Genomic DNA, 72,089 nt, shown 5'->3' on the forward strand with positions numbered 1-72,089 from the left:
ATGTGCCAAAACTTCCCCTAACTATACAGAGACCCCCACAAAACCATATATTTTTGGAAAGTACACATTCTGACAAATCCAACAAGGGTAAAGAGTCCTTTCTACACCAAAGTACCAAGCCGCAAAGCTTTCCTAAAGTTATCGGTTTTTATGACATTTCAGAAAATCGCCTAAAAATGTTGCAATTTGCCGCATTTATCTCACACAATTTCTTGCGTACAAAGGCAAGTCACCCCAAATAGGAACACCAGAGGCCTACTGAACAGTTTGATGCCCAATATGCATAGATATACCAAAGTCTGCGGTATGTACTGAACCCAAAATGAAAATAGCGCATAAGGATTTCTCGCCTGCCAGCTCAGCTTTTGCACACAGAGCCCCCTGTCAGTGTATTATGTGCAGTAACCCCCCTAACTATACAGTGACCCCCAGAAAACCATATATTTTTGGAAAGTACACATTCTGATGAATTCAAAATAGGTAAAGTTATTTTTGTACACCAAAGTTACACCTGGCAAAGCTACGCTAAAAACAGATCAGGAATACTAATATAGGGATAAAATGTGATAAAACCACAAAAATTGTGCAAATCAGTGAAACAACAAAATAAGTTACATGACAGTTTAATTAGTGGCCAGAATATCTGATCCAATAGTTACGCTGTCAAAATAAACAGTTTTTAGGTAAAAGAAAATAAAAACAAAGTGGTAAAATGAAAAAAAAAAAAAAAAAAAAGCAAAACAAAAAAAAACCAAAGTGTTTGTGTATACATGTGTGTACATGTGTAAAAGTTGTGTGATAGTGTGTAAGTGTGTATATGAGTGTAAATAAGTGTATAAAAGTGTGAAAAATGAAAAAAAAAAATGCTAAAATGTGTGCTGTAAGTGTTTGTAAATGTATGTAAGTGTGTATAAATGTATGTAAATGTGTGTATAAGTGTGTAAAAGTGTGTAAATGCAAGAAAAAAAAAACTCCTTACCTGTTCCTGAAGACCCGATCGCTCCTTGCTCAGTTGGGCCGGCGCTGGGGGAGAGGGAGGAAGCAGGAAGCAGCAGACGCGATGCGATCGCGTCTGCTGCTTCCTGGAGGGTCCTGCGAGCGATCGGCTCGCAGGACCCTGATGACAGCCCCCCTGGCACATTGCCCAGGGGGGCTGTCATTGTTAGAAGCCCTCTGCAGCGGCGGCACATGCCGCCGCTGCAGAGAGCAGCGCTTAAACGCCAACGACGTATGAGACACGTCGTTGGCGTTTAAGCCCTTTTACTGCCAGCACGTATGCCATACGTGCTTGGCAGTAAAAGAGTTAAGCGCCTCTTCTCCAGTGTAACCAACCCCAACCTGCCCAGTCTTTCTTCATAAGTGGTTGCAACCTGAGAGTTGAAGGGTCATGGCATGACTTTATTTAGGGTTTGACCAACTGAACAGGGCAGCAAATGTCACTGTTTATACCAGAGAAAACCCCAGGCCTTTGTATAACCTGAACATAGAAAGGTATCAATAGTCTATGCCAACACATTCCTTCCCTTATACTGGGCACAATTCAACAATTAAGAAGATTCATGTACCAAATGCCCCTATTTTTGGTGGGATATTCTCAATTTTGGTAGCAGAAAGAAGTTCAGGATTACTACAAAGTAGATGAGTAGAGCTAGACTGATCTTGATGTTGAAGTGGACTCACTATCTCTAGTTTATCTCTATTGTGTATTTCTACTGGGGGATCGGTAACCAGAGTTGCCCATTAGAGTTAATGATCATTAGTGATATTATGTTCAGCTGGAACTGTCCCCTCAGTCTTTATTCTATGTGCAGAAGGCAGACGTATTAGCCTTATGAATTGTACATTTCTATGTTAGTATCTGAATGACAGACAAAGCAATAATTACTTTCCATACAGTTTATTTAGGAAGACTGAGGTCATACATTTCTCATGATGAGGATATGTGAAGTATTTCTTAGGCATTACATATTCCCTGTATTATTCAAAGTCATTTTGTCCTTAAAAACCATCATTATTTACCCATATGGTTTCATACATAAACAAGTCCATTACAAACATTATTTTATTGCCGTTTACAATATAATTGGTATACAGGGGCTCAATAAGGGCATTTTTATTACAATTATATTATCGACTTCGATTTTATTGCCTTTATTCAACAGTGAAATGCAAAAAAATAAATTCAAGCAATTTCTATAGTTGCACCAATATGTAGCAAAAACAAGAAAAATAAAAATAGCAGTACAGGTATCGGACCCATTATCCGGAAACCCGCTATCCAGAAAGGTCTGAATTACGGGAAGGCCATCTCCCATAGACTCCATTTTGAACAAATAATTCACATTTTAAAAATATATTTCCATTTTCCCTGTAATAATAAAACAGAACCTTGTACTCGATCCCAAATAAGATATAATTACCCCTTATTGGGGGTTTATGTCATGTTTAAATGATTCCCTTTTGTCTGTACAGGTATCGGACCCCTTATCCAGAAAGTTAATAATAATTAATCCTTATTGGAGCCAAAACAATCTTATTGGGTTTAATTACTGTTTAAATCATTTTTTTAGCAGACTTAAGGTAGGAGATCCAAATTACAGAAAGACCCCAGGTCCCGAGCATTCTGGATAACGGGTCCCATACCTGTAATAATAAAACAGTACCTGTAATTGATCCCAACTAAGATATAATTACCCCTTATTGGGGGCAGAACAGCCCTATTGGGTTTATTTAATGTTTAAATGATTTTTTGTGGATTTAAGTTATTGAGATCCCAATTACAGAAAGACCCCTTTTCTGGAAAGCCCCATGTCCTGAGCATTTTGGATAACAGATCCCATACCTGTACTGCAATATCATAGGCAAATGAATGAACTGACTCAGGTACCAGTCATTTCCTATAGGGGGAGTATTGAGCAGTAAAGAATAAAACACATTGTTAATGGAATGCCTTCAAATAATAATAATAATTTGCACTTTTCTGAAGATAAAGATTTTTAAAATCCATAATTACAGTTTACAAATCTCCCAATAAGTTGCTGTTGCACAAGTTTCAGTAGTTTGTACACAATTCATCCATATTTTTGTTTTTCGATTTGATGAAAACCCTCTCTGTGTAAGACATGAGTGATAGGAACATGGCTAAATACTGTTAATCAATATACTGTATCCTTTATTAATCGCCACTTTGGATAAACATGTCTCTTTTTGAGTCAAAATACACAGATATATATTATAAAATATCCTTTTCCTACAGAAAATGCATGTGAACTATTTTATATCCAAAGAAAATCAGTCTGTAAAGGGTTACTGCCATCCCACAATTCTATATGACCAGTGCCTGTGTATATAGATATATAAGAGGAGCCCAAAATGTTCTTTTCTAAGTGTGATTTAGATTTCATACATATATTTGAAACATTCTAAGCTTAGAAAAGGGGTCAATTCAAACATGTCTTTTGAATTGAGGTACAGGTATGAGATCCGTTATCCGGAAACCTGTTATCCAGAAAGCTCTGAATGACACAAAGGCCATCTCCCATAGACTCCATGATAAGCAAATAATTCATATTTTTAAAACTGATTTCCCTTTTGCCTGGGGCAGAACAGTCCTGTTGGGTTTATTTAATGGTTAAATTAAGTCTTAAGGAATAGAGATCCAAATTACACAATGACAGAAAACCTGAGGGCCTGAGCATTCTGTATAACAGGTCTCATACTGGTACTTGATCTGGTCATGTGGTTCCTAATACCCTTCCCCAGGCCCCATGGTTATACCTAGACCCCCTGCCATAAAGCAACACAGTGAACTGCTGTTTTTCCCCCCCCAAAAAACTAAAGAAAATAAACCCTAGCATCCATATAGCCAGGGACACCATCAGAAATCACGGGGCCCCTCACAACAAAATTTTCTGGGCCCCCCTCCTCCCACGCCCTGCCCCCCAATGGCCCCTCCAATCTGTAAAAAGGACACACAGACATTGGTAGCCAGGGCCCCCTAAAACATTAGTAGCCAGCATCTCCCCAGCATCCTCCAGTAAACCCCCCTCCCTTGTCCTCCAGTTCCTCCCCCTCAGCATCCTCCAGCTCCCCCCAGCATCCTTCCCACTATCCTCCAGTTCCCACCCCCCCCCCCCCAAGCTGGCAACCAATGACAGGGCCCATAGTTCTTTAAAGGCGGCCCAAACTAAAAAAAACTGTATCACGGCCGGGCCCGGGACAACATTCCCCCCTGTGCCCCCCTCAGGGCCGGATTTGTTTGCCGGGTGCCCCGGGGCTGCCCCCTCTCTGTCGCGCCCCCCTGCGCATGCGTGGACGGCGAACCTCCCCCCCGCGCATGTGCGAACTCGCGATCGCGCATGTGCGGGCCTTTTCAATCACATACGGAGCAGTGGGGGAGAGGTCCCCATTGCTCCGTATGCGTGAAAAACTTTAATATTTTGGTGCGGCGGGGCAGCATGCCGCCCACCAATTTTTGCCACCCTAGGCCCGGGCCTTTGTGGCCTTTCCACAAATCCGGGCCTGGCCCCCCTGATGGCAGCCCTGCATATAGCTGCTGGAATACCAAAATCAATCGCTGCTAAGCAAAAGCTAAATAACAGAACAACCATAGAAAATGAAAAATGATGACCAATTGCAAATTGCTTTGTTAATTTAAAGGTGAACTACACCTTTCCGTATACTTTTCACATTCTAAAAAAAAAAATACAAAAACACATACAAGTGCCAAATTCTATCTTAGAAAAAATATATATTATTTTTCATTTTATACTTTGCAGTCTTTGGGGTAAATGTACCATAAAATAATAACCTAAAAACCTTTATTAATCTCCATGTATTTGTGTTTTGTTCATTGGGGACCAGTTGTGGTTCCATCCCGGGGCAGATTTCTGAAAATTATAATGCTAAAGGAACCCCTCGAAATTCCAACTGAAACACATCAATGAACTGTCAGGTTAATAAATATGTTTAATAATAATAAATACTGTATGTGCCCATTTATCAGAGCAGTCGTTCAATACGTCAGGTTCTTACAGCCCTGAATCCTTAACCCCCCATTAAATATACGTGATGAACACAATGCAATGTAATGGGGGTAATGGGGGGCTTAGTGCTAATGAGCTCTTCTCTGCAATTGAACCATTCGGAATAGACCTTGTTACATTTCCAGAGAGCTTGAAATTACAGATAATTGCAAATTTACCCATAAATATTTTATAAATGTGTGATGCCCTGTGCCACAGCTTACAGTACATACTGCTGTGTTTTACTATCCCTAGGCCTAGACAAAGGGGGTTATGTAATAAAAAGAACTAAGTTTGCCATGGGGCAGTAACCCATAGCAACCAATCAGCAGGTAGCATTTACTGGTCACCTGCTTAAAAGCAATATCTTATTGGTTGCTATTGGTTACTGCTCCTGGGCAAACATAGTGCCTTTTATTACATTTGGGGGTAAAGGTGGCCATACACAGGCTGATAAAAGCTGCCGACATACCGCGCCAGCAGCTTATTGGCCCATGTATGGGGCCCTTCAATGTGCTTCTCCAACTGATATCTGACCGAAAATCAAACAGATTTTTATTGGACAGGTTTAAAAATCCTGTCAGTGCAAGGAATGCATTGGCTTGTTTATGCGGTCCTCACCCCGGGGGTCTGTTTGTACTAAGACCCAATCGGATCAGCATGATATCACCTACCTCAGGGTGGGTTTATAGGTAAAAAGTTCGGCTATGCCAAACAAGCAGATCTTTACAAGAATGACCCGGTTAAGTTATCTAATAAAAGTCAAAATATTTGTGCCTAGTAACCATTAGCAACCAATCAGATGCTGTTTTTAATACTATTTTGTAAGCTTCATCCATCAGCTTACTAGGCATCACCTGCTACTTGGAGAGGCAATCAACATCAGCATGTGCCCCCAAAGAACACAGTAAGGATATGTCATGCATGGGTTTGCCAAGTGAGCAGACATTTAAGCCCAGTTACAGTCAATATCCCCCTGTTTCCAGTATTTAGCCAGGAACGTACAGACGGGATGGAGTATCATGTCAGGTTACACACTCTACAAGTTATCTCATGGCTTATCATGTTGACCCCAAGCCCAGCCTACAGATAACCAACTGGATCTCTTGGGGAGTGGGGGGGGGGGATAGTTTGCATACCCTGCAGCCCATTGGTAGAGCAGACTCACATGTAGAGCCCTAACTAACGCCAAGTGCAAAGTGCAAACACTCAACATGATTATTTAATTATGAAACATTAAGGGGGCAGTGTAAGAAGGTTGGTTCAAAATTCACAGCAGGTCTTGTGGCCCACGGCAGCCAATAAGCAATGCTGATTGGTTATTGGACTGGTTTCCATGGGTTACTAGACCTGGTCAATTCTGTGACTTTGATTACATTACCCCCATAGGACATGAATATCTTGTTCTCTGGAGCTCTACTGTATATCTCTCCCATGAATCGCATTCCGGTGCCAGGTTTCCTTCAGGCCACGGCAGGGAATGTAGAAACAGGAATGGAGAGACCATCTTGGTTTCCCCCTGGGGCAGTGTAAGAGAGTTAAATCTGCTCTTCTAATGCATTTCATACTTTACTAAAGACTAGTGATGGGTGAAATGTTTCGCCAGGCATGGATTTGCGGCGAATTTCTGCGTTTCGCCATTGGCGGATTGTTTTGCAAAACGGATGAAAAAATTTGCCACGGAAAAATTCGCCGCACGTCTAAAAATTGTCGCCGGCGTCAAAAGAATAGCCGCGCGACGAAATAATAGCTGCAGGCAACAAAAGAATAGCCGTGCGACAAAAGAATAGCCACGTGACAAAATAATAGCCACGGGCGACAAAATAATAGCCGCAGGCAACAAAAGAATAGCCGTGCGACAAAAGAATAGCCACGTGACAAAATAATAGCCACGGGCAACAAAAGAATAGCCAAGTGACAAAATAATAGCCGCAGGCGACAATTTTTTTGGCCGCACGCCATTTTTGCCGTTTCGCGGATCTTTTGAAAGATTCGCAAATTTTTCAGCGAAGCGAAACTTAACAGATTCGCTCATCACTACTAAAGACCTCTGACACCACATTCCAAAACCCACTTGCATGTTCTGTTTGCTATACTGTAATATATTACCCTCCGCTCCCTCAGGGTCATGCCACCCTGGCCACACCCAGTAATGCCCACATGCCCCCGCCCACTTTCTGGTAAGCCCTGCCCCTTCAGGGACATGTGTTTCCAGACTTCCTCCTTGATCAAGTCCATTATGGATTCTACTACTGTACTATTTGCACATTCTGGTTAAAATGCCATGTAGAGCTTGCTTTCCAGATGCTCCTTTCCTTTAATAGAGATCATCATCAGAGGAAAATAATGAAAATGTAGAGAGGTTTCGCCTCCAGCAGAAAGAGATAAACTGCTGTATATTGATATATAATTATAAGGTCTCCAGTGGAAGATAAGGGTGAAGACACACTGAGCTACTAGTAGCAGCTACTAAACGCCAGAAAATCCCCTGCCATAGACATTACTGAGAATTGCCTCTGCTAAAACACACAATTATCAGTAAATGATCAGCATTGTCTATTTTAGTAGCTGCTTCTAGTAGCTCTGTGTGTCTTCACCCTTAAGATCATCATTGCCTTATCTCACCCAGCTCCAGGAGACCTAACAAACCCTACAATACAGTTGGATCTGCTCATTTATATGGACTGGAAAACTAAGTGCACGTTTATTGGGTCCAAGGAACAAATTATAAATAAGGGGTTGCTATGATAACACTTTCATTTTATCTCATACAAACATAGGAAAATAAACATTTCTCTAATATACACATTTTCTCTTGGTGCTGAGTGATCGGTCGGGATTCCATATATACAATAATTGTGCTTCGTTCCACCCCTTCCGCGGATTCTCACCGAGCTGAGGTTGTCGACTTCCTGAAGGTGCTTATTGTATAGACCCTGTGAATGAGACAAAAGGGGTAAAAAGCACATCTTCTTAATGTGATTCAGATGTCACCCTATGGGGTCTTCAGGCTGGACCCCCTGCCAACATGGGGACAACCCTATTGTTTGGGAGACACTAAGACAGTTTGCAAATATGTTTAATTTACTATTACAATATAGCCTAAATTAACATAGTACTCAACTATGGTATTTGTATTGATGTCTGGTTGCCAAGATCACAGACCTTAGCAATCCTGAAATGTATTTGAAGGTAGAGTCAATCATAAGAAAAGCCAGTGCAATGTGTGGGGATCCATAGGATTCCCCTTACTTTCTATTCCCTTAGTTACTAGACAGAATCCTATGTATCTAGTTTAGCATATGTGCACTATTGGCCCATAGGTTTGGTGACCACTTCCTGTACGCTGTAATATTGTGTTTGCAAAGGGGTGGAATTTCCTCTTTGGTCTTCCACCGAGTGGATATTCCACTGAGCTTGGAGTCAACAAGGCCAAGTAAAGCTGTTTGGCCCCTAAAGCTGAAAGATGACCCTTCTTGTGAAAGTCAGGAAGGCAATTACAGGACTATTTCTTTCATAGAACGTGCATAGAACGTGCATAGAACGTGCATAGAACGTGCATAGAACGTGCATAGAACGCACTGAACTAGTTAGAAAGAGCGGCCTGTGCTTAGGGTTGTCACCTTTTTCTGTCGATTCTACTGGCCTTTGGGTTGGGGGTGGGTTGTGATTTTGGGGCGGCATTATGATGTAAAGGACAAGTAAAAAGGTAGGCTGGGTGGGGAAATGGGCGGTCTTTGCAGGGGAAAGGTGGCTGGGACATGAAAATGGCCGGGTTATAGGCGGAGCAGAGGGTGGTCCATAGTTATAAAGGGTTATTGGCAGTGGAGAGGGTCAGGGAAGGGAGGGATTTATAGGCTATTATACATTTACCCACAAGTACATTGCCAGTAATACCAGTGCTGCCCCTAGCTGGGGATTTACCGGCCGGTCAAATACAGGCCAGGTGGCAACCCAACCTGTACTCCAACTGGGAGGGATAGAAGGGAGTAGATCCCCTAAGCTTTACTTGCCTAAGTGAAGGGACCGCAGTACTAATGAGGAATTAAAAGGGCGGTTCACCTTTAAAATAACTTTTAATATGTTATAGAATGTCCTATCCCTAGCAATTGGTTTTATTATTTACTTGTTATAGTTTTTCAATTATTTTTTACTTTTCATTAATTATATTTGTATGTAGGCCCTACCGCTAGTCATATCTCTGTCTCTCTTTCAAACCACTGCCTGGTAGCTAGGGTAAATAAGTCCCTAGCAACCAGATAGCTACTGAAATACCAAACTGAAAAGCAGCTACACAAAAAACACTAAAATAATTTATTAGTTATTTTTTAGTTATTTAGTTATTTATTAGTTATTAAGTCGGACCAGGCCTTTCTAGCCAAGATAGGCTTACAAATGCAAAATAAAATAATTCAAAGTTGCACCTCCCTATAATGATGAAATGGAATATAAACCACAAACACAAACCTAGAAGTCGTATTCTGCAACGACTTGTCCTTTTTGCAGCAAGCAGGTTTGCAGTCAATGACTTGATAAATGATGGGATTATACATAGACGCCGATTTTGCCATCATGGTGGGCACCACGGAAAGTTCAATCGGAATAGAGTCCGGCTGCCCAAATGCCGACCATACGGACACCACCGCGTATGGAAACCACGCAATGAGGAAACCTGCACAGATCAACATTGCCACCTAATGGAAGAAAGGACAAACGTCTAGTTCCTCAGCAAATCACTCTCTTATTGTCCATTCAATGTACAACCTACAGGTTTATAGAGGTTCATTGCTATCTATTGGCATCATTAGAAAGCTTAGACACCTGCCATAGAATATATGATGGCACCTATCATCACCATGATGGAAATCCATGGCCCATGTAGAGTATTACTACACTTAGTGCTAGATCCATGAGGGGCGGATCTTCCTATAACCAAACTGAAGCTCTATCGTTTGATTTCTACAACCTGTCTTATAAATTGGCAACTATTTAGGGCACCAGCGTTCTGCAAATGCATGTTTATGTCTGGATTTTATTGCCGTCATTTAATGTAGTTAAACTGTTAACTAGAAAGGATAGGAGCGTCTGCAGCAATAAAGGAGCCTGTAATGCGCTGATTTATTCTGCCATAAAGTCCGTTGAGCCAGTGGATTATTTTCTATGCCATAAAACTGATGTATTCAGCTACTTTGCTCAAAACATGGCACCAATTAAGCGAGGGGAACGTGGGATAGGGAGGACACGGATTTACCTTTGTCAGTTTTATTTCCAGCGTGTGGTTATTTTGGTTCCTGGTGTCGAAGTGAGCGACTTCTTTGGCCGAAGACTTGACTTTGGCGATGATCTTCGCGTAGGAGAAGACAATCACCATGGTGGGAAACAAGAGGCAGAAGAACAGCATGGACAGGACAAATATCTGCCCTTTAACAGAGGCCTGTGCCAACCACCAGTCCAAAGTACACGTGGTGCCAAAGGGTTCCGGAGCGTAATTTCCCACCCCGACCAATGGCAAGGTAGCCCACAGGGTAGCATAGGCCCAGATAACTGCCAAGGCAATGAAAGCGTGGCGTCGCTTCAGCCAAGTGCCTGCAAAAAAATAATATAAAAATCACTGACCATAGCACAGTAGCTAATAGACTACATGTCCCTCAAATAAGAAGTGCATGGGTAGGGCCCTGGGAGGCCCAGGAGGGCTGTGGCTTAGGAGGCTTTGCAGCAGAGTAGGAAAGCAAGGTGACACTGGGTGGCAGTTAGTACTATGAGCAAAGAGATCATCCAGGAATGATCCAGTTGATTTACTAGATACACATGACTATGAAGATTTTCATTCATCCAGGTCATGGTATATCTAGTATAAATAAATCTAAAGCAACTGGACTTGTTATGTAATCATTGAAGTCGTTTCGCTACTCATCCGAGCAGCTTCTTCAGTTCAACTGACTGGTATGGGAAGTCCTCAGCGTATGGACTCTTACACTACACATCTGATATTTATCCATATAATGTGGGCTTTCTGTATCAGGGGTGGGAACCCAGACTGGGAGCTATGACAAATAGGAGGATCCACCTGCCAATCAGAGTTGAACACCAATCTCGGCACAGGAAGTCCCACCCCTATCACTGTACCAATCAGAAAGCACACTCAGCATGGAGGGAGTGTCAGACCACATATAAACAGTAAATATAAGACTATTTACTCACAGCGTTTCCCTTACCGTATCGCAGATGGCAGATCTTCAGGTACCTGTCCAGGCTCACTACTGTCAGGGTAATGAGGCTTCCGCAGCCAAAGAAAAATCCAGCCCATCCGTACCAGCGGCAAGCGTTCCAGCCAAACACCCAGCGGTGACTGAAGCAGGACACGATGGCAAAGGGCTTTCCTGTTACTTTAATTAAAAAGGAAAAGTTATTATGGTAACGTCACCCTGTAATGGTACTCAGAGTTCCCTGTATAACTCAGCCTGCAGCCTTGTGCCTTTATATGGGCACAGAACCCCTCAGTGACTGCTAATATCCTTATCATTTACAGTAGGGGGTACATTATCCCTTATAATACATGAGTGATACTCAGAGTTCCCTGTATAACTCAGCCTGCAGCCTTGTGCCTTTATATGGGCACAGAACCCCTCAGTGACTGCTAATATCCTTATCATTTACAGTAGGGGGTACATTATCCCTTATAATACATGAGTGATACTCAGAGTTCCCTGTATAACTCAGCCTGCAGCCTTGTGCCTTTATATGGGCACAGAACCCCTCAGTGACTGCTAATATCCTTATCATTTACAGTAGGGGGTACATTATCCATTATAATACATGAGTGATACTCAGAATTCCCTGTATAACTCAGCCTGCAGCCTTGTGCCTTTATATGGGCACAGAACCCCTCAGTGACTGCTAATATCCTTATCATTTACAGTAGGGGGTACATTATCCCTTATAATACACGAGTGATACACAGAGATCCCTGTAATTAATATCACAAGTGAAATCATTCAGTTCTCATTATCTGCTCTGAGGATCATTTCTAGACATCTCCATGAATGATAATGCATTGGCCAAATGATATTACAGTTAAGTAACTAAAGCCACGTGCTGGGTTCCCCTGCAGAATGGAACTCTTCATAAACTGGTTAAAGGGACAGACAAAGATGCCATTTTTCATTTCTGTGGGAATTAGGCCTCTAAACTTCATACACAATAAACCAATTAAAATGAAAAAAAAAAGCCCAGAGTTTCAGGGGGGGAGTCTGTGGCACTATAACACTTGTTTTTTAGCAACTTAGCTCTCTTCCCCTCCTGTATCGGTTATTGGTTGCTTTATATGTTACTCTGTATGTCTCCTTGTAGATTGTAAGCTCTTTTGGGCAGGGCTCTCTTCCCCTCTTGTATCGGTTATTGATTGCTTTATATGTTACTCTGTATGTCTCCTTGTAGATTGTAAGCTCTTTTGGGCAGGGCTCTCTTCCCCTCTTGTATCGGTTATTGATTGCTTTATATGTTACTCTGTATGTCTCCTTGTAGATTGTAAGCTCTTTTGGGCAGGGTCCTCTTCACCTCTTGTATCGGTTATTGATTGCTTTATATGTTACTCTGTATGTCTCCTTGTAGATTGTAAGCTCTTTTGGGCAGGGTCCTCTTCACCTCTTGTATCGGTTATTGATTGCTTTATATGTTACTCTGTATGTCTCCTTGTAGATTGTAAGCTCTTTTGGGCAGGGCTCTCTTCCCCTCTTGTATCGGTTATTGATTGCTTTATATGTTACTCTGTATGTCTCCTTGTAGATTGTAAGCTCTTTTGGGCAGGGCTCTCTTCCCCTCTTGTATCGGTTATTGGTTGCTTTATATGTTACTCTGTATGTCTCCTTGTAGATTGTAAGCTCTTTTGGGCAGGGCTCTCTTCACCTCTTGTATCGGTTATTGATTGCTTTATATGTTACTCTGTATGTCTCCTTGTAGATTGTAAGCTCTTTTGGGCAGGGCTCTCTTCCCCTCCTGTATCGGTTATTGGTTGCTTTATATGTTACTCTGTATGTCTCCTTGTAGATTGTAAGCTCTTTTGGGCAGGGCCCTCTTCACCTCTTGTATCGGTTATTGATTGCTTTATATGTTATTCTGTATGTCCAATGTATGAAACCCACTTATTGTACAGCGCTGCGGGATATGTTGGCGCTTTATAAATAAATGTTAATAATAATAATAACTTATGGGGCCCAAAACTGCCCTGTGTGCCTATTAAAAATGCTGTTTGACTTATAACCTGCACAGTATAAAGCTGGTCACTAGGTGGCAGCACTTGCCTAGTGTTTGTAACATTACACCAGGATCCCCTATAATAAAGCTGTAGCTCAGACTCCAGAAAGAATAAAGGTTGAAAAGTTACACCAAATCATCTCTCAAGATTTATTGCTTAACTCGTTTATACTGTGGGCCTTATTTATGAAATAATACAAATAGAGGGGAATAATTATCAATTACGCAAACTTTATTTTCATGCAGAGCTGGGGAACTAGGGTGAGCTCTGTTTTAACCCTTTGATTACAGTGCCCCTACACATTCTTTACAAGTCAACAGAGAGCTGTGTGTTCAGCAGCTTTCCAGTTTGGAATTTCAGTAGCTATCTGGTTGCTAGGGTCCAATTTAACCTAACAACCAGACAGTGATTTCAAAGAGAAACTGGAACATGAATAGAGGAGACTATACATAGAAAGATAAGTAATAAAAAGCAACAATAACAATGAAACTGTAGCTCACAGAGCAATAGTTTATTGGCTGCCGGGGTCAGTGACCCCTATTTGAAAGCTGGAAAGAGACAGAAGAAGAAGGCAAATAATTCAAAAAGTATAAAAAAACAAACACGAAGACCAATGTGCCCATTAAGCCTTGTATAGACAAACACAGCTCAAGCAGCCCTATGGCACTGACATGGCCTCTGTGTCCCGGGGGCATAATATAAGGTAGGGGGCAGCTAAGCCAATTATTATTATTGGTGCCACCCACCTATCCTTAGAACAAAGGCCTATTCCCCACCTGTACAATTGCATTTCATTGGTCACAATGCCCCATATCCCACAATGCTATTGGGATAACCTGTGTGTTCTTTACACTGCTGTGCATTCATGGTGCATTATTTAGACCCCTGGGACCACTGTGTTCCAATAGACCACTGTACACAAAAACCCACAAAGACCCCAAAAGTGCATTGCATCCCCACTATTCTCTATGGCCACAATGCCCCCAACAGTACATTTATTTCATCTGCATGAAACACAACATGGCATCTCCATCTACATAAATACAAATGGTATAAATAACCCACAAAAGTGCAAATGTATCCCAAGAAGAAGGATAAAGTGATTGCTCCTGTCCCCTACAGGGTAATAGCTCTCATTTATACACAAGATGTTATTGCCCCCCACCCCAACTTTTTAATTTATAGTCTCTCAGTATCACTGGGAACCAGATAATCACCCCCACTCACTGCCAGTAGCCATTAGTTGGGGCCAGCGTGCCAGCTTTACATACCTATTATGGCTAATAATAAATAACTGACAAGCCCTGGGCTGGGTGAGTAGGACAGAAAACAACACATAAAGGCTATTTACTAAATTACAGTTGCCAGTGGCAACCAATCAGACCTTTGCTTTTCAACTTTTAGTCAAGTGTTTGAAACTAATTGCAGTTGGCATCTGCCCTGGTGCAATTTAATCCCTATGTTGGAAAGGTTTGTGTATCAGGCAATAGGATTATTTCATTGCTTCCTCTTAATTAAAAGTAAAGTGAAAGGCAAACTCACCCTTTAGCAATGAAGAATGTTTATTTACTAAAGAAATGTTTCGTCTGAAGATGCCGGTGTGTGCTATATCCTGATGGGGTATGTAATAAAATGCACTAAGTTTGCCCAGGTGCAGTAACCCATAGCAACCAATCAGTAGGCAGCATTTACTGGGTCATCTGTTTATTATTATTATTATTAATAACATTTATTTATAAAGCGCCAACATATCCCGCAGCGCTGTACAATAAGTGGGTTTCATACATTGGACATACAGAGTAACATATAAAGCAATCAATAACCGATACAAGAGGTGAAGAGGGCCCTGCCCAAAAGAGCTTACACTCTACAAGGAGACATACAGAGTAACATATAAAGCAACCAATAACCGACACAAGAGGGGAAGAGAGCCCTGCCCAAAAGAGCTTACAATCTACAAGGAGACATACAGAGTAACATATAAAGCAATCAGTAACCGATACAAGAGGGGAAGAGAGCCCTGCCCAAAAGAGCTTACACTCTACAAGGAGACATACAGAGTAACATATAAAGCAATCAGTAACCGATACAAGAGGGGAAGAGGGCCCTGCCCAAAAGAGCTTACACTCTACAAGGAGACATACAGAGTAACATATAAAGCAATCAGTAACCGATACAAGAGGTGAAGAGAGCCCTGCCCAAAAGAGCTTACAATCTACAAGGAGACATACAGAGTAACATATAAAGCAATCAGTAACCGATACAAGAGGTGAAGAGAGCCCTGCCCAAAAGAGCTTACAATCTACAAGGAGACATACAGAGTAACATATAAAGCAATCAGTAACCGATACAAGAGGGGAAGACAGCCCTGCCCAAAAGAGCTTACACTCTACAAGGAGACATACAGAGTAACATATAAAGCAATCAATAACCGATACAAGAGGGGAAGAGAGCCCTGCCCAAAAGAGCTTACACTCTACAAGGAGACATACAGAGTAACATATAAAGCAATCAATAACCGATACAAGAGGGGAAGAGAGCCCTGCCCAAAAGAGCTTACAATCTACAAGGAGACATACAGAGTAACATATAAAGCAATCAATAACCGATACAAGAGGTGAAGAGAGCCCTGCCCAAAAGAGCTTACAATCTACAAGGAGACATACAGAGTAACATATAAAGCAATCAATAACCGATACAAGAGGTGAAGAGAGCCCTGCCCAAAAGAGCTTACAATCTACAAGGAGACATACAGAGTAACATATAAAGCAATCAATAACCGATACAAGAGGGGAAGAGAGCCCTGCCCAAAAGAGCTTACAATCTACAAGGAGACATACAGAGTAACATATAAAGCAACCAATAACCGATACAAGAGGGGAAGAGAGCCCTGCCCAAAAGAGCTTACAATCTACAAGGAGACATACAGAGTAACATATAAAGCAATCAATAACTGATACATAGGGGAAGAGAGCCCTGCCCAAAAGAGCTTACACTCTACAAGGAGACATACAGAGTAACATATAAAGCAATCAATAACCGATACAAGAGGTGAAGAGAGCCCTGCCCAAAAGAGCTTACAATCTACAAGGAGACATACAGAGTAACATATAAAGCAATCAATAACCGATACAAGAGGTGAAGAGAGCCCTGCCCAAAAGAGCTTACAATCTACAAGGAGACATACAGAGTAACATATAAAGCAATCAATAACCGATACAAGAGGGGAAGAGAGCCCTGCCCAAAAGAGCTTACAATCTACAAGGAGACATACAGAGTAACATATAAAGCAACCAATAACCGATACAAGAGGGGAAGAGAGCCCTGCCCAAAAGAGCTTACAATCTACAAGGAGACATACAGAGTAACATATAAAGCAATCAATAACTGATACATAGGGGAAGAGAGCCCTGCCCAAAAGAGCTTACACTCTACAAGGAGACATACAGAGTAACATATAAAGCAATCAATAACTGATACAAGAGGTGAAGGAAGCCCTGCCCAAAAGAGCTTACAATCTACAAGGAGACATACAGAGTAACATATAAAGCAACCAATAACCGACACAAGAGGGGAAGAGAGCCCTGCCCAAAAGAGCTTACACTCTACAAGGAGACATACAGAGTAACATATAAAGCAATCAATAACCGATACAAGAGGTGAAGAGAGCCCTGCCCAAAAGAGCTTACAATCTACAAGGAGACATACAGAGTAACATATAAAGCAATCAATAACCGATACAAGAGGTGAAGAGAGCCCTGCCCAAAAGAGCTTACAATCTACAAGGAGACATACAGAGTAACATATAAAGCAATCAATAACCAATACAAGAGGGGAAGGGAGCCCTGCCCAAAAGAGCTTACAATCTACAAGGAGACATACAGAGTAACATATAAAGCAATCAATAACCGATACAAGAGGGGAAGAGAGCCCTGCCCAAAAGAGCTTACAGTCTACAAGGAGACATACAGAGTAACATATAAAGCAACCAATAACCGGTACAAGAGGGGAAGAGAGCCCTGCCCAAAAGAGCTTACAATCTAAAAGCAAACATCTTATTGGTTACTGTAGGTTACTGTAGCACCTGGGCAAACTTGGTGCCTTTTATTACATATGGAGGTTAGTGTGTGCATGTATGTATTGTCCTATAGTTGTTGGATCAAGGGGAAATAAACACTTTTGCCTAACAATACATTACTATGAGCTCTAACATCAGTCATAATGGTTAAAGCAGAGCTGTCCAACTACAACTAGAGGCCTGTCAGCCAGCTGTGGCCCTACAGCCCCACAACAAGGGCCCACGGCGTGGAAAATCTTACACAGCACTAGGTAAAAGCATTCTGGAAGCTGTAGTCCAACAACATCACGGCTGTAGTCTTAAAGCAACAACGCACAGCAAAACTTTTTATCAGCTCAGTGACAAAATGAATAAGAAAAAGAATCCACCATTGGGCATTGGGAGATGGAGCCAGTAGATTGGACAGCACTGAGGTTAGATCAGGATACCCCCAAATTACCCCCACTTACCTGAGATCCCCAGATCACACACAGCCAAATTGATTGTCATTATCTCAGCCGGGCGCAGTTTCTTTTTCCTGCTGCAAGCCATATATATAACGTAGCCATTCCCTAGCGTCGACAGGATACCTGCGGGAAGAGACAACCAGGCAGTCAGTTACTCAGCATCCATGAAAGATTATATAGAAAGAAAACACTTCTCTTGGTGAAACAAAACTGGCGTCACTGCTGGGAAAGAGAAATAATCGCGATAGGATTTACTGCCAAGATTTGCAAAGCCAGATGATGCAGAAGACAGGAGTATAAGTTCATAATGGGCTGGCTGTTTGGTTAGAACTGGAACTTACTTTCTATCCCAGAATAAATGCGACTAATCAGGTATTGAAACCCAGAACATTTACCATAGGGTGAGAATGTATTGTAAGCTCCACCCCTCTGTGTATGCAAATTTAGTTACAGCTCGTAAGCATACAATAGAATTTCCTCTGGTATATGTGAAGCTGGCTGAGTATTCATTCACTCACAAAGAAAAGTGTATCTTAAAAATGTGTTTTCTAACCCCCCCTGGGCCAGGAGAATAGCATGTTTAGCCCTCAGAAACATGGCCGTATAAAATATCTAATTCCCCAACTGAGCCAACCAGGAGAATAGCATGTTTAGACCTCAGAAACATGGCCGTATAAAATATCTAACCCCCCCCCCCAAAAGGCCAACCAGTAGAACATCATGTTTATCCCTCAGCAAGATGGCCATATAAAATATCTAACTCCCCAACTGGGCCAACCAGTAGAACATCATGTTTAGCCCTCAGCAAGATGGCCATATAATATATCTAACCCCCCCAACTGGGCCAACCAGTAGAACATCATGTTTAGCCCTCAGCAAGATGGCCATATAATATATCTAACCCCCCCAACTGGGCCAACCAGTAGAACATCATGTTTAGCCCTCAGCAAGATGGCCATATAATATATCTAACCCCCCCCCCAACTGGGCCAACCAGTAGAACATCATGTTTATCCCTCAGCAAGATGTCCATATAAAATATCTAACTACCCAACTGGGCCAACCAGTAGAACATCATGTTTAGCCCTCAGCAAGATGGCCATATAATATATCTAACCCCCCCCCCAACTGGGCCAACCAGTAGAACATCATGTTTATCCCTCAGCAAGATGGCCATATAAAATATCTAACTACCCAACTGGGCCAACCAGTAGAACATCATGTTTATCCCTCAGCAAGATGGCCATATAATATATCTAACCCCCCCCCCAACTGGGCCAACCAGTAGAACATCATGTTTATCCCTCAGCAAGATGGCCATATAAAATATCTAACTCCCCAACTGGGCCAACCAGTAGAACATCATGTTTAGCCCTCAGCAAGATGGCCATATAATATATCTAACCCCCCCAACTGGGCCAACCAGTAGAACATCATGTTTAGCCCTCAGCAAGATGGCCATATAATATATCTAACCCCCCCCCCCAACTGGGCCAACCAGTAGAACATCATGTTTAGCCCTCAGCAAGATGGCCATATAATATATCTAACCCCCCCCCCCCAACTGGGCCAACCAGTAGAACATCATGTTTATCCCTCAGCAAGATGCCCATATAAAATACCTAACTACCCAACTGGGCCAACCAGTAGAACATCATGTTTATCCCTCAGCAAGATGGCCGTATAAAATATTCAACCTATCGACTGGGCCAACCAGGAGACTCACATTACGCTCGATATTTCTGAATAAATGCTGTGCAATCTTTATGCCAATAAAAAGCTTTTTAAACTGGAAAATATTACATGTTGAGGTTTTATATATGACACCCTGACATGATTCCTTGGATGATTTACAATGAGCAATTGACATTTCCAAAGTTCCTACATGAATTCCAGCAATAGTTTAGTGTATTTTACTGCGTATTCTCCTAAATATTTATATTTGTTGCCCAATAAATCTCTGTTGTGCCAACTATTGACCTATAAGTCTCACTCTGATATCTACAGGGCACCTGGATCACAAGAAGACTGCATGGATATAGAAATAATGGGGATCTCAGTGCTAGACCCAAATGCCATCAGTAATCATGGCCCCCAATACAACTTCATAGTCAGCCTCTCTCCCTCCAGGATTAGAGTCAATAGAGCCAAATGTATTTTGGAATAACAGTGGCCACGTCTGTGGATGAGATGCCACCTGATAGAGAAGCCTTGGCTGGCACTACAGAATCATCCCTGTGAGTCAGACGAGGATAAGATAGAAATGTAGGATTATGGCTGGTCGAGTTAACAACGAGGGAATTGAATTCTGTATCCGAGGAGGAAACAGTAGGGAAGCTGGCAGGTCACAAGATAGTCACGGCCTTTGCCTCCAAGGCTTTAATGATTGGGGAATAACTGACACTTTGAGATCTCACAATCGGCACATTCAATCAATGTGTTTTTCTGCTCAAATACGTACAAGACATGTATCTGTTTGTTCCTGCTCATTTCAACATAAAATCACACCCTTTTGGCACTGTCCTCTCTACAAATAAGGCTTTGAATGAAAGGATTCAGGCCAATGATTACAGGGATAACGAGTAATGTAGCCTGTAATGTCTAGAAACAGCAGAATGGTGAGATCGGAGGGAGGTAGAGATCAATAGGAAGTATATTATGGGATATATTCCGCTTGGTTTCGTGGTAAAACTACCAGATTTGTAGCAGGTCAGAGAGTGCGGTTGCCTCAGGCCACAGTCTTGTCCAGGGAATGCCAAGTACTTTATTTACTATTTATATAAGGCATATTCAATCTTTGGCCATCTGTAGGGATCTGTAACTCCCAATCCACCAAGAGCTAAAGGCTATCAGGGAAAACTGGCAGTTGGAGTTAAGCAATAGCTGGTGGGTCACAGATTGAATGTCCCTGATTTACAAATTGTTTTTCTCAAAATGGGGCCCACCTTCCCTATCTCTGCTCAGAGCACTGTAACCCCTTCATCAGGCCTGCATCATTGATGAGCATCACCACACAATGTTTGATGTTTTATGCATTGGGGCCCTCTGTTGACTGAGTCTACCAGTAGGCTCAACTATAAATGTCTGAGGGTATTATTGTTGGTGTTCAAGCTATTGAGTCACATCAAGTTCCAAGACATCACTTGCCTACTGACAGTCAGGAACACTGTAGTACACAGTCTCTATCCATTTTTTTTACAAATTCCCATGGAGACTCATAGGACAAACAGAGCATTTGTATTTAGATTTGTATGGCCCTCTAGACTACCATAATAAGCATGAGCTTGTGATATACTGATGAATAGTTTGGTTTAAAATAGGAGCCATTCTGCTTGTTGTTCAGAACTGTAGGGGTCTTAGTTACATAAAGGCTTTTCAACAACACTGAATCTGTGGACGTCTGAGCTGCGAAGAGCCAATCAATACAAAGCTGAGTAGAGCAGAGCAGTACAATGTGTCGGGCACAACAAGGCTAATCATTGGCTCGTGCCGCTGTACATGATGAAGTATGGAAGAATTACAGTAATCAAGCTAAGTGCCACTCACTCCATGGGAGCCGACAGGCAGTAGGTTTCAAGAGCTTTTGTGCTGTGTGCCATTAGCCTTAGGAACAATGGGGAATAGCAAACCTGGTTGTAATGGCTTGTAAACTCAAGAAGGATGGTAAGTTTGGAAACCCCTTTGTACCCACCATGCTGGAAGAGTTGAAGTGAATGGTGGCTTGAATGTTTATTGGTATCCATCAGGGATCCCCAACCAGTGGCTCAGGAGCTACATGTTACTCCCCAACCCCTTGGGTGTTGCTCTCAGGGGCCTCAAAGTAGGTGGTTATTCTTGAATTCCTGGCTTGGGGGCAAGTTTTGGTTGCATAAAAACCATTTGTACTGCCAAATAGAGCCTCCTGTAGGCCGCCAGTCCATATAGGGGCTGCCAAATAGCCAATAACAGTTCTTTTTTGGTACTCCCAGAACATGTTTTATGGTTGTGGTGCTCCCCAAGTCTGCATATGAATGTTGCTCATGGTTAAAAAAGGTTGGGGATCCCTGGTATACATATACAGAACCATTGCCAAGGAGTTAGGGTTAGACATTTAAATGCAATGCTTGTTATACCTCCTTATGGGTTGCTCATTGTAATTTATATTATTGTTATATATTATAATTTTGTTAATAAAGTGTTATGGCAACGTGTCATTCAGTAAAGCTGTGGCTGAAAAATTCCAACTTGTAACTTGTTATTTCTAGGCTGTTAGTGGAGTAGCAGGGCAAGTATTTATCCTTGCCATGGTCATGTGATAGGGACCTTAGGGTGTAAGCTCCACTGGGGCAGGGACTGATGGGAATGTGATAGGGACCTTAGATTGTAAGCTCACTGGGGCAGGGACTGATGGGAATGTGATAGGGACCTTAGATTGTAAGCTCCACTGGGGCAGGGACTGATGGGAATGGGATAGGGACCTTAGATTGTAAGCTCCACTGGGGCAGGGACTGATGGGAATGTGATAGGGACCTTAGATTGTAAGCTCACTGGGGCAGGGACTGATGGGAATGGGATAGGGACCTTAGATTGTAAGCTCTACTGGGGCAGGGACTGATGGGAATGGGATAGGGACCTTAGATTGTAAGCTCACTGGGGCAGGGACTGATGGGAATGTGATAGGGACCTTAGATTGTAAGCTCCACTGGGGCAGGGACTGATGGGAATGTGATAGGGACCTTAGATTGTAAGCTCACTGGGGCAGGGACTGATGGGAATGTGATAGGGACCTTAGATTGTAAGCTCACTGGGGCAGGGACTGATGGGAATGTGATAGGGGCCTTAGATTGTAAGCTCACTGGGGCAGGGACTGATGGGAATGGGATAGGGACCTTAGATTGTAAGCTCACTGGGGCAGGGACTGATGGGAATGTGATAGGGACCTTAGATTGTAAGCTCCACAGGGGCAGGGGCTGATGGGAATGTGATAGGGACCTTGGGGTGTAAGCTCCAATGGGGCAGGGACTGATGGGAATGTGATAGGGACCTTAGATTGTAAGCTCCACTGGGACAGGGACTGATGGGAATGTGATAGGGACCTTAGATTGTAAGCTCACTGGGGCAGGGACTGATGGGAATGGGATAGGGACCTTAGATTGTAAGCTCCAATGGGGCAGGGACTGATGGGAATGTGATAGGGACCTTAGATTGTAAGCTCACTGGGGCAGGGACTGATGGGAATGTGATAGGGACCTTAGATTGTAAGCTCCACAGGGGCAGGGACTGATGGGAATGTGATAGGGACCTTAGATTGTAAGCTCACTGGGGCAGGGACTGATGGGAATGTGATAGGGACCTTAGATTGTAAGCTCACTGGGGCAGGGACTGATGGGAATGTGATAGGGACCTTGGGGTGTAAGCTCCAATGGGGCAGGGACTGATGGGAATGGGATAGGGACCTTAGATTGTAAGCTCACTGGGACAGGGACTGATGGGAATGTGATAGGGACCTTAGATTGTAAGCTCACTGGGGCAGGGACTGATGGGAATGGGATAGGGACCTTGGGGTGTAAGCTCCAATGGGGCAGGGACTGATGGGAATGGTGTACTATCATAATCATGCCCTGCTGAATATGGCGGCACTGTATAAAAAAAATAAAATGAATAGTTTGGTTTAAAATAGGAGCTATTCTGCTTGTTGTTCAGAACTGTAGGGGTCTTTACATAAAGGCTTTTCAACAACACTGAATCTGTGGACGTTCAGTAAAGCTGTGGCTGAAAAATTCCAACTTGTAACTTGTTATTTCTAGGCTGTTAGTGGAGTAGCAGGGCAAGTATTTATCCTTGCCATGGTCATGTGATAGGGACCTTAGGGTGTAAGCTCCACTGGGGCAGGGACTGATGGGAATGTGATAGGGACCTTAGATTGTAAGCTCACTGGGGCAGGGACTGATGGAATGTGATAGGGACCTTAGATTGTAAGCTCCACTGGGGCAGGGACTGATGGGAATGGGATAGGGACCTTAGATTGTAAGCTCCACTGGGGCAGGGACTGATGGGAATGTGATAGGGACCTTAGATTGTAAGCTCACTGGGGCAGGGACTGATGGGAATGGGATAGGGACCTTAGATTGTAAGCTCTACTGGGGCAGGGACTGATGGGAATGGGATAGGGACCTTAGATTGTAAGCTCACTGGGGCAGGGACTGATGGGAATGTGATAGGGACCTTAGATTGTAAGCTCCACTGGGGCAGGGACTGATGGGAATGTGATAGGGACCTTAGATTGTAAGCTCACTGGGGCAGGGACTGATGGGAATGTGATAGGGACCTTAGATTGTAAGCTCACTGGGGCAGGGACTGATGGAATGTGATAGGGGCCTTAGATTGTAAGCTCACTGGGGCAGGGACTGATGGGAATGGGATAGGGACCTTAGATTGTAAGCTCACTGGGGCAGGGACTGATGGGAATGTGATAGGGACCTTAGATTGTAAGCTCCACAGGGGCAGGGGCTGATGGGAATGTGATAGGGACCTTGGGGTGTAAGCTCCAATGGGGCAGGGACTGATGGGAATGTGATAGGGACCTTAGATTGTAAGCTCCACAGGGACAGGGGCTGATGGGAATGTGATAGGGACCTTAGATTGTAAGCTCACTGGGGCAGGGACTGATGGGAATGGGATAGGGACCTTAGATTGTAAGCTCCAATGGGGCAGGGACTGATGGGAATGTGATAGGGACCTTAGATTGTAAGCTCACTGGGGCAGGGACTGATGGGAATGTGATAGGGACCTTAGATTGTAAGCTCCACAGGGGCAGGGACTGATGGGAATGTGATAGGGACCTTAGATTGTAAGCTCACTGGGGCAGGGACTGATGGGAATGTGATAGGGACCTTAGATTGTAAGCTCACTGGGGCAGGGACTGATGGGAATGTGATAGGGACCTTGGGGTGTAAGCTCCAATGGGGCAGGGACTGATGGGAATGGGATAGGGACCTTAGATTGTAAGCTCACTGGGACAGGGACTGATGGGAATGTGATAGGGACCTTAGATTGTAAGCTCACTGGGGCAGGGACTGATGGGAATGGGATAGGGACCTTGGGGTGTAAGCTCCAATGGGGCAGGGACTGATGGGAATGGTGTACTATCATAATCATGCCCTGCTGAATATGGCGGCACTGTATAAAAAAAATAAAATGAATAGTTTGGTTTAAAATAGGAGCTATTCTGCTTGTTGTTCAGAACTGTAGGGGTCTTTACATAAAGGCTTTTCAACAACACTGAATCTGTGGACGTCTGAGCTGCTAAGAGCCAATCAATACAAAGCTGAGTAGAGCAGAGCAGTACAATGTGTCGGGCACAACAAGGCTAATCATTGGCTCGTGCCGCTGTACATGAGAAAGACATGGAAGAATTACAGTAATCAAGCTAAGTGCCACTCACTCCATGGGAGCCGACAGGCAGTAGGTTTCAAGAGCTTTTGTGCTGTGTGCCATTAGCCTTAGGAACAATGGGGAATAGCAAACCTGGTTGTAATGGCTTGTAAACTCAAGAAGGGGCAGTGAATTAAGGATCAGAAGGAGGATTACATCTTGAGTAAGGGCACAGTTTTTAACAAATGGATGTTAAAAAAAAATCTTGACATAAGGGTCCGTTTACTAAACCCACTGGCACAACTGCAATAGCTCAAAGTGGTACAATATGTTCCCCACATTTTATTATTATTATTAACATTTATTTATAAAGCGGCAACATATCCCGCAGCGCTGTACAATAAGTGGGTTTCATACATTGGGCATACAGAGTAACATATAAAGCAATCAATAACCGATACAAGAGGTGAAGGGAGCCCTGCCCAAAAGAGCTTACAATCTACAAGGAGACATACAGAGTAACATATAAAGCAACCAATAACCGATACAAGAGGGGAAGAGAGCCCTGCCCAAAAGAGCTTACAATCTACAAGGAGACATACAGAGTAACATATAAAGCAACCAATAACCGATACAAGAGGGGAAGAGAGCCCTGCCCAAAAGAGCTTACAATCATGAGCCATTCTTTCAGCACTTGTGTCTGTGAGCTTTGCCGTTTTTTTGCACTAAAACTCCCAAAATTCGAATTATGGTTCAAAAACTCGAATGTCCGATATTTATTACGTGCAAAAAACCTGAAAACTCAAATGTAAAACTTTGCCATCTCAAAGCTTGTGAGTTTGTGTAGCAGTCAGAGGATTTTCCCTAGGCAAAGTCAAGCCATAGTTTCAATTTGAAGGTTTATAGGTTTAGTCTGGTTGTGACGCCCCCTGCAGACTGATATAGTGTCTGGCAGGAGGGTGTGGCTTCCTCTCTGGCTGCTACCTGATGCACCACTCCATTGAGCCTGGGTGCAGACACAGGCCCCAGTAAGCCATTCCATCTAAAGTAAAGTCAGGGACTGGGCTCCGTGAATGAGGTACAGCAAGAACAGGTTACTTATTATTATAGCACTTTATAGGAGAGTGAGTCAGTCACCATTTATATAGAAAGAGCAGCTCATTTGCTCCACCCAGGAGAGAGAGTAAAGGAGTAGTCTCCTAACAGGCTTACTTGCCTTAGATTAGGGACACAGAAGTGCTAGGGCCAGCAATTAACCATGCCCCAATAAACACACCCCATTTTTTTTTAAAAAATACTCATTTTATAGTTGAAATGGTGGGATCAGACACAAATGTGCTTTACCCTCATACTGTACTAAATAAGGAAAACAATATAGCAACTCCTACATATAAAATACAAATATAGAGAGAAGGCAGTCAGTCATATGTGAGTTATAACTATGTACCAGCTTTGCCCCCCCATACACAGTGCCCCCAATGGCCCAATAGACAGTACCCCCCATACACAGTGCCCCCATAGACACTACCCCCCATACACAGTCCCCCCATACCCAGTGCCCCCAAAGACAGTACCCCCCATTGCCCCCATAGAAAGTACCCCCCATACACAATGCCCCCAATTGCCCCATAGACAGTAGCCCCCATAAACAGTGCCCCCATAGAAAGTACCCCCATACACAATGCACTCATAGAAAGTGCCCCCAATTACCCCCATAGACAGTACCCCCCATACACAGTTCCCCCTAATTGCCCCCATAGACAGTACCCCCATACACAGTGCCCCCTTAGACAGTACCCCCTACACACAGTGCCCCCAATTGCCCCTATACACACGGGATATGCTATTAAAAGCGGGACTGTCCCAAGCAAAGCGGGACTGTTGGGGAGTATGATAAACCAGTGAGCTTGCCTCCTATCACTCTGTTGGTTGTCTTACCCTGCCTGACCTCTTTATGAGAATGGATAAACCAGAAGACATCCATACTTCTACTGCTTAATCTGCTTTAACATCAGCTGTAATGCTGTATACCTGTTTACCTCATCTGAGTGAGTATTGATATCCCTGCATTGATACCTTTGCCTTGGACAAATAAACAGTTCCTTTGTTTTGCAAGAGCTCCTGGCGTCCATCTATCCTTAAATCTGATCTATCACTCTACATAGTGGCATTGGGAAGCTGTAGTCAAACAAACACCATCACTCCTGAATTCCTTCCATTTAGCGAAGGCCCACTCCAGGGAAAGAGGGTCGCATGTAACACATGCTCTAACCTTAATACTAGCCTGGTTTTGGTCCCAAACATAGCCAAAATAGTGTTACATGTCCTTATTTGAACTATAAAAAGTCTCTCTCATTCACAAACTCAAAAACTGATAAATAAGCGGATTTGGTGCAGGAGCGTAGCACTCTCAGGCATACGACCTACATGGCATTTTTTGCCAATTGACGACCCCTAGCTTGTGTAATGTGCTTATACGACACTAGGGGGGGCTCCAAGGGAAGCTCACGTGCTGCCCCCAGGTGACTGCGGTGCTGTATTTATGGGAAAGGCCCAGGTTTTCTCTATTCTGGGCTGTAACCTTGCACCTAAGGGAGCAACACCAGGGTATAAAATGCAATACATGGGGCTTTGCTCGTGATTTTATGCACTCTGCCCCCTGCCCCCCTTTGATAACTTGATCATTGATAATGGAATATCAATAATTTCATTTTATATCACTACACCATCCAGAGGGGGCCAAGCCGGCCGTGTGCCCAAACTAGGGTCAGACTCTGCGTCACAATTACGCCACAACAAAATATTTGCTAAACAGATTTCACAACTTGTGAATTTATATTCACAAAGTGAAAATCGGCGCTATTTTCTCGCACATTAAAGACGCACAGCGGCCATGCTCACGCAAACCTCAATCTTATTGGCGAGTCATTTGTGCAAAATGTAACTGTTTAGGGGAAAACATACACCAAACAGTTATATGCAAAAAAATGTGCTGCGCAACCTGTGTGAATGACCCCCATCGTCTTTAGAACTGCTCTTGAGCCCAGTAAGGCGTGCAGCGGGACCAAACCATTGGGTTTCATGCTCACTGAAACAATGTAAATAAGAGAATCAGAATTGGACAGTTGCTTTCTTAGTAAAGCCTTGGGCAGTGTGGGATTGTTGTGAAAAATATATATATACACCCAGTTATGCAGGTCAGCACCTCCAATAAATATACCTATTTTCAGGGCCTATAATAATAATAATAATAATAAACCTTACCTATGGCCATTAGATAAACCCCAGCAAAGATATCAGCTTCTCTGGAGAGTTTGGAGGCAAAGGGGTCGGAGTCTCTCTCATAATGGGGGATGTAACCGCTCTCCTCCCGGTAACTGCTGTTTCCTGCCATCCCTCTGCCGTGGCATCAGAACCTACACAGAACATATATATAAACATATAAACATACCAAGTGCACGGCATTGACTGTATGTAACAGCACAGAGCTGTGTGGCACTGGGGCTATACACTCATCCGCTGCTGCACCACTGGGGCCCTTCCTCAGAGCCGCCGGCTGCCTAGCAGAACCCATAGCCATTTTGGCACGGACGGTGCAGAGTGGGTTAGTAGGGCCCATTATTTATAGCTCTAACCAATGGCTTGCTGAACTCCAACTCCTTCTACCAACTGACAGCCTTAATGTAATTCAACAAAAGCCAAAGGCCTGCAAGTTGGGTGGCACTGATATACTGGGCTGTTTTATGTACCTATGGGGCTAAACTACAATCTCTTCTTTCATTTTAGCAATTAGTTTAAAATGAATTGATATTGCGCCTAGGGTTGCCACCCAGCCGGCCAGCTAGGGTCGGTGCCAGGATTACATATTTACCAGCAACATACCTACTGGGAGCTGCTATACCATTTCCACTGTATTTTTAAACCTGTTGGTATCGCCATTCTATAACTTGTTTATGTGGCAAACCTTACACAACCAGCGCTGCTCGTGCAGAACGTCATTGTGTTGCCCTGTCATTCCAAATACTAATAATCCCTTCTAATGAGGGGTTCTACGGTAATTGCTACCCTTCCAGGTCGGAGTTCTGTAAGAAGTCAAATATAATGGGATCCTTGCAGTATAATGCAGATACATTACATCCAATGATGCATTATTTATACTGAAATGTGCTTGGAATCAGTCCCTGGCAAAAGCAACAAGCAAGGGCTCCATAGACACTGACAATACTGTATTTGGGCAAAACTGCCTTTAAAGGGTTCCAAACAGGGGTGAGCACCTTGGTCCATAGACTTTAGGGTGGCCCTGCAGGGCAGTAGCTTTAGGTAGAAGAAGTGGACAGGAGATGATATTATAGCCCTACTGGAGGCAGTAGGGCAAGATGGCAACAGTAGGGCAAGATGGCAACAGTAGGGCAAGATGGTGACAGTAAAGTAGGCCATACATGTGGAGATAACTGGCAAGTCCTCAGTCATGGGCTTCTTTTTATGTGCTCCTATTGGCTGCTGGACTTCACAGACCCCTTCGCTGTGAGAATTCTGCATTCTTGATTGATTCCTTTGTCCTCATACTTAAGCAAAGGAACTATCAGAGTGAGGGTAAGAAGGGCTAAAAAGTACAAAAACGAGCAAATCTGTCCCATTTTGCTTTGCCGATAAATTCGTAAAACCGCTAAAAAATTTGCTAAATGGTGAAAAAGTTGGAGTCGATCAGCAGAACAATGAGAAGGGAGCAAGATAGCAGCTCCCAGTAGGTATCAGAATAGTACTCAATAGTAAGAAATCCAAGTCCGGCTTGGGACTCCTCCAGTTACATGGGAGTAGGAGAAACAATAGGTTAGCTGAAAGCAGTTCTAATGTGTAGCGCTGGCTGAAAAATCAGACTCAGGCACAATGCACTGAGATGGCGCCTACACACCAATATTACAGCTACAAATACATTTGTTGGTTCAAGAATAATATTTTAAATGGCAGAAAGAAAGTCAAGTAGGAACAACCGTTTTACAGGCACTTTTTTACATCTTCCACTTTCCTTTAGGCATCATAAAGCCGTCCATACACACACCGATATAACTGTATGAAACAATTTCATATGATTTTCAGACTGCGTGGGCTCTGAGTTATCGTCAGAATAATTTTCTTACCATGGCGATCAGTCGTTTAGTCGATGGGACAGGTAATTATTTAGCTTTTTATGTAGCAGCTGGTTGGTAGGGTTCAAATTACACTAGCAACCAGGTATTGATTTAAACGTAAGACTGGAATATGAATAGGAGAGGGACTGAATAGAAACATAAGTAATAAAAAATAACAATAACAATAAAATTGTAGCCTCACAGAGCGATAACGTATTTGCTTCTGGGGTCAGTGACCCTAATTTCAAAGCTGAAAGAGGCAGAAAAAGGCAAATACTTCAAACACTATAAAAAAAAAACATGAAGATCAACTCAAACATTTCTTAGAATTAGCGATTCTATAATATAGTAAAAGTTAACTGAATAACCCCTTTAAAATGCATTGAAATGTGAACATTTCTATGTTCAAGTTACAGAAGCTTCGCAGCCCAATACTTGGGGCTCAGCCATTTGGCCTGTGAGACTCTCATTTATGGAACTAATCAATTCCATTAGAAAGCTTATCACTTTAGGAACAGATTTCTCCATAGACTTTAATGGAGCTTTTACTCCAAGTCACTATGAGATGTGTTCTTTCAAGCAAATAAATCCCCAAGTTAACGTATCTCTGTATTTAATTGCCAATCTGTAATGAGATATAGATTTGAATCCCCTGGCCGTAAGGACACACGGGCTATTGGGGCTTTGGTGCAAAGACGTTTCAGTGTTGCCGTTTATTTGTTGCTAAGGCCTATGGCTCATTGACTCAGCAGTAGGGAATATGTTTATCTATGGGGGAAAAGTCTTATTTACAAACTGCAAAAATTAATTGCTCGAATCTCAGGAGGTTGGGCAGTTAGAGGGACTTCTCTTCCTTATAGCGGGCAACTGAAGTAATTAGAGAGCACTTACCTTAGCCGCCCTATCTTGGTCGCAAACTGATAGAAAGGAACCCCGGGTAGGAGTAACTAGACAATGGGTCAGATAATAAATGATAGTCCCTAACTGTATATGTTTGGGTCAAGTTCTTAGAACCTTACCCCATGTAGAACAAGAGGACCAGAGTTGGAAAACGTTGCTCTAGAATAACCCATCTATGCAACCAAAGGAACAAGTGAAAGTCTTGGCTAAGTTCCATATAAGTCATAAGAGCAGAAAAATGAAGAATCTGAGGATAGGAAGGAGCCTGCAGTGTGCAGATTATTAATGCCACGCCCACTTTTTGGCCTCTGGCGTGATAAGTTTGAGGGACATGGGAGGAGGCTAGAGGGTCAGGTGACCCTTCTTTCTGTTGTGGAATAGCAACCATTGGCTGGGGGGGGGGGGACTGCTTTGTTGCCACAGGGACAGCCTTCAGGTGGGGACACTTGCCGGGGACAGGAAATTTCAAATGGGGTAAGTCCCCGAGAAACAGGGACTGCGGGGCATTGACTAACAAACAATCAAACAAATACACTCTGTGTTATTACTGAATGATATGAATATTAATGAAAGTAAAAGACTAAATCAGAGGAAGAAATAGACTGAAACGAAATCACATTTAATGCTGCGCCTGACTGCTCAGAATTCCTAAAACAGAAACCACGTGGCTCATTTCAAACGTCAGCGGTGAAACGCGTTGCTAATATGTACGCTAATCGGCAACAAGTTTCTGCTCCAAAGGTAAAGCAGCCATCTCCATCATGAAGTCCAATTATGATTCTAAAGCCAGTACAGCTTGACTTTTAGAGCTGGGGAAGCCAAAGTGACGCAGTTATATAAGTTGACCTTTGTTTTTCTTTACTGCCTTTTGTTTTCCAACTAAAAGTGTCCCTATACAAAGCTAGAAGCCACTGAGCCAAAAGACAAGGTGGACTTGGCCTACAATAAAGTAGACTAACATACAACATGCCCCCCTCTTGGGAGTTGCCAAGTAAAGAGGGGGCCACACGTGCCACCATGGTTATTCCTTCTACTTGTGCAGTTCAGACTGCATAGCAATGGTGCTGATGAGTCCATAGAAAAGTAGGGATTCTCCAACCAGTCCAACTGGCTTGAAACCCTGAAAATAATGGGGTTTAGGGTTTTTCTAAGAGGTATTGAGATATGTTTTAGGGTTATGGTTGTCCATGAGAGATTTTGGATTAGAGTTTTCCTGTTATGGTTGGCAGAGGATAACCCCACTGGGTTTTGTGATTCTCCCTAGTTCTTAAGCTAATTTTGGGGGGCACTTTTAATAGGAAAGCCATTGGCAGAAGGACATGGTGCTAGTGCTCTCCATCTACCAGTTCGACTGTCCAAGAAGACAGACTACAAGCAGCAATCTCACACATAGTTGTCTCTCTCAGATATACCTGTACGGCCTGGCTGGTAATGCTATGGTAATGAAACAATTCCTATCCTTTCCAAAACTGCACCAAAAGCACCTTCTATCACATAACAGCACTGTAAAAGCAAATTTGCGTGCAGGGTGGGGTTTTGGCTGCCATGTTTGGCTGCATCTCTTCCATTGGGTTTATTTCAGTGCAGGATCATGAGAAGAGGAGACCAATCCGATCCTTGCTTACTTAACATAACAGACTGGGTGGGGCAAGAGCTAAAAGATGGCGGAAGACAGTAGAGCTGATAATGGCGATAAAAACCAGCATTTCTACTTCTTTACAAACTTTCCTTTTTGGGTTTGCCAATATCTTCATGAAAAATCTCGGATTCCCTTCACCTTTCACAATGGAATGAATAATGTGTACAAGAGTCCAGTGCTACAGCATTCATATTGTTTTGTTTATACAGGTCTCAGCTCTGTAATATCTAGGACTTTCATTTACCCTTGCAATGTATAGCCACTTCTTCAAAGACATAGCCCCCCCACCCATGTTTCCGGCAAATGAATCCGTGTATTGTTGTGCCTGACGAGGAAAGTGATTTTAGCAAACGCTGAAGCTGCTCCAACACTATAATTATCTGTTTTTAAACCAGAGATTGAGCTGCAGGGTTAATGGCAGACTGGGGAACAGCACACGGAGCTTGTTGGATACAGCAAATGTCTCTATCCCCAATATACAACAGAGTTTAGATACACGAGAGTACGTCTGTTTAATGAAGGTAAGTAAACCATCAACTGGTATAGTTAGTACCTGTATTACTGCTGTGGGCTTAGCATTTGTTTCTCTATAGCCTTTTCTTTTGACTATTAATGGAATCTACTTGCCATTAATGGAATCTAATTGCCAGAATGGTGATGTCTTTAATATCCGCCCAGTGCTCAGAGAAGATAAACAAAGCTACGAGGGCGTGAATCCCAGCACTCAGGGTATAATGAATAATGAATGGACTAATGTTATGAAAGACGCACATTAGGTTTCTCTTTATAGACAAAGGGCAGTGGATTTACCTTAAGCCAATATGACAACTTTAAAGAAATGGGAGGTCGGATTTATTACATAAAAATATCCCTGGGTTGTGTGGTTTGTAAGGAAAAAGCTCATCAAAGGCCAAAATTGTGCTTGCAGCTGCCTTCTCTGTGCTCTCCATTGTATCAGCCGGAGCTTTATCTTGGACTACCTGTTGGGCTCTTATACGGCCGACAAAGCATAGCATAGTGTATATATACACCTGTGAGCTGAATGAATAGGGCTGAACATATTTTTTGCCTGTTGTTTTAATTAAGAAATATCTAAGGTTTCTTTTATTTCTGGCCCTAAAGAAAAATATGACACCAGTTTTAATGTATTACTTCCTGTCACTTCCTGACCCTGAACAACTTTAGGAGCAGAGGAGCTGCTAAACCTACTAAACTAGTAAAACTGCTAAAATTACCAGCCCACCAAGAAGCCCATGATAATGAGCTGCTCAAAGACTGCTGCTTAGAGAAGGGAAGGGGTTTATTTGTTCCAGGTAATTATGTAGCTAGGAGGGGAGGAAAGTTCACTGAAAACATCAAAGTCACCTTTAGTGCGCTAATTTTTAGAAAGTGATTTTAGGTAAGTACTGTCCTTTTAAGCTCAGGAGCTAAATTCTTGAATTACACTGGGTGCTCCTTGATGCCTTTGGAAAAATTCTTATCTGAATATACCAAGTTAGGCAGGGGCAGGCCGGGCGACCTAGGTGGGTGATGGGTCATTGTCCCCATTGCGACTCCTATTGTTGCCAGTGGAAAGCCTTTTTGGAGCGGTTTTTAGCCCCCAATAGCAGAGATCTATCGCCAGCGACTGAACCACTCCATGGGTTCTTACGCTAAGGGTGAAGACACACAGAGCTACTAGTAGCAGCTACTTGTTATGGCTACAGAAATAGACAATGCTGATCATTTACTGATAATTGTCTCTACATGTGTTTTAGCAGAGGCAATTCCCAATATTGTCTATGGCAGGGGATTTTCTGGCGTTCAGTAGCCGTGACAAGTAGCTGCTACTAAGTAGCTCAGTGTGTCTTCACCCTAAATTAATACACTAATTTTTGTCTGTTTATATTGATGGCATCACCAATTGTGATCTAAAAGTGACTGGGCACAGTTATGATTGTGAATAGAATGCTTGGGATAGAATGGTTAGAATGGAGTGAATGTTTAGGTTTGAATGCACAGATCAGATGGGTAGAAATGCATGAGTTAAGGTGCCCATACACTATAAGATCCACTATACGGGTGGGCGATATCGGGTAGCAAGTAACTTAAAAAAAAAAAAATCCCTGGGGCCAAACGATCGGATTACATTTGTGGTTATGGGGCAGTCGGTTCGGGGACCGCATCAACGAGCCGATGCGGTCCCCGATCCGACCGGATTTTCTAATCTGGCCGATCGAGATCTGGCCAATTTCAGGCCAGGTATCGGTCGGGCAGGCCGCTCTGTTCTGCCCCATACACGGCCCGATTAGCTGCTGAATCAGTCCAAGGGACCCATATCGGCAGCTATAGTCGGCCCGTGTATGGGGACCTTTAGAATGAGTAAGATGTACAGCACAGAATAATAAAAAGTGGGATAGAATGTTGCAAATATGTGAGGTTGTGATGGTGAGAATGCATGGGATAGAATGGTAACAAATTATGGGATAGAATGAAGGGACTATATGAGATATTACAAGCATATATAATAGAATAATGAGGATGTGTGGGATAGAATGATAAAAAATATGTTGAATAGAGTGACAAGGAGGTGTTAGTGTGTGCGAAATGGATTGTCCCAATAATTTTTATATGAATATTAGCATTTATAGGGACCTTAGCTGTGGAGCTGCCATGTTGGTTGGCTGAGATTCTTAGCAGAGGGCCGATTATCTAATACAGCACATATATATATTGGTCAGCCAGATGACATTATAATGCTGCCATACCTAAATCCTATAGACAGCACCGCTCAGTGGCATCTATTTCTGGGCAACAGATGGGGCCCTTCAGATGGCATTTATGCGCAATGTCTCAGCCAAAACAAACAACATGGCAGCTCTGACTCAATATACATATATACCTGGTGGCCCTTAGCATTGATAGGGATATGGGCAGGATTTGTACAAGATATTGTCCCAGTTCAGCAACCCAATAGCAACCAATCAGCAACACATTAGAATTGGTCCAGGTCATTTCTGATTTGTTGCTATGTGTTTTTTTCTGCTGTTTTGGGAAAAGAAACAGTGAAATTGGGAAATTTAGGTTTCCAATTACAATATCAGAGGGAAGGTCAGGCTACATTATTAGAGGCCCCCGGTGAAGATTTCCAATTATTTTCTTATCTTTAATTCCCAGGCAGGTGCTGAGAATGCCTCAATGTCGCCCCCCAAGGGCAGATATAAGGATATGCCCTCCACTAATACAATGTATACATAACAAAGCAGTTGTATTAACACTCAGCCAATAAGCGCCGCTGTCACCCAAACCTTATCTATTGCCCCAAGGTGCACCCAACTGTATTATTGTGTAATCACCTGTATTTAGTCAGTTCGTCTCCATCAGCTGCTTCTGCTACATTTGTGATTCCAAAGTCAGAACCAGCAGTGCAGAAATTATTCCCTAAAAAAGGAACAGCTGCGCGTTATGCAAACATTTCTCTCTCTGATCTTTCTTGTGATCTTTTTGATCTTTCTTTAGACTCATTTTCCCCTGCTTTGAACAATGATTTTACGGTACTTTTTGTGACTTTTGTATACATTTAGGTTGTGTTGTCTTGTTGCTAGGGTCATGATCCTTAGCAACCAGCTGTTGATGAAATGATGGTTGGGCAGATGGATAACAGAGGCAAGAGGAAAGATGAACAATACCAAACCTCACAACTGCTTGGTTGCTAGGGACACAGACCCTGGAAATTAGCATTTAATTCTCTGGCAGAAAAGAAGGGATTAAACAAAAAATAAGAAAACACATTGTATATTGGCTCGTAAAAGGATTTTGTTGGTTTCAAGGGAAGCTCCCCACTGGCAACTGGAAGCCAGTTGGGCTTAGCCAATCATATTGCTTTATTCTGTACTATGACACCACAAATGAAACATCTCTTTTATTCAGTAACCTGCATCTCTGTGTATAATGAACTACAGCTCCCAGCATTCCCTTCCAGCCTACAGGAGAGAGATAAGAATGTCTTTTGTGTTGGGGGGGTGGATAGAGACAGAGTTAGAGAATAGGGCCCCCATGGGCACAGAGCTGAGTGCAAGCAGCTAAACCAAAGTTGTGTGGTAAGTGATAAAGTACTGACCCCCAGCTATATCCAAGCTGTATCACTCTAACTATAACCCCCAGATCCCCTATAACAGCCAGACGCACACTTACCCCCAGCCCAGGGCAAATTGCCCACTCCAGCCAATCAGGCACCCTCACTGGGAGTTGCACCCCAGTTACTAATGCTGGTAGAGCCCCTACAGTGTTACATAAGGATTCCAAGCAACCCTGTAAGGCGGATCAGCGCACATAGTACCATTATATACACATTGTATGGGACTTACTTAGTTAGGGGGACCAGCAGCTCCGCGACCTTCATATTTCTCCCGGGGCAGTGCAGCCCTCCTGCCGTATATCCAAGCAAGGGCAAGTAAAGCCAATAGAGCAATAGGTTTAAGACTTATTTCCAATTAAAAAGAAAATTGCATCCCTTCCTTTATGCTGTGCCTCCCACTGCCCAGTGTGGGGAGTCAGTGCCAAGGGCAGAAGTGCCAGGGTGTTACCCCAACTGACAGGGCAGATCTTCCATCTATTCACTATTCCTCTCAGGCTTATATAGAGCTCAGCCCTGCGCTGCTGTCAGTACAGAATGACTCCTGGGGGGAGGCCGGGCTATTATCTGCTCTCTCTGCCCTCATATGATGTTCCAATCATTAGCCGGCGATGGTGCGGGGAGGGGGCTGCCCAACTCTGATACTGGGAGGCTTCATGTTAACAGGGGAAAGTGCAGTGTCTCTGGATTTGCCTCATTATTATTATTCTCATTATACAGCAAATCTCTAGCCAAGCAATGAGTGCCCCCCCACCGGCTACACAATTATACAAGTGCCATTTAGCCACATCCACAATAACTCAGCTTTCTGTTGCCCAGGGACAGAGTTCAGTATATGTATGTATGTATGTATGTATGTATAACTGTAGTTATAAAGCGCTACACGGATACGCAGCGCTGTACAATCTTACAATATACACAATTACACACAGGGAGGACAAGTGTTATAATAAATAAATACAATAAATAAGTATAAATGCACAGGGAATAAGTGCCATGTGGTATGAGACACAGTAGGAAGGAGGTCCCTGCCCCGTAGAGCTTACAGTCTAAGTATATGAGAGTTCATTAAGGGATCACTTTATTCATAGGGTCTTAAATAAAAATATTGTCACTGCCAAGTTGACTGAAATGTTGGCTACTATGGCTAGAAGTGCTTATTTGTGCCCTGGGTACCCCTGGAACTATAGCAGGGTGACTGTTACCCCAATGTTTCTATATATCTGTAACCTTGTTATGGGCTAAGGGGGCCCAGCCTGAAGGCCTGTTAGGGGGGGATTTGGGGTGAGTGCTTATTTGTGCCCTGGGTACCCCTGGAACCATAGCAGGGTGACTGTTACCCCAATGTTTCTATATATCTGTAACCTTGTTATGGGCTAAGGGGGCCCAGCCTGAAGGCCAGTTAGGGGGAGATTTGGGGTGAGTGCTTATTTGTGCCCTGGGTACCCCTGGAACTATAGCAGGGTGACTGTTACCCCAATGTTTCTATATATCTGTAACCTTGTTATGGGCTAAGGGGGCCCAGCCTGAAGGCCAGTTAGGGGGGAATTTGGGGTGAGTGCTTATTTGTGCCCTGGGTACCCCTGGAACTATAGCAGGGTGACTGTTACCCCAATGTTTCTATATATCTGTAACCTTGTTATGGGCTAAGGGGGCCCAGCCTGAAGGCCAGTTAGGGGGGAATTTGGGGTGAGTGCTTATTTGTGCCCTGGGTACCCCTGGAACTATAGCAGGGTGACTGTTACCCCAATATTTCTATATATCAGTAACCTTGTTATGGGCTAAGGGGGCCCAGCCTGAAGGCCAGTTAGGGGGGGATTTGGGGTGAGTGCTTATTTGTGCCCTGGGTACCCCTGGAACTATAGCGGGGTGACTGTTACCCTGAAGGCCAGTTAGGGGGGGATTTGGGGTGAGTGTTTATTTGTGCCCTGAGTACCCCTGGAACTATAGCAGGGTGACTGTTACCCCGATGTTTCTATATATCTGTAACCTTGTTATGGGCTAAGGGGGCCCAGCCTGAAGGCCAGTTAGGGGGGATTTGGGGGTGAGTGCTTATTTGTGCCCTGGGTACCCCTGGAACTATAGCGGGGTGACTGTTACCCCAATGTTTCTATATATCTGTAACCTTGTTATGGGCTAAGGGGGCCCAGCCTGAAGGCCAGTTAGGGGGGGATTTGGGGTGAGTGCTTATTTGTGCCCTGGGTACCCCTGGAACTATAGCGGGGTGACTGTTACCCCAATGTTTCTATATATCTGTAACCTTGTTATGAGCTAAGGGGGCCCAGTCTGAAGGCCAGTTAGGGGGGGATTTGGGGTGAGTGCTTATTTGTGCCCTGGGTACCCCTGGAACTATAGCGGGGTGACTGTTACCCCAATGTTTCTATATATCTGTAACCTTGTTATGGGCTAAGGGGGCCCAGCCTGAAGGCCAGTTAGGGGGGGATTTGGGGTGAGTGCTTATTTGTGCCCTGGGTACCCTTGGAACTATAGCAGGGTGACTGTTACCCCAATGTTTCTATATATCTGTAACCTTGTTATGGGCTAAGGGGGCCCAGCCTGAAGGCCAGTTAGGGGGGGATTTGGGGTGAGTGCTTATTTGTGCCCTGGGTACCCCTGGAACTATAGCGGGGTGACTGTTACCCCAATGTTTCTATATATCTGTAACCTTGTTATGGGCTAAGGGGGCCCAGCCTGAAGGCCAGTTAGGGAGGGATTTGGGGTGAGTGCTTATTTGTGCCCTGGGTACCCCTGGAACTATAGCGGGGTGACTGTTACCCCAATGTTTCTATATATCTGTAACCTTGTTATGGGCTAAGGGGGCCCAGCCAGTTAGGGGGAGATTCTCTAAGGGGGCTTTAGATCCCAGCAGTATTATGTAGATTGCTAGTAGACCCCACATGTGTCTCTGTTAAGATGTACCATGTCAGTGGTATCTGAAGGGCAACACTAGACATAAATGAGATCTGTTGCACATTATGAGTTCATTCTGTTGCTGATTGAAGCTCTGACACAGCAGTTCCCTTGGGGCTTATGCTGGGAGCCTTTTTTTATCTGTATATTTAAGCTTTTCCATAAGAGAGTGGGAGCCGCCATGACTGCTCAGATGATCCCTCTAGCGGCCAGATTCTCACACACTATTCTAGTTGCCATTAGCCAAGCTACACGCCGCCATGTAACATCTCACTAGACCTGGGGATAGACATTTAATAAGGTGCAAGATGCTCTGTGCTTTGGCATAAGTGATGCCATTGATTACGGATAATGAAGAGCAGAATTCAGTTCAGGCCGACCAATAAGCTGCTGCTTCTGTTTGTCGTTGGAATAAAAAGGAGATGAAAGTGAATTACAGTCTATATTAATATAAGCGCCGGACAGGACTGAATACTCGCGGGCAGAGAGCACCTCCTTGTGTGCCCAAATGACACAACTTGGGGAGATAAAGTCTGAGCACTGGTTACACTATGGGCTATGGCACTGGTTACACTATGGGCTGTGGCACTGGTTACACTATGGGCTGGGGCACTGGTTACACTATGGGCTGTGGCACTGGTTACACTATGGGCTGTGGCACTGGTTACACTATGGGCTGTGGCACTGGTTACACTATGGGCTGTGGCACTGGTTACACTATGAGCTGTGGCACTGGTTACACTATGAGCTGTGGCACTGGTTACACTATGGGCTGTGGCACTGGTTACACTATGGGCTGTGGCACTGGTTACACTATGGGCTATGGCACTGGTTACACTATGGGCTGTGGCACTGGTTACACTATGGGCTGGGGCACTGGTTACACTATGGGCTGTGGCACTGGTTACACTATGGGCTGTGGCACTGGTTACACTATGGGCTGTGGCACTGGTTACACTATGGGCTGTGGCACTGGTTACACTATGAGCTGTGGCACTGGTTACACTATGAGCTGTGGCACTGGTTACACTATGGGCTGTGGCACTGGTTACACTATGGGCTGTGGCACTGGTTACACTATGGGCTGTGGCACTGGTTACACTATGGGCTATGGCACTGGTTACACTATGGGCTGTGGCACTGGTTACACTATGGGCTGTGGCACTGGTTACACTATGGGCTGTGGCACTGGTTACACTATGGGCTGTGGCACTGGTTACACTATGGGCTGTGGCACTGGTTACACTATGGGCTGTGGCACTGGTTACACTATGAGCTGTGGCACTGGTTACACTATGGGCTGTGGCACTGGTTACACTATGGGCTGTGGCACTGGTTACACTATGAGCTGTGGCACTGGTTACACTATGGGCTGTGGCACTGGTTACACTATGGGCTGTGGCACTGGTTACACTATGGGCTGTGGCACTGGTTACACTATGGGCTGTGGCACTGGTTACACTATGGGCTGTGGCACTGGTTACACTATGGGCTGTGGCACTGGTTACACTATGGGCTGTGGCACTGGTTACACTATGGGCTGTGGCACTGGTTACACTATGGGCTGTGGCACTGGTTACACTATGGGCTGTGGCACTGGTTACACTATGGGCTGTGGCACTGGTTACACTATGGGCTATGGCACTGGTTACACTATGGGCTGTGGCATTGGTTACACTATGGGCTGTGGCACTGGTTACACTATGGGTTGTGGCACAAGGTACAGTTCTGGGCATTTTGTTACCGGCTGTGCCGCCCTGAGCTCTCAATGCCCAGAATGCAATTGCCTGCATAATCAATGAGAAGTATTGATGAGCAAATTTTTCCGCCAGGCATGGATTCACAGACAAATTCCACATTTTGCCGAGACAAAAAAGTCGCCACAAAAAAAAAACGGGCATTGACTTAAATGCATTTGGAGTAAGAAAAAAAATTGTGTGTAAAAAATATCACCCACATAAAAATTTGTAAAAATTGTCACTTATACAAAAGAGTCGCCTATTGACTTCAATGCGTTTCGCAAATGTTTTGAAGTTTTGCGCGCTTTTCAGCTTTTTCAGTTTTGCGAATTTTTGGGCTAAGCGAAATGGGACAATATGCTCATCGCTAATGAGAAGCCATTGCAGAAGATTTGGTGCCTGCCCTGGTGCATTTAGTGGCGCGGGGCAATTAAACACCCAGAATCGTGCCCCATAGTAATACGATTTAAGAATTTGTATTCCTAAATTTGCTTTTCGATAAATGGAACACCAGCTTCTTTCAATTCCCATGGGAGAAAAAGGAATTCAATAATCAGCCCCTTAGTGAATGGGAGGGGCAATCGGTGGGCCCATAGAAGGCGCCCGAGCAAAATCTACGTTCAGAGCTGAATCGGCAGAAGGAGGTAGAATTCCTATTGTTTCCGCCTCCATATCTGATGATTCAGCTCTGAACGTCTGTGGAGGGTGGGAAAGATCAAAAATTGCTACGTGTATGGCAACGTTTAGGCCTGAGTCTGGGATCTGCTCCACCCCCAGGCATCATATATACTGGAGCTGCTGTATAGTGATGTAGCGAACTGTTCGCCGGTGAACTAATTCGCGCAAACATTGGGTGTTCGCGAACTCGCAAGTTCGCGAATGTTCGCAATTTGGGTTCGCGTGGCGTTTTTCCGCTGCGTTTTTTCTTGGCCTAAAAACGCCGCACAAGCCACACATGGCGTTTTTCAGCAAATTCCGTTTCCATGGTGCTAATAGCGTGAAATAGCAAAAAAACGCCGCGTACTTCCGCTAGGTCTGCCAGCTGCCTTTGCGTTTTTACGCCCCCTCCTGCATGCCCCTGTCCAGGTCGTGGCACCCTTTAAACAACTTTAAAATCAGTTTCCTGGTGAGAAATGGTTTTAAAGTTCGCCTTCCCATTGAAGTCTATGGGGTTCGCAAAGTTCGCGAATATTCGCACTTTTTGGCGTAAGTTCACCAAAACGTTTTTTTTGAGGTTCGCTACATCCCTACTGCTGTACCCATTGTGACAGATCATAGGGAATTAGCCAAGTGTGGCTGCTACAGTTGCTAAAGACAAAGGGGATCATTTGCTAAACATTAAAGGGGTTGTTCACCTTTACATCTTACTTTTAGTTTGATGCATTCAGCGATATTCAGAGGCAATTTGCAATTAGTCTTCATGTTTTATTTTTAATAGTTTTCCAGTTATTTTGCTTTTTTTTAGTTCAGCAATCTTGGTTGCTAGGATCTTATTTTCCCTAGCAACCAGGCAGTAGTTTGAATAAAGGACTGGAATAAGTATTGTAGAGGGACTGAATAGGTAGATAAGTAATAAAAAGTAACAATAAAATTGCAGCCTGACAGTTTTTAGCTGCCGGGAGGGTCCATTTGAAAGCTGGAAAGAGGGAGAAGATGAAGGCAAAAACTATTAATAAAGAAGACCAACTGCAAAATTGCTAGTAATAGGCCCTTAGATAGGATGACGACTTCCTGCACACTGTAATATAGGGATTTGCAGGGCGTGGGCACTTCCTCTTTGGCATTCCTATCATCCAGAGCAGGTTGCACATTGAACCTGGGACCCAATTAGGCCCAGAAGCCTGTGCCCTAGAGGAAGCCAAATCCACCTAGTGAGTCTAAGTCGGGGAGCAGGGACCCCGTGAATGAGGTGAAGCCATTTGCAGGTTAGACTCTGAAAGAGCAGCTGTAGGAGTGGGACTTAGCTCAGGGCTATTTAGTATGAGCAGCTGTGGCTCCAACAAAGGAGAGTTAGTGGGTTTAGTACCCCCAAGGCTCTGCTGCCTTATTGTAGGGACCACAGTTCAGACACAGGTTTCAGGCTGTCTTTAACCTCTGAACCACCATTGGCTGTAGGGATCCGGCCCAGTAAAAGTGGGCACCCTTGGGACTCCTGTCTATTATCCCTCATCTGTCTCCACCGTGGTGCTACACTACTCTGCTTATCTTGCAACTGCATCTGATATTGTACTACTTTGCCTCAGTGCTGTGAGTATTAACCCTGCATATGCTGTGCATTCCATCAATAAACCAAGTTCTAGTTCAATGCAAAAAAACCTCTGGCGTCCATAATTCCATTATATATACCTTTTCCGTTTTGCGAAGGCCTATCCTGCGTGTTTAAGTCACATGTACCCGTGCTCGTACCTACTATGGGCAAATACTGGCCAAATTAGGGTTACATTAGTTATTAAGTCATACAAACATATACATTGTAGGAAAGAATAGGCAACAATGTAATAAACGCCTCAGGCTATCATGTAGCTAAGAGTGTAAGAAGGGCCTGTGCCCTGGATATTATGTTATATTACAACAGAAACATATCAAGGTACAGAATGGCAGACTTTGTAAACTCTTACACCATTGTTACGGGCAGAGCATGTTTACTTAAATACGGATCAGCGTTCAAATCTTTCATCCTTATATAATCTGGCAGTGAGGAATGACTTCCACCTCAGAGAAAGGGGCCACGTTACATTCATGGCTCTAAAGTTAGAGCTCAGTCAGGTATGTGGGATGTGCTCGAAGGATCTGCACCCGTTACCATGGACTCGGGAACTCAGCAACAACGTTTATAACAATAAATTACTGCATGGCATAGATTCCCTACGTACATGATTTAAACGTGTCTAAGTAGTTTAGTGTGTGTTGCATACAGTAAAGGTCTGTTATAGATCAAATGGGGAGTTACATGACTTGGTGGGATACGTGTTGTTATAGCAACGCTAACATGTATCACAGTGCCATGGGCTTTAGCAACTGAACTTAAGGTTAAAATGCCAGGATACTTCATATATTGTAAATAAAGAATAAAGGATACTTCATATATTGTAAAGAGCGAAGGTACAATTATTCTGGGTACAATGTTTACTAGGTAGCTACAAGTGGAACATATGGAGTATTATATATAAAGCAACGCCGGGTTCATGGAAATCAGCAATTGTGGGAAAATATTTCACAGGGTAAATCAAGACCAATGAACCAGTAACAGTAGTATAGAGATGTTCTTAGTTGCTAGTGTGGACACAAAGGGTAAATAAGTCAGATATTAGTAGAAAGGAGCATAGGAGATTAGTTCGTCCAATCTATGGATCCATTTTAATTCAGTCTGAAGTAGCAGTCTCTTACGGTTTCCTCCTCTGGGGGGTACAGGAACATAGTCAATAATCATACTCCTCATGCTGGCCAGTGTATGTGTATATTCCAAAAAATGTTTAGCCACTGGTGTATCACCCTTGCCGGTGGAAAGTGCAGTCCTTATACCCGGCCAATCATTAGCCATTCTGTCTCTGAAATTGGTGGTGGCCTTCCCCACGTACATCAGTCCACATGGGCATTTAATCATGTAATTAATTAATTAGGAGGTACATGTGACCCTGAGTTTAATTTGGATAACTTTACCCGAGTGGGGATGATGGAACGTAGGGCCCGTCGGCATCTGTCGGCAGGTGGTGCGTCTGTGTAGCGGTAGCAGAAGGCCTTGGAGGAAGGTAGCCAGGTGGAGGTCTCAGAGTATTGGTAACAGTGAGTGGGGTCATTTTTAACCAGTAAGTCCCTTAGGTTCTGTTCTCTCTTGTAGGCTATATGTGGTGGCTCCTAGAACCCAGAGGGTAGTGTTTTGTCCTTTTGTACTACTGACCAGTGGTTGTAGATGGCACTTCTAACCTTTTCAGTAGAAGGAGTATAGGTGGTTAGGAACGGAAGTTCTTTTTGTTCACATCTGGTCGGTTTCTCAATATTTTTAAGCAGTGAGTCCTGTGAGGATAGCATTGCCTTTTCTCTGCTATTCAGTAGTTCATGTAATGGATATCCCCTTTGTGAGAAGCGTTCCACTAGCTCAGCTCGTAGTTGGATCTGGAGTGTGGTACGGTCTGAGTTGTTCTGGACCATCCTTAGCATTTGTCAATAGGGGATGCTTCACAACAGATGTGGGGGGGTGATCCGTGGATTTCCTGTGTGTTTTTGTGCTGACATCGGTACCTGTGACGGAAAGATGGAGGTCTAGAAAAGACAAGTCCATGGTGCTACAGTTTGCCATGAAGCGTAGGGGTGAGTGTAGGGCATTTAGCTCTGTTACCATCTGGTGAAACTGTTCCATAGTGTCTGTCCGAAGTATGATCAGGTCGTCTATAAAGCGCCACAATCTATAAATGTGGTGTTGTTCGTATTCTGTTATATATAAGTTGGCGAACGCGGGGGCGACATTTGAGCCCATACGTGCCCCACTCAGTTGTAGGTAGTAGCAGAGTTCAAATTTAAAGTAGTTCAATTTCAAACACAATTCCAACAAGGTGATGAGAAATTCTGTTTTCGGTCGAGCATGGTTAATGGCTTGTATCAATGAGCTGCGAACAACCTCAATGCCTTGGTCAGTGGGGATAACAGTGAACAGAGATGTAACATCCATTGTGGCTAGTAATGTGTTTGGGGGTAGTGGGAAAGATCCCTTAAGTTTGCTCAAAAAGTCAGGTGTGTCACGGATATATGAGGAGGATTTCTGGACAAAGGGTTGTAGATAGTAGTCCACGTAAATCGCCAATGGTTGTAAAATCGAGTCACAGGCACTGACTATTGGTCTACCAGGTGGGGACACTTGGGTAGAGAACAGAGTAAACCAGGGGGTCTTGTGTGAGGAATGAGCGAGTTGTTTCAGAAATAAGACTTTGTAGTAGTGCAGTGTGGAGGACAGAGTCTACTCATTTTTTGTACTCAATGGTAGGGTCCCCATCCAGTCGTTGGTAGACAGTAGTGTCGCCCAGTTGTCTGAGTACCTCATTTCTATAATCACAATAATCAAGAACCACCACCGCACCCCCCTTGTCTGCTGGACGTGTGACAATGTGGGGATTGTTAGCCAAGGAAGTTATGGCTAATTTTTGTGCTTGTGTGAGATTGTTTCTGAAGCCCCTGTCAGGAGGTTTCATTGACTCCTCAATTAAGAGTCGAGTAAAGGCTGCTATTGACTTGGGTGTATTTGTTGGCTCAAAGTCACTTCTGGTGCGAAAAGGTGATATGGGAGTCTTGGATTGGGTTCTAAAGGGTTCTTTCAGTTTCATATTTCTTTGAAACTTATGTATATCAATCATGAGGTCCAAAGAATTAATCTTAGTAGTAGGTACAAAAGACCTTTGGCCAGTATCTGTTTCTCTGTAGTTGATAGGTTGTGGGTGCTTAGATTAAAAACTACCTCCTCCGGGGCTGGTTTATATAGGGTATGCGACCGCTTGGTGCCCCCCCCCCCGTCTCTTGTGTGGTTGCCCCTGGTTCTTGACCTGGTGGTGGAGCCTAAAAACAGGGAACCCGGAGTGGAGGAGGCAGAGTTATTACCTTCACAAGTAGTCAAGGTAGATCTACCCCTAGCCGAAAGAGTCAGAAGGTGAAGACGTGTAGGGGGAGGAATCAATGCAATGGTACCGGTCTTGAGGTGTTGTCTGTTCTGTCTGTATTGTCTGTAAGTAGGTTGTTCACTACCAGTTGGCCACCTGTACACTTGTCTGTTCTTTCAAACTTGTGTAGTTCAGCTGTATAATGGATCAATTGTTGTTCCAATTTGTTAAGCCACTTAGTCTCCTTATTGGAACGTAGTGCAGTAAGGTTAGCTTGTTCCAAGGCTGCTATCTCAGTGCAGACCACGTTCAAGTTTTTAGACATCTCCTCTATGACTAATAGCATAGGATCACGGGAACACTTAGTACCTGGCACCATCTTTTACCAAAGTCAGTATAATTACGTCCAATGGTAGGAATGTTGCGTATTGTGAAACCTCGGGGTATGTGTTGTCTTTTTGTAAGTATTTACCGTGTAACTTCAAGTCAATTTCTCTTTCGTTTAGTCTTAGTAGATTATGTAAGTATCATAGAGCGATGCAGTTGAAATAATATCAACAGGTTCTGAAAATAGGATGTTTTGCCGCTCCAGCATCTGAAAATTGCAATCCTGACAGAGGAATATCAATAAATTCAGTCCCACTAATCCTTCCATCACAGGATAGGAATTAAGACAAAGTGCTCACAAGGTTCAAAGTTCATCAAAATCACTCGGGTGCCTCTGCAACGTAGAACAGATATCTGTCCATAAAGATGCCGGCACTCACGGCACTCACGGCACTCACAGACAGGGCTTATGAAGAAAGAACCGTGTTTATTCAAGCAGAATGTTTTTAAAGGACAAGGAAAGATTAATATCAATTAAAAGTAAGTCTAAAGGCATTCTTTTTAAGTACTTACTGCATATCTAAATTCCCAGATCCCTGCTTGCTTCTCTGAGATATGGTGCTGGCAGCCTACAGCAGCGTGATGCCTACAGTGACATCACTGAAATCTCTCTCCCCTTCCTGTAGGTGCCAGCGGCAGCCTTCCTATTCTCTGAGCATGTGTGTAACTTGATCCTGTCTCCTGTTCTGAGCTACACATGCCCACCAGCCAATCAGAAGCGGATCTGGCAGAGGGGAGGGGGGGAGGGAATGAAACACATGTGCAGTATGAAGCAAGGAGGGAAAGGAAGGGAGAATACCTTTTTAGAGATGGCTGCCTGTTCTAGAAAATGTGAAGTAAGTGTGACTGAGTAAATATGTGATTAGGTGAGCCAAAAGTGTGGTGTTTTTACTAAACAATTGGAGGACTATTGGGCAGTATGCTTTTTACATTTTGACTTGCATTCTCCTCTTCTTGCTGCATATATATATATATAAGACCTAATGACAATGAAATAATCAAGACTCTACTATCCTAGATGTGGAACAGAGTGATGCTGATTTCTCTAGAAGCCGAAGGGTTAACATATTGACCACTAATGGTGAGAAATCCAGTTTAGTTGAAATTGAAGTTACTGTTATCGCCATTGGGAATCTGCAGTGATGATTAGAATGGCGGAAGAAAAGGGTAAGTGTCAAAACAGGAAAAATGTAAATGTTGGGGATTCTGGGCTCCTGGTTGCGCCTCTCAAAATATTTTTCAGCAGGGGGTCCCGACGCGACCAAGTTACTCCACTGCAGGGCTTTCCATCACCTTGTAGCCCTGGCACCCCATTTGCACCCCTACTCATCTACATCAGGGGCGGGCCAAGCCGACCGGGCGCTCTAGGCAACCCGGTCGGCCAACTCCGCCCACCTCCCGATTAGATCGGTCATTGCCTCCGCCACTAATGACAAGCAGCGGAGGCAATGACAAAGTAGCACTAGGGGTAGGCAGGAGAGGCTCCTGCCTGGCGCCCCCCAATCGTTGCACCCTAGGCAGCTGCCTCTTCTGCCTACCCCTAGTTCCGGCCCTGATCTAGTACATTCAGAGTACTCCCATTTGTCCCACTTTCCTACTGCTGGGAAACGAGGAAACATTGTTTAGAACAATGTCAGAACATTGTTTAATGAGTCTCATTTCTCTGACCCATTGGAGCAAATGTATTAAGCTGTCTCGGTGCTGTTGAACATTCCAAGGCTCAGTATAAAGTTAGTTTCACCCTGAAACAAATGTTTAACTCAAACAAGATACTTGACCAAACAAGCAGTTCCCCCTGGTGGCAGCTAGAGGTTTCTCCTGTTTGATCAAACCTGCAATTAAGTTTGATAAACCTTTACTCATTAGGATTTCTCCTGGCATATATAATATTCCCTTATGGCTTTGCCTGATATTCCCTAAGGTTACTGGCAGCCAATGAGATAAAGCAATTACTGCGCTGCACAGTAAAAGAACCCCAATAATATCCCTGCATTGTTATATAAGAGCTCTAGTTCCACAACACCAAGCTTAGTGAGAGAATTATACATTCACTTTTCTTTGTTTTAAAATAAAGTTTCACCTTGGTTCCACCCCCGGTAACCGCTTCATAAGCCGCATATTGTTTTCCATTGCCTATAAAATGCCTATTGCAACGAGCCATAGAATCTAAATGATCCACATCTTGTCCCTTACTAATGTAACATCAGCATCTAAGTTCATTAAGTTTGATGTTTTTACAGCCCAGAAGGAACCAGAGTCGGTGCCAGTTCTACGGGTAACATGACTATTTGCCTCTTCCTTTCCCCGGGCTGCAAACATGTTACCGTATTTTATTGCATTTTCTGTATAAAAGGCTCTAGTGAAGCTGTGGTTTGTAATTAAAGGATAAATATAGGGCCATTTATTATACATGCGGCTATGGTCTCAGCAAACAGAGCCGCGCCATTGAGTATTTGCTCAGCAATAGTCGCGCGTTTGGCACTAAAAGCGGAAAATGTTACATACGTCTTCTTAACCCTGGGAACGGGAGACTTTTGCTATTGAATCAGCTGGAAGGAAAGAAAAGAAAACACTTTATTTGGCTTGGAAAGAGAGATTTAGGCAACAATTCTAAGTAAAGGTACAATGAACTCTATGGCCCAATGGCTCGCCTTGTCCCACCATGGCTAATAATATCATTAACTTACCCTTTTTCCTTTGAAATAAATGTCCTGACGGGCTGTGCCAGGGTGCCCCATGTGAGTCGTATAATGTCCAAACAGAGTTTGCTTTTTATTATTATTATTAGATAATTACAAGAAGCATTGAGAAAACAAGCAAAATCCCAACAAGGATTAATAAAGCCATAATATAAACAATACAGTCCAGTGAACATTTCAGATCAGTTTGACAAGGAAAAGATAATGAAGGAATAACATAGATCTTTATTAGAATAAAATTAGATATAGTAATTCTTATTACAATTGGACAGGCTAGTGAGAGTTTGTAAGCATTCATGGAACTATGGTACGTGGAGTAATGAGTCCAAATGGGATCTGTCCTTGGGAGAAAGGGTATTTACACGAAGTTTCCATTTAGACAATTACTGTATATACTCGAGTATAAGCCTAGTTTTTCAGCACCCAAAATGTGCTTATACTCGAGTCGGGTGCCATGGGTCCCTCCAGACTAGCACCCTCTCTCCTTTGTGTGCAAATTAGGCCCCCCGCAACCAGACCCTCCAGTGCCCTGGCCTAGGCTCCCACTAGCAATACTTATTTCCCCTTACATCCCTCCGGGACTGGGTCTGCTGCCAGTTTGCCAATGTGCAATGAGCGTGGAGTAGTACTCATATTGTTTTTGTTGACCCTCTTCTCCGCTTACAGAGCTAGTTTATGGTTTTCTTTGAAATAAATATTGAAAAACATATACCCCACTGATGCCTCAATTAATGTAATTTTATTGGTTTTTATTATTATTATTATTATTATTATTATTATTATTATTAATAAAACTTAGCAGTAGCTGCTGCATTTCCCACCCTAGGCTTATACTCAAGTCCAGTTTTCTAAGGTAAAATTAGGTACCTCGGCCTACATTCGGATCGGCTTATACTCGAGTATATACGGTATCATATACGGTATCTTGTACGGTTTTTTATGTTACTAAATTTGTAGGCAATGGCTTTATTTGAACATAAAACGTGTAACACAGTAATGACTGATAAAAATGGTGGATTTGAATCTATCTATTTCTTGAATATAATCCCCTTTGCTGCAGCTAGTATAAGGTTCAAGTAGTTTATGGAGTAGGAAATGGTTGTGATTTTAGGTTGAAATAAATTAGACACTTGTGTTAAATCTTCTGAGAAGTTTAGTAGGGCGGACTTTGAAGTCAGATGGTATTTAGAGCCCACAGTAGATTTTAGATGGCTCTCAATGCCTTTCCAAAAACCACTGATATGAGGGCAATCCCATAATAGATGAATTATATTTGGAAGCGGCGTGCTACATTTGGAACATTTATTAAGGAAAATCTTATTCTTTCAGTCAAAATTAAAACCTTTATACGCTGGATGAATAAGTCTATAATTTAGTTCCCTCCAGACTTCTGTATGAATGAGTTTTTCAAAACGCTTTATACAATTGGTTAAGACTTCCGTATGAAGATAGCTGGACCATTTTTTTGCAGTCAACTCCAGTGGATGAGATTTGAGCCTTGGGTTAAGTTTGCTCCATCTTTATCTTCCCATAGGTGTGAATTTGGCCAGACTGATCCCATAAAACTAACTACCTAATCACTTAGATTTTAAAAGGATCATAATTACACCCCTTTTCCACTGAAATAAATGATGTGGACATGGTGCTCCACATGAGTTGAATGATGTCAAAACAAAGTTAGCTCCATCTGTACATCTTCTGAGGGCTGTTATAGCTACACTGACGCCAGACATTTAATTCAAAAGTGGTTTGCTCTTTAGACACTACTTCTATCACCCTCAAATTGTTTCCTTTCCTTACTGACATCACGTGTGCAGCAGGGAATTGTGGGATTGGGAGGATGCAGGCTGAAGGCTGAGGACAGGCGACTACTGTTACATTTTATTTGAGTCACAAAGTAGCCAGCCAGATCAGCAGGGGAACAGGGGGCGGGGCTTAGGGAACTGTTCCCAACCATATTATTACATTAAATATCATGAAACAGTGGCATATTTTTTAATTGATGTGTATTGCTTGCTTGGAACTATGTTTTTTTCAAGGTATCTTACAACCATAATGAGGCAGCTAATTAGTGTACAAATATTAATTTTGAACCCCTGGAAAAAAGGGACCTTGCTAAATAATATCTGGTTACAACTCAAGGGGGAAAAGGGTGGGTCCAAACCAATGGAACCTTCAGAAAACATTAATGATGGAACAAGAGGTACAATGGATATTGTAACTACACAAAACCATACGAAGCATCGGGAAAGCGCGATGGATCTGGGAACCTCATTGAAACACAAGGGAACATGTGGTGAAAGTAAAATGGCAGGCATATAATGGCATATAATGGTTTTGTGCCTCAGACTGTGGGCACCCATGGCTCGTTCCCCGTCCCACTGGGCCTGACTTGTTGGCAATTACTGGTTTGAGAGACACCAGTTCACCACCATCCCACTGATACTGTAACTATAAATCCCATAGAGAAACCCTGCCCAGTGGGTATAACAGTCATATTTCCCATAAGTGCTTATTAGTTGCTATGTACTTCTAGAGAACTCCATGTTGGCTGCTACAGGGAAGGCTGAATGTGGCGCATATCAGCTGATTTCTTTTTGGGGTGTATTCACTGGAGTAAGAAAACCTTTGTACCCACCTCAAAATCCAACTGCCTTGGGTCAGCCCATAATCCCTTTATGTACAGATGGCTCTTCCTCACCCCCTGGAGCAGTGATCCCCATCCAGTGGCTCGGGGGAAACATGTTGCTCCCCAACCCCTCTGATGTTGCTCCCAGTGGCCTCACAGTTGGTGCCATTTTTACATTTCTGGCTTGGAGACAAGTTTTGGAAGCCCAGAGATACAGTTTTACCCCAAGCAGAGCCTCCTGCAGGCCAGCAGTCCCCATGGGGCTACCCAATAGCCAATCACAGCCCTTATTGAATTTTCCGAGTTTGTAAACTCACAAATTTGAGGTATTTGGGGTTTTTTTTTATTCTTTTAATAAATAAGCAAACGTTCAAGTTTTTCTAAAATGCGAGTTTATTCGAAGTGGAAAAAAATCTAAAATTCACAAACTGGAAAACTAATAAATAAGCCAATTACGGGGCCAATTTATCAACAATTTCATTTTCATTGTTTTCAAAACCACAATTAAACTCACTTTCTCTAGAACCAGGAATTCCAAGTGATTTCTTAAAACAGCCCTTTTACGAAAACCAAGAACAAAAAAAAAACACAGAAAACTTTTCAAGTTTTTTAACGAATGTAGCATCCAAAAAATCTGAAAACCTCTAATACCACAAAGCAAAAGACCTTCCAATTGGAAACAGGACAGCGGCTCATTGACTTCTATGTGACTTCAGCAGCTTTTAGATGGCAAAAGATTGCGCCTTCTCATCTTTTTGTCATATATTTTTTGTATGTTTTTTCTTTTACCCCGTCTGTATTTATGTACCGTCCAACCTACAGAGCTGTGTATAAAAGCAGCGCTATATAAATGCAGATATATGTAGGGACCCATAGGGTTAAGCTCCCTATGGTGTTATCCCCTACCTTTATGTTATCTGTGCTGTAATAGGGCAGAGCCCTCTACACTCAGATTACAGTTATTAGGCTGCCCCCTATAGGTTTAGCCCAGGTTGACCACTCCCCTTGGCAGACTATATAGTGTCTTGCACAAGGAAGTGTCTTCCTCTTTGGCTGATGTTTGTCTAAAGGCTACATGTCACTGAGCCTGAGGCATTCGGCCCCAGTAAAGAGAACTGCCATATTTGTAAGTCGGGGACAGGGCCCCGTGAACGAGGTAAAGCCAGCACAGTCAGATTTATTAATAGCACCCTCTAGGAGTGGTGATTGTAGTCAGCTTATCTAGTAAGGGCAGTTAATAGCCCCAACCAGGAGTTGTAAAAGGGTTTAGTCCACCCCGGCTCTGTAGTCGTTCTTTAGGGACCGGTTTATTAGACGCCAGGTACCAGTGTTAGGAGCTCTCCCCTGGACCACAGTCGGCCGGAACACTCCCTTCTGAAAGGTCTATATCTCAGGTGTCAACTAATCCTCTGTGCATCCTCCAAGTGGGTTATTCTGTGCCTAAAGTGTCACATCTGTTGTACTATCTGTGACCATCATACACTGCTGTGTCTGTGAGTATAACCCTGCTGCACTATTAAGTTGTGCCTTGTCCAATAAACTTGTACCATAGTTAACTACAAAGAATCCTCTGGCGTCCATCATTTACCATCTGCACAACACACCTCAGCTAGTTGTAGTTCAACTACACCCTCGCTCCATCATAATTCTCCCATATAGCGGAGGCTCACCCCTTTGTATTAAGTGTCGCAAATGTAAACCATGCTCTCTATTTACTACTAGCCTGGGTTTGTTCCTAATTGGGTCAGAAAAGCGTTACATATACATAAATACATGTACAAGCATGGGACCTGTTATCTAGAATGCTCGGGACCAAGGGTATTCCGAATAAGGGATCTTTCCGTAATTTGGATCTCCATACCTTAAGTCTAATAGGGCTGTTCTGCCCCCAATAAGGGGTAATTATATCTTAGTTGGGATCAAGTAAAGGTTCTGTTTTATTATTACAGAGAAAAGGGAATCATTTAACCATTAAATAAACCCAATAGGGCTGTTCTGCCCCCAATAAGGGGTAATTATATCTTAGTTGGGATCAAGTACAGGTTCTGTTTTATTATTACAGAGAAAAGGGAATCATTTAACCATTAAATAAACCCAATAGGACTGTTCTGCCCCCAATAAGGGGTAATTATATCTTAGTTGGGATCAAGTACAGGTACTGTTTTATTATTACAGAGAAAAGGGAATCATTTAACCATTAAATAAACCCAATAGGACTGTTCTGCCCCCAATAAGGGGTAATTATATCTTAGTTGGGATCAAGTACAGGTTCTGTTTTATTATTACAGAGAAAAGGGAATCATTTAACCATTAAATAAACCCAATAGGACTGTTCTGCCCCCAATAAGGGGTAATTATATCTTAGTTGGGATCAAGTACAGGTTCTGTTTTATTATTACAGAGAAAAGGGAATCATTTAACCATTAAATAAACCCAATAGGGCTGTTCTGCCCCCAATAAGGGGTAATTATATCTTAGTTGGGATCAAGTACAGGTTCTGTTTTATTATTACAGAGAAAAGGGAATCATTTAACCATTAAATAAACCCAATAGGACTGTTCTGCCCCCAATAAGGGGTAATTATATCTTAGTTGGGATCAAGTACAGGTTCTGTTTTATTATTACAGAGAAAAGGGAATCATTTAACCATTAAATAAACCCAATAGGGCTGTTCTGCCCCCAATAAGGGGTAATTATATCTTAGTTGGGATCAAGTACAGGTACTGTTTTATTATTACAGAGAAAAGGGAATCATTTAACCATTAAATAAACCCAATAGGGCTGTTCTGCCCCAATAAGGGGTAATTATATCTTAGTTGGGATCAAGTACAGGTACTGTTTTATTATTACAGAGAAAGGGGAATCATTTAACCATTAAATAAACCCAATAGGGCTGTTCTGCCCCCAATAAGGGGTAATTATATCTTAGTTGGGATCAAGTACAGGTTCTGTTTTATTATTACAGAGAAAAGGGAATCATTTAACCATGAAATAAACCCAATAGGGCTGTTCTGCCCCCAATAAGGGGCAATTATATCTTAGCTTTCTGGATAACAGGTTTCCAGATAAGGGATCCCATACCTGTACTGTATACACTTAGAAAACAAGGTATAGGAATAAAGAAGAGGAGCAGGAAGAGAACAAACCATTGTTGTTGTGCCGTATGTGAAGCTCAGCACAGTATTCTTCAGCTGCTCATGTCCTGTGTTTCAGAAGCAGCTGTGGCCCCGGGGTGCCCCTAGGAATGGCCGGGGGTTATGCAAACCAACTCCCTTGTAATGATTTATTTGACACACACAGAGGTCTCCATGAGCGGAAGGTACCAATTCCTACATATTATCTGCTTTAGGCTTTGCCTTGAGAATTGAAATGAAATGATTGTGTAGCTGAGATGCTGCCTGATTGGGTTGCTTTCGCCTTCACTGATCAACTCCCGGCCTTGACCCTCGCCCATGCCCTTTCCCTTCTACTGAGCTGATGGTCAAGTAAAACTCAATAGAATAGGGTCAATTATTTTGATATGATGTATGAGCATGGGACTATGGGTATTTGGCCATAGGGCAAAGGGGTTTCACCTTCTTGGAAGAGAAGTAAAATCAATAATATGTGAGCAATGATGACTAGATGCGAATCTCTAGGTGAGTATTGGATACTGACGGAGATCAATTCCTTCAACCTCGCTTATGTCAGTGGCTGAGAAGCTGAAACAAAGGAACCCAGTGGCGCTTCTGCCACGAGCAGCCCCGGCTAAATTTAAAAGAGGAATTTACATTTTCTTTTTAATGGAACGTTGGCTTTTTAGTGTAGGGAGCCTAACTGGTCTCACTGTGCTACCAATGCTAGCTCCTTAGGCTAATGCCCCATGGGGAGACTAGGCACTTGCGATAAATCTCTGCTACCGTGGGCGACAAATCTCCTCAAAAAGCCTTTGGCGCAAAGTTGCCTGCAGGAGGAAAGGCTTTCGGGGAGATTATTCGCCCGCAGTAGCAGAGATTTATTGTGGGCGTCCAATCGCCCCATGGGATGTTACCCTTAGCTCCGGTGCAAGTGGAGGGGAGATAAAGCAGTTGGCTGAGAAGGGCAGCTTTTCCATTCCTCTTATATACCTTTAATACCTTATATACCTTATATACCTTATATACTTATATACCTTATATACCTTATATACCTTATATACCTTATATACCTTATATACTTATATACCTTATATACCTTATATACCTTATATACTTATATACCTTATATACCTTATATACTTATATACCTTATATACCTTATATACCTTATATACTTATATACCTTATATACCTTATATACCTTATATACCTTTTATACCTTATATACCTTATATACCTTTTATACCTTATATACCTTATATACTTATATACCTTATATACCTTATATACCTTATATACTTATATACCTTATATACCTTATATACCTTATATACTTATATACCTTATATACCTTATATACTTATATACCTTATATACCTTATATACCTTATATACCTTATATACTTATATACCTTATATACCTTATATACCTTATATACTTATATACCTTATATACCTTATATACCTTATATACCTTATATACTTATATACCTTATATACCTTATATACCTTATATACTTATATACCTTATATACCTTATATACCTTATATACCTTATACACCTTTTATACCTTATATACCTTATATACTTATATACCTTATATACCTTATATACTTATATACCTTATATACCTTATGTACCTTTTATACCTTATATACCTTATATACTTATATACCTTATATACCTTATATACTTATATACCTTATATACCTTATGTACCTTTTATACCTTATATACTTATATACAGGTATAGGACCCATTATCCAAAATGCTCGGGACCAAGGGTATTCCGGATAAGGGGTCTTTCCATAATTTGGATCTCCATACCTTAAGTCTACTAAAAAATTAATAAAACATTAATTAAACCCAATAGGATTGTTTTGCATCAAATAAGGATTATTTATATCTTAGTTGGGATCAATTACAAGGTTCTGTTTTATTTCTACATAAAAAAAGGAAATCAGTCTTAAAATTCTGAATTATTTGCTTATAATGGAGTCTATGGGAGACGGGCTTTCCGTAATTCGGAGCTTTCTGGATAACGGGTTTCCGGATAAGGGGTCCGATACCTGTACCTTATATACCTTATATACCTTATATACTTATATACCTTGTATACCTTATATACCTTTTATACCTTATATACCTTATATACCTTATATAGCTTATATACCTTATATACCTTATATGCCTTTTATACCTTATATACCTTATATACCTTTTATACCTTATATACCTTATATACCTTATATACTTATATACCTTTTATAGCTTATATACCTTATATACCTTTTATACCTTATATACCTTATATACCTTATATACTTATATACCTTTTATACCTTATATACCTTATATACCTTTTATACCTTATATACCTTATATACCTTTTATACCTTATATACCTTTTATACCTTATATACCTTATATACCTTATATACCTTATATACCTTATATACCTTTTATACCTTATATACCTTATATACCTTTCATACCTTATATACCTTATATACCTTATATACTTATATACCTTATATACCTTATATACCTTATATACCTTTTATACCTTATATACCTTATATACCTTTTATACCTTATATACCTTATATACCTTATATACCTTTTATACCTTATATACCTTATATACCTTATGTACTTATATACCTTATATACCTTATATACCTTATATACCTTATATACTTATATACCTTATATACCTTATATACCTTTTATACCTTATATACCTTATATACCTTATATACCTTATATACTTATATACCTTATATACCTTATATACCTTATATACCTTTTATACCTTATATACCTTATATACCTTTTATACCTTATATACCTTATATACCTTATATACTTATATACCTTATATACCTTATATACCTTATATACCTTATATACCTTTTATACCTTATATACCTTTTATACCTTATATACCTTATATACTTATATACCTTATATACCTTATATACCTTACATATCTTATATACCTTTTATACCTTATATACCTTTTATACCTTTTATACCTTATAAAAAGTGTTGATTAACCTGTGAGTTAACTTTTAGCAACATTTCAATTGGTCATTATTTTTTATCTCTTACAGTTTCTTTTACAGTTCTGTTCTGACTCTTTCCAGTTCTCAAAAGGGGGTCACTGACCCCGGCAGCCATAACAATATTGCTGTTTGAGGCTACAATTTTATTGTTATTATCACTTATTTTTGCTTATTTTTGTATTCAGGCTTCTCCTGTTCCTATTTCAGTTTCTCATTCAAACCACTGCCTGGTCGCTAGGGCAGTCTGGTCCCTACCAACCAGATAGCTGCCAAAACTTTAAACTGGAGAGTTGCTGAACAAAAAGTTAAAAAAACCCACAAATAATAAAAAATGAAGACCAGTTGCAAGTTGTCTTAGAGTAACACTCTCTCCATCATACTAAAAGTTAGTTTAAAGGTGCACAACCCCTGTACGATGTTCCTTTCCCCCTAATATATATTTAACCCCATGCTTTTTTATTGACCATATTCCGTTATACCTGCCTCTGGGTCCTGCCCAAACATTTATTCTGCAGCATTGCAATGCCAAGATCTGTCACTATTCCCAGCCTTAGATGCCCCCACAGCTGCACCCCAGGAGAACTATGCAAAATATTTGCACAAGGGCCTCGGAGCAGCCAAGCTACACTAATGCTAGGCGGCCTGTTCTATCTATTTCTCCATCCTCCGCGTCAGCTCTGACGGCCATAAGGAATGCGCCATAATCACACAGCTGTTTGGAGCTTCAGATCTTAGCAGGGGTCGCACTTCTGTAGGTTTAAAGACCACCAGCCTTGCTCCTTTGGACAAATGAAGGGTTTGTTGGGTTGTTCATAAATCTTGGGATAATCTGAAGAAACAGAACATAAATGCCCCACACACAGACAGTAAATGAGTAGCATTGTGTATACACGGTCACTGTTGTATGCCATGTGTGGCCTTTTGGGTTTAAATGACTTCTTTCTTTCCATTTATGGGATGGGACCTGTTATCCAGAATGCTCGGGATCTGGGGTTTTCCGGATAAAGGATCTTTCCAACATTTGGATCTCCATAACTTAAGTCTACTAAAAATCATTTCAGTATTGAATAAACCCAATAGGATTGTTTTGCCTCCAATAAGGGGTAATTATATCTTAGTTGGGATCAAGTACAGGTACTGTTTTATTATTACAGAGAAAAGGGAATCATTTAACCATGAAATAAACCCAATAGGGCTGTTCTGCCCCCAATAAGGGGTAATTATATCTTAGTTGGGATCAAGTACAGGTACTGTTTTATTATTACAGAGAAAAGGGAATCATTTAACCATGAAATAAACCCAATAGGGCTGTTCTGCCCCCAATAAGGGGTAATTATATCTTAGTTGGGATCAAGTACAGGTACTGTTTTATTATTACAGAGAAAAGGGAATCATTTAACCATTAAATAAACCCAATAGGGCTGTTCTGCCCCAATAAGGGGTAATTATATCTTAGTTGGGATCAAGTACAGGTACTGTTTTATTATTACAGAGAAAAGGGAATCATTTAACCATTAAATAAACCCAATAGGGCTGTTCTGCCCCAATAAGGGGTAATTATATCTTAGTTGGGATCAAGTACAGGTACTGTTTTATTATTACAGAGAAAAGGGAATCATTTAACCATTAAATAAACCCAATAGGGCTGTTCTGCCCCAATAAGGGGTAATTATATCTTAGTTGGGATCAAGTACAGGTACTGTTTTATTATTACAGAGAAAAGGGAATCATTTAACCATGAAATAAACCCAATAGGGCTGTTCTGCCCCAATAAGGGGTAATTAAATCTTAGTTGGGATCAAGAACAGGTACTGTTTTATTATTACAGAGAAAAGGGAATCATTTAACCATTAAATAAACCCAATAGGGCTGTTCTGCCCCCAATAAGGGGTAATTATATCTTAGTTGGGATCAAGTACAGGTACTGTTTTATTATTACAGAGAAAAAGGAAATTAGTTTTACAAATCTGAATTATTTGGTTTAAATGGAGTCTATGGGAGATGTCCTAATTCAGAGCTTTCTGGATAACATATTTCTTGATCAAATTCAATACCTGTTTATCAGTGATCCCCAACCAGTGGCTCAGGGGCAACATGTTGCTCCCCAACCCCTTGGGTGTTGCTCTCAGTGCCCCCAAACCAGGGAGTTATTTTTGAATTCCTGACTTGGGGGCAAGTTTTGGTTGAATAAAAACAAGATTTCCTACCAAATAAAGCCCCTGTAAGCTGATAGGGTGCAAAGAGGCTGCCTAATAGCCAATCACAGCCCTTATTTGGCTCCTCCATGAACTTTTATGGTGCTTGTGTTGCTCCCCAAGTCTTTTTACTTTTGACTGTGGCTCACGAGTAAGAAAGGTTGGGGTATAGGGGTCACTATACTGAAGGCTATGTATGTTTGCTGTAGGGATGTTGTACTTGCATACAGAATAGTGCAGAAACAAATTAAATCCCTATTTATCTCTAACACTAAACACCTATCAGCGACCTGAAAATCTGCTTCCCATCTAATCACACTAATCTTACTAATTAGTCATGAGGGATCGGAGTTTAATCTCAGACTTCTGTAGATATTGCTGTGATTGTGCTTCCCCGCTGCCTGTCAGCCTGCTGCTTGCGCAAACATTACTTGGCTTTGATTTCTGATTTTCCCCTTAGTCCCAGGGCCCCTGTCTCATTAACGAGCGCTCGTTTCCTTCGTTAGCATTCCCTCACACTTCCCTGCTCTGATCCCACTAATCCCAGACATTCTCTCAGGCTCAGTCGCTTCTGCTTCCTTCTATTTTGTAAACTTTCGGAAATCAAATTGGACATCTGGGTGAGTGGGGAGACCTCGTTATATAGAAGTAATTAATAGGCTACATTTTATATATATTCCACTATGAAGCCCAGGTGTTAGCAACAAAAATATATATATATTTGTATTAGTACCGCAATGTGTCTTTTTTGAAAAAATAATCAATATTTAATTGTGAAATGATATTAAGTTCTTACTTTCACAACACCGCAGTAATGAAAAAGAAGAGACGAAAGAAGAAAACAGAGAAATGCAGATTGGATCTTGGTTCTGTTCTTCATTGGGCTCCTTGCTGCCTGCTATTATATATTTGTTGTGGAGCTCTGCATATTGACAGTAGAGGTATTAGAGGCAAAGGTGACCTTCCTGGTGATTTTCCACCTTTTGTCCCTGAGAATTCTGATGATTTAGAGATTGATCCCTATGACTTGGGCTGCAGTAAGAATTTGAGACAAGTGTTTGGAAATGAAAAGAGATATTGGTTCCTCCCAATCTTCAGCAGCTTGGGAGACGGCTCCTCATTCCCAATGGGTGATGCCGCAGAGGACATAGAGAAAAATGCTGGTATTAACTGACAGATACAGAACAACAGTGTCCCAAAGCAGATCTGAGGGACTTATGTTGAATAATTATTTGTTCTGTTTTGCCCCTGATAACAAATTATGAAGTCAAGCAGATTGTTATCCTGCCCTCACCTGGAGCACTGGGTGCTAAAGGGTCAGGCAAGAGACTGGAAAGCTTTGGTTGTACTTCTCCTATAATGGAGCTATCAATTTAACGTATGAGAATTGGATCCCAGATGGAAGATCCTGAACACATTTCCAAGGAAGAAGACGCCAAGATGCTTCTCCAAGTGCCTTAACACTCAGCTGCCCCATGTATTCCCTTCCCTAAAGGGGCGGGACTAGGGGACGAGGGTGCCATAATGGGGGGTGCCAGGCAGGTTCCTCTCCTTCCTACCCCTAGCACTGTCTTGCCACTGTCTCTGCGGATACGTGCACTTCTATACACGTGTGTATACGGGGGGGTAGGAGGGTGCAGGGGTGCAAGGGTCCAGCTGGGTTGCCTAGGGTTCCCAGTCAGCTTGGCCCCCCCCTACTCCCATACATGGTGCAGCTCAGTGCTATAATGTTTGACTATTTGTCAATAGGGATACTAAAAACTTCTGCCACTGGAACATTCTAGAATTTTCTGAAGCCTTTTATCAATGTTAAATATTTAATCAGCGCCATTTTTTAACGGTGTTATTGTCTTGTATTTTTGGCAATAAAAGGGAGATTGTTTTGACCGCAGCAGTGATATTTTAGTTTTTTCATTTGAACATTTCATTTTTGATAAATCATTTATATTGGATGTTTTGGCTGTGAATGTTGAGACAGAACCATACAAAAAAATCCAATTACTGTATTCTTCATGCCCCCCCCCCAACTCCATCAGGGATCTATTTCAAGGGGAGTTTATTAGTTTGTGTAGCAATGGCGCACACCGAGGCGCACACTGAGGCGCACACCGAGGCGCACACAATCTGTACTCCTGTCTCATGCATTTAGGGTTAGGGGTTATTATTGAAATCATTCATTTGCATTTAGGTAAGAAATTGCTTCAGGCTTCTCTATAAATCATGGAACTGAAGTTATCTGTGTTTGCCATAGAGTAGAACAGGGACGTTACTCCCCTATACAGAGAACTAAGCTGGTAAAGGGTATGGGAAGTCTCAGTTATGGGGAAAGACTGGCCGGGTTGGGTTTGTTTACACTGGGGAAGAGGCGCTTAAGGGGTGCCATGATAACTATGTATAAATATATAAGGGGATCATATAATAACCTCTCTAATGTTTTATTTACCAGTAGGGCCTTCCAACGGACACGAGGGCACCCACTCCGTTTAGAAGAAGGGAGGTTCCGTTTAAATATTCCAAAAGGGTTTGTTACTGTGAGAGCTGTGAGGTTCTGGAATTCTCTCCCTGAATCAGTCGTACTGGCTGATACATTATATAACTTTAAGAAGGGGCTGGATGGCGTACCAGGGACTGGTCCGATTGCCTCTTGGAGTCAGGAAGAAATTGTTTTCCCCTCTGGGGCAAATTAGAGAGGCTTCAGATGGGGTTTTTGCCTTCCTCTGGATGAACTAGCAGTTAGGCAGGTTATATATAGGCATTATGGTTGAATGTGATGGGCATATGTCTTTTTTCAACCCAACTTACTATGTTACTATGTTACTTACTGGGGAGGCTTTGACAATGAGAGATTTAATAACCTGCAATGCGTCATGTATTATTTATATCGCTGGCATCTCAAGCGAAGAGTAAGGAAACACCACTGGCCGATTATATGGACTTGTTTCAGTGCTTGTGTCAATATAGAAGACAAGCGTTGGAAATGAATTCACATTTGGGCAGTTTAATAGTTAAAGATATGGGGCAGTCACTGTTTTTATGACCTTGTCTGACTGGTTTTGCCAGAACTTTGCCAGCCCTGACCTATTGCTTAGACATTGGACTTGGTGTCCCGTACCTTTATTTAAACTGGTTTTCATTTTTTGCAGTTTTTCAGTGATTTAGCTTTCTCTTCAGCAGCTCTCAAGTTTGGAATTTTTAGCAGCTATCTGGTTGCTAGGGTCTTGTTTACCTTAGCAACCATGCAGTGGGTTGAATGAGAGACAGGAATGTGAATAGGATAGGATATGAATATGAAGATAAGGAATAAAAAGTAACAATAATAATACAATTGTAAGCTCAAGAGCAATAGTCTTGACTGTCGGGGTCAGTGACCCCCCACTTGAAAGCTGGAAGGATGTAAAAAGGAAGGAAAATAATTCAAAACCAATTAAAAATAAATAATGAAAACCAATTGCAAAGTTGCTAGAAATAGGACATTCTATGGGGTTATTTAATGGGCGTTTTTTTGTCTTAGTGATATTTTTCTTGGCGACTTGTTTGTCCTGGAGAAAATTTTTCTGCGTTGAATATTTGCCACGGTTTCACAAAGAAATTCGCCAACGTTGAAATGTGGAATTTCGCAAGAGCCCCTATAAGTACGAGTGTAATTCTAATAGCAATAACTAGCAGTGTTTTACTCTGTAACATGTGAAGGGAAAATATGATTTACGCGTCAGACGACTCCCCGTGTATCTCACATATAGAAATCAATAAGCCATTTTCTTTGTTTTTGAGAGAGATTGCGAGAGCGCGGCCGCACAGATGAGAGGCTCAGATGAGACTGTAACAAAGGGATATTCATCTAGGGATGTCCGACCCCCCCTCCCAAACATCAGGATTGAGATAACAGGCGGATCAATACATTGATGAGTGATTCCTACAGCTCAGTTTGTTCCGCGGTCGGATCATCTGGGAATATTGAAAACCACAGAGACAATAGGGTTTTTCTCTTCCTCGTTGATAGAAGGTTCTTGATGGCTCAATTGAAGGAGAGATTTCTGCAGCTTCAGTGTTTATGTGCATTGCGCCGGGATATGTGGTTTATTGGATACGTATTAAATAAATGTTTGCTAAAAGGTCATACACCGCTGTCTAAATACCCTTAGCTAAACTGTACCCCTCATTTTCTTTGTTTTTGAGAGAGATTGCGAGAGCGCGGCCGCACAGACGAGAGGCTCAGAAGAGACTGTAACAAAGGGATTTTCATCTAGGGATGTCCGACCCCCCAACCCAAACGTCAGGATTGAGATAACAGGCGGATCAATACATTGATGAGTGATTCCTACAGCTCAGTTTGTTCTGCGGTCGGATCATCTGGGAATATTGAAAACCACAGAGACAATAGGGTTTTTCTCTTCCTTGTTGATAGAAGGTTCTTGATGGCTCAATAGAAGGAGAGATTTCTGTAGCTTCGGTGTTTATGTGCATTGCGCCGGGATATGTGGTTTATTGGATACGTATTAAATAAATGTTTGCTAAAAGGTCATACACCGCTGTCTAAATACCCTTAGCTAAACTGTAGTAGCATTTAGTTAGGAGGTTAGACTGTCAGGGTTGGGGTGGAATAAAGGCGCTAGCGAGGGGACATGATTACTCTGTACAAGTACATTAGGGGGATTATAGGCAGATGGGGGGGTTCTCAGGTCCCTGTCTGTGTTTCAGGTGAGGGGTGGGTGTGTCCAGAGGCACAGTAAATAGGGATAGCCAATCACAGCCCTGCAGTTACACAAGCACAGACAGGCTTCAGGTCAAGCTATGTAGTATCTGGTACAGAAACATTTACTGCAAATGGTCACAATGGTTCCATTGATTAATTACATTATTATATGGATATATACTGTGTGAGTACTGTGCAATAGCAGAAAGCAAACAATAAAACAAAGATTGTAAGCTCTACGGGGCAGGGACCTCCTTCCTACTGTGTCTCATACCACATGGCACTTATTCCCTGTGCATTTATATTTATTTATTGTATTTATTTATTATAACACTTGTCCTCCCTGAGTGTAAGTGTGTATATTGTAAGATTGTACAGCGCTGCGTACCCTGTGGCGCTTTATAAATAAAGTTATACATACATACATACAATATGCAGAGTATGTCCCTACAAGCATTTATTTGTTATCTCAGCAAACAAATTCATCATAAGATTTTGCATAAAACATTATATCAAATACATCCCCGTGTCTGCCCTCTATCTGTATAACTCACGCCAGCCACTCCCACCTGACGCGTTTCGCAGCATTGGGCACTTCATCAGATTGCATTGAGCTTATTCAGGTTATTCAGGTAGGTCTTAGCTGAAACTCACATTAGCTGATTCTCAGAGAAGAAATGTATTCATTTATAAATGACATGACTGGTTTATTCTTCCTCCATGTGATCCCCCAGCATATACAGTAGATATATATATATATCCCTGAAGAAGAACAGATTTTTTTGTTCTTTTTTAAGTCCCTGACAAACACACACAGGTACAGACAAATATTTAATGACACAGAACTGCCCTGGTGATTACGGCAGCCATGGATATGTCTAAGAAGATATGAAATCTTCCATCTGAACAACTCCCAGTGGGGCATTCCTCAGACTTACCCCCCTCCTGGTGATATACCATTTGCATTACTAAAGGGGGGTCTGCTGTGTGAACGAAGACCCCTGCTGTCTATAAGGCCTTAAAAGGGTAGTGCCACACAGGGCGCGTGTTTGTGTGTCTGCATTCGCTGCCACTGTTTGGCCTAGGTGCAGACACGCAGAGTGGATTCCATCACAATACTCCATAAAAGAGGCATTAAGGGATTAGATGAGCTGCTCCTTCTGACGCTGCTTTCTGCTCCGAGCGCTGGAATCTTTCTGGTGCTTAGTGCAAAGAGCAGCGACCCTGGGACACACTTCAACTTACAACCCCACAAGTTTTTGTAGTGTGTTTTTGCCAGACAAGTAGCAAAGGAGTTCCGTCCAGGTCAGAATTGAACCCATGACACCAAGGCCACCTTGCCAACAAATACCAGTAGTTCAATATCAAATCATCAACCAGTATTACTTACAATGGCCCACTCTCCCAACTATTTTCCTCCTTTCCCCACCCAACCTCTTTATTCTCCCAGTCTCTTTTATTTACATGCTAGCATCTATTCTTCCATCTATTTCTCCTCTTTATTCCCATTTAGAAATAGGGAATGACTATGAAACAGGCCAAATGGTCAGGAGCAGGAGGGCCCACTGACACCTGGGCCCACCGGGAGTTTCCCTGGTATCCTGGCGGGCCAGTCCAACACTGGATTTAACTCTTGGATCTCCACTGGGACTTTAGGAGGACTATTTAGTAACCCTACAACTGCCTTTTGGGTCCCTACTCCCCCACCCCTTAGTGTCTGGGGCTTGGGTTGCCAATCTCTGAGACTGACCAACCGAGCCTTTTATTCTACTGGGGAACTACCTGATGCCGCCCATACTAATGAGGCTTGAACCCACCTACAGGATCTGACATCACACCTGGTGGGGGAACCCTAAGCTCCGCCCTAGCACCCCAGCTGCATTGTTGTAATCTATCCTAGCTGTGTGGGAGTATAGCAGGGCACCCTTTCCCTCACTATAGGGCCCCTTTTTGTGTTTTGTCAGCTACTGTGTCCCACACATATTTATTTATCTATCTATCTACTGTATCTATCTATCTATTTATCTATCTCTCTCTCTATCTATCTATCTATCTATCTATCATCTATCTCTCTCTCTCTCTCTCTCTCTCTCTCTCTCTCTATCTATCATCTATCTATCTATCTATCTATCTATCTATCTATCATCATCTATCTCTCTCTCTCTCTCTCTCTCTCTCTCTCTATCTATCTATCTATCCATATTTATATATACCTTTCAGCAATAAGATAAAATAAAAGCACAAGGCCATTGAACAATCTGTTAGTACCTCATTAAGGGCCTGATCCGCCATCAGATTGATAGGGTCGGGTAAAACCCAATCTATTTTTTTCCAAAGCAGTTTTTGACTTACTATTTCTATTATTCCATGCCATTATCCCGGGATTCAAGGGCTTTTTTTTTTATAATAATCTGGGTCATTCTAAATCTGTTTACAATATGAATATGTTGGCAGGCTTATGTTTTTGTAAAGATTTTGTGCATTTAACAGATTTGCCCCACATGTATTATCAGGCTTTCAACCTAAATGCTTTGTTATCTCTTCTTTTGTACCTTTTTATAGATTTAAAGAGGCAGAGAGGGTAGAAATGAAGGAAGGTGGGGGCTCCTTAGTCAGTGCAGTGGCCATACAGCCCAACTCTCTGTAGAACAGAGCCCTAGGCCCGAGACAATGTGCAGTGCCTTATGGATTGGGACAACATGGCCGCTGACAGTGAAGGAAAGGAGATGGGAAGAAGACTATTAATTCTTGGCACGTTTTGTCCATATCCACAACCATTGTGAACGACAGCCCTTAGTACTTTCCTATATGGCTGGATCTCTAGTAGCCTGGCAGGGAACAGGGTGGGTTCTCTCTTTACAGCTGGGGTTCTAGGCCTTTCCTCCTGGCCAAGCTCCACACAGGATGAAGATGAAGCCTGTCGGATCTCCTGGACAGTCTCTATCACACTGGTTCTGGCTGGATCTGCTGCAGGGGTTCTCTTATAACCTGCTGGCCCCACCCCTGGTTTTGGTTCCAAAGCCAGGCACTTCTTTTCTCTCAGAAGTGCAATGGGGCTCCCAGCCAATCAAATTATTCCTCTGCCTGTAGCTGGCCTGAATGATGCCACAGGCAGAACAGGGGAAGGGTTCTCTGATCCCCTACATTATATATAACCACAAACCAATTTATAAAAAAAGACACTCATGGCCGGCAGAGACTTCTAGGTAGAGGCTACTACAGAAAGAAAGTAAAAAAAAATGGTAAATTGTGGCTTAATTCTCCATTATTGAGTCCTACCAGGGGAATGTCACTGAAGTCTTTTAGTCTCTATGATCTTAGCCGTAAAAATACAGACAAACTATGGTACTGAAAACTATTCCCCCCAGAATAAATAGTTTTTCAACAAATAGTTTATATCATATTATGTGGCCTATATAATCTTACCAAACTGAAATATAAATATATAATTTTATATTGCCCTTTCCCTTGAGCCGCCATTTAGTGATGGGCTGTGTCCTCCCTCAGAGATCAGCTGACAGGAAATGATGCTGCTCTAACTGTAACAGGAAGTAGTGTGGGAGTAAAAGGCTGAACTCTGCCCATTCATTGGCTGATGGGGCCTAGCATGTATGTGTGCCTTGGCTTGTTTGTGTGCACTGTGAATCCTATGATCCCAGGGGGCGGCCCTTAGTACTCAAAATGGGGATTTTCAATTTAGGATTACCTAGTGGGTACCATGGTGGAATAGTGATATACGGACAATATTACAGTGGTGACTGGGTGCAGTTAACGGAAACTGGGTGCCATTGGCATCAGGAACAGTATATTATTCCCCATTGCCTACACGCAGAGGGTGATTTCCAAAACAATAATATCTCACAGTCACAGGTTGAAGCCCAGTCTGTAAGTGGCAGTTAGTAATACTGGATGTTCCTTCCAACAGCTTTCTTATATATATTGCTTCCAACACGGGGCAAGAACAGCACTAATTCATTCTTAGCAGATAGCTGACATGAATAGTTGAGAGTTGTACAACTAACGTGTTGTTCCCCAGTCATGGGACTGATCATTAAGCTCACCATCTATACTTTATAAACAAAAAGTGGATTATTTACTCCTGTTAGATGTTTGGAGGCAAAGTGGAGGGCAGGCAAGTGCAAAATAATATGATATCTTTTGGCTACAGAAAAGTTTCAACATTTCAAAATATTCCCCCTTGAAAACTCAACTTTTTTATCATTTAGCCAAGAGGACATCATTCTTCTATTAAACTCTCCTATTTCCGTCTACAACTCACCAAAGTAGGTCATCCAACCTTAACTATAGATGCAATGGATGATCCAATGAGAATACAGCCAGCCTTCCTGTTATCCAACCAACCTTAACTATAGATGCAATTCATAATCCAATGAGAATCCAGCCAGCCTTACTGTTATCCAACCAAGTTTAACTATAGATGCAATTCATAATCCAATGAGAATCCAGGCAACCTTCCTCTTATCCAACCAAGTTTAACAATAGATACAATTCATAATCCAATGAGAATCCAGCCAGCCTTCCTGTTATCCAACCAAGTTGAACTATAGATGCTATTCATAATCCAATGAGAATCCAGCCAGCCTTCCTGTTATCCAACCAAGTTGAACTATAGATGCTATTCATAATCCAATGAGAATCCAGCCAGCCTTCCTGTTATCCAACCAAGTTGAACTATAGATTCTATTCATAATCCAATGAGAATCCAGCCAGCCTTCCTGTTATCCAACCAAGTTGAACTATAGATGCTATTCATAATCCAATGAGAATCCAGCCAGCCTTCCTGTTATCCAACCAAGTTGAACTATAGATGTTATTCATAATCCAATGAGAATCCAGCCAGCCTTCCTGTTATCCAACCAACCTTAACTATAGATGCAATTCATAATCCAATGAGAATCCAGCCAGCCTTCCTGTTATCCAACCAACCTTAACTATAGATGCAATTCATAATCCAATGAGAATCCAGCCAGCCTTCCTGTTATCCAACCAACCTTAACTATAGATGCAATTCATAATCCAATGAGAATCCAGCCAGCCTTCCTGTTATCCAACCAACCTTAACTATAGATGCAATTCATAATCCAATGAGAATCCAGCAGCCTTCCTGTTATCCAACCAACCTTAACTATAGATGCAATTCATAATCCAATGAGAATTCAGCCAGCCTTCCTGTTATCCAACCAACCTTAACTATAGATGCAATTCATAATCCAATGAGAATCCAGCCAGCCTTCCTGTTATCCATACAATCCAAGGAGGCAGTTCTTTATCAAACTTGGGCACTTATGTGCTGGGCTATAAAGAAACTTTATAACATGGTGAGGCTTGTATAGATATTGCAACCACACCTACATGCAAACTTAGGCCTGGGTCTGCAGGATTTTCCATCTTGCCATATTTACATTAGGTTGTAAGTTATGTATGGTCATGTATAGACAAGTCAGCAGCCAAAATTTAATGCCACCAAAAAATATATCATAAACAAAGTTTAGATAATACCTTACAAAATGAGTTTCTTTATGTGGGTTCAAAAAGGGATGGAAGAAAAGTTGTGCATTCTGCCCTTTACATTAAATGTTGGTTTGTGCAGATGATAAATAGACTATTTGAATTGTTTACACAAATAAAAAAGCCAAATATTTAAATTCATATCAATCATAATCAAATAATTACATGTTATTGCTATGAGGAAAAGCTCTGGGTGTTTTCATGTTGTATGATCCTCCCAAAATGTCAAAATACGATTTGAATTACTGGGTGTGAGCTTTGTGCCCATGGAAGTGCAACATAACTAAAACATACTCATCGTTATACCATAATATGGCAACAGAAACAGCTCATAGTGTGGGTTAGCCAGTAATATGGCACACTGTATCTGTAGAGACATTAGTTGTCCAACAGCCCTTATTGTATCATGGCTTACTTGAAAGAAGTGAGTTCTTCTTGAGTTTAGTTTAGTCTTTGTACTTTGTCTTAGTTATTTCTTTAGTTGAATTACAATTCATATGGGCCCCCATAGGACCCCATGGGGTTAACTTCTGCTATGGCTTGAAAATACCCTGCTCCTAAGTCTAGGTACCTGGATGTGTTAGTATTCCCAACTGGCACA

At 42.4% G+C, this 72,089-nt stretch overlaps 1 protein-coding gene across 1 annotated transcript; it reads right to left on the reverse strand.

Moving 5' to 3' along the window:
- Positions 1-7,565: 7,565 nt before the first annotated feature.
- On the reverse strand, positions 7,566-37,462 carry opn5 (opsin 5). The gene is made up of 7 exons (XM_002935990.5): positions 37,170-37,462; positions 28,420-28,571; positions 17,806-17,925; positions 11,240-11,410; positions 10,276-10,610; positions 9,492-9,718; positions 7,566-7,960 (listed from the first exon to the last, which is right to left on the reverse strand). Exons 2-7 carry the CDS (start codon positions 28,547-28,549, stop codon positions 7,912-7,914), a joined length of 1,032 nt encoding a protein of 343 aa, XP_002936036.1. The 5' UTR covers positions 28,550-28,571; positions 37,170-37,462; the 3' UTR covers positions 7,566-7,911.
- Between the last annotated feature and the right edge of the window lie 34,627 nt (positions 37,463-72,089).

This window comes from Xenopus tropicalis, chromosome 5 (genome assembly GCF_000004195.4).
Source record: "Xenopus tropicalis strain Nigerian chromosome 5, UCB_Xtro_10.0, whole genome shotgun sequence".
Lineage (NCBI taxonomy): Eukaryota > Metazoa > Chordata > Amphibia > Anura > Pipidae > Xenopus > Xenopus tropicalis.

Coding starts and splice junctions, on each gene's coding strand:
- opn5 (XM_002935990.5), bottom strand. CDS start 28,549: ATGGCAGGAAACAGCAGTTACCGGGAGGAGAGCGGTTACATCCCCCAT. Junction 17,926..28,419: donor GGTTTATCTAATGGCCATAG/GTAAGGTTTATT, acceptor CTCTTCCCGCAG/GTATCCTGTCGACGCTAGGG. Junction 11,411..17,805: donor GTGTGATCTGGGGATCTCAG/GTAAGTGGGGGT, acceptor TTTTAATTAAAG/TAACAGGAAAGCCCTTTGCC.